The sequence below is a fragment of the Crassostrea angulata genome, chromosome 8 (assembly GCF_025612915.1).
Source record: "Crassostrea angulata isolate pt1a10 chromosome 8, ASM2561291v2, whole genome shotgun sequence".
NCBI classification, from domain to species: Eukaryota; Metazoa; Mollusca; class Bivalvia; order Ostreida; family Ostreidae; genus Magallana; species Magallana angulata.
In genome coordinates this window covers 45,558,882-45,630,970 of record NC_069118.1, presented here as the reverse complement: position 1 = coordinate 45,630,970, position 72,089 = coordinate 45,558,882, and the positions used below count along the sequence as shown (strand labels likewise).

The window sequence follows — 72,089 nt, the reverse complement described above, 5'->3', positions numbered from 1 at the left end:
TAACAAACACTCCATGAGACAATTATACAACAGACACTGCATTAGACAATTGTTCAAACGATTCAGCAAACGTGGCAAAATCATAATACCATCAACAAACTTCCCGTTTTGATTTCGGTCTTACCTCTACAAACTGTACTGGCGTGCTACCAGATCTCGCCGAGTACCATTTCTCGCCAGTGCATTGTGACGTCATTTTATCAACACATAATTTAATTCTGGTTGTAACAAGCTTTCTGATTGGCTAAAAGATTATTTTATATCGTATAAAGAATGTTGCCTACGTCATAGTAAGACTAACGTCTAAAATGTATCAATACGCCTGACGTTACGTTTGAATTTTGTACAATTTTACGTCATTTTAAAGGTAAAATGACCGTTTTTATATACAATGAAGTATAAAAAATTAAATTATAAGCAATGAATTCAAAATTTATTAGTTTTATACGATATAAAATGGTTTGTAACAGTTTACGCTTTTTTATAAACCGCTTCGCGGTTTATAAAGCGTAAACTGCCCCAAACCATTTTATATCGTATAAAACAAATAAATTTTGAATTCATTCCTTAAATAAAAATATAGACGATTAATGATGTCACAACGTACTGGCGAGAAATGGTACTCGGCAAGAACTGGTCGCACGCCAGTATATTGATAAAATATGTAAAAGTGATGGTAATAAGCTCGCCTGTTATTTGTAACTTTTGAACCTACATTACATAACGCCTTTCAAACAAAATATCACAACAAACTGACTCCTAGGTTTTAGTACATTATTTCAATTTCAAATTTCGTGAACTAAATATTTCAATTTTGGCCTTTCTCGATTTTGCGTTTTGATCAGCTGAAGTTTTTACTGTGTATTGAGCTTCATTTTGATTAGTTCTGTATAATGCCTGTAAAAGGAGAAGAAGAAAAAAATAATCGGCTTGGGCAAGTTACAAATCTAAGTACAGTTATGTTAACGTTGCTGTCTGTTTGTAGTTTTTATCATCACGTTTTTATGAAAAAGGAAAACATTTCGTTAGATTAGATGCAATGATGATTTAATAAAACGTTCCATTAATTTTATAAGTTAGCTTTGTTTAGCAAATTTTAACTATAAAAAAATACTAGACCCGTGCTAAATATAATTATTCCGATTCTATAGCTGCCGGTTGAATATCATTGACTTTTATTTAAGTTCAACACGCAAAACATATCGCATTTTGATAACGAATGTCATACAATCATCTATTCTTATAAATACATGTATCTAATGTGGTTATTAGGCAGTTTCAATCTCTCTCTCAATCTCTCTCTCTCGTTCTCTCTCTCTCTCTCTCTCTCTCTCTCTCTCTCTCTCTCTCTCTCTCTCTCTCTCTCTCTCTCTCTCTCTCTGTTTTCAATAGTTTTTCTTTTATAATCATTTATTATCCAGTATGAATACCACATATAACAAAATCTACTGTTATAATTGCATACCTTTAATGGTTGATGCGTTAGTCAAGAGATTTGTAAAGTTAGCTCCCATTTCTTCGAAGACGGCATCGGAAGGCGCAAATAATGTGATGTTTTGCTCTATAAATAAAAAAAATATTAGTATTGGAAAAGTAAAAAAAGGGAACAATTAAAGTCCCAATAAAACGAACTCAAAGTTCTGCTGATCTGTAAAAACAGTAATTATCGAAGGAAATTCCTGCATTTTGTACAGAACATAAAGATTAAGTTGATAGATTCTAGGTTGTCGATCACATTTAGATTTTTTTTAAACGTGCCACCATTAGATGAAGACATTTTTGTATGAATCTTGTGTTCCACATTTTAGGATATGACATATTTCCTTAATGACGTTTTTGAAACTTGCAATATGCGCAAAAAGATGGATATCAATGTAGATTAACAGATGCTAATGAGGAGTAGCATTTACCATTGATTAATAAACTTGCATTGCTCGTCATTATTATCAGATTTTTACTTCCCTGTACTTTATAATCAATCAAGACCAGACGTGTGCAAGTCACGTAATACATACACCAAGAGCAAAGGCGGTAAACATTGCATAGGCTAATAATAATCACTCTTTAGCAAGAGATAAGAAATAACGACTCGATATACCAGTTCCAAGCTACATATAAAAAAGTGATGTCATTGACGCGCCTATATTATGTAATGCATTAACTCAGAAAAAAATAATTGAGGAACCACAATATTTGATAAATGATTTTGATTATTTTTATGAGAAACCACCGATGTTCAAGCTATTGCAATTGTTTAATAACTAGAATTAACAGATAAAGATATGTGTAACCTCGGCAAATATATCATTCTACTATAGTATGAAATTGAGAAACGATATTTGTAATTAACTTAAGATGTTTTTCTTTTGATTCTTCTCCCCTTTACTTATATATGTATATATGTACTAGGGTCTCCTCTGAAATACCCACTTCTGTACTTTATTATATTTGGTTTGTACAATGATATTTGATGAACTGCAAAGTATAAAGAAATTTAGAATGAATGAATGATTATAAGTGAATGCGAAAAGTAAATGAAACTGTTAAAATGCACCGTTACCTAAAGTGACTAATTATACAATTACGCACATTACTTTGTCCATTTTCTCGATGAAAAGATAGTGTTTAAAAATCATTATACAGATGGAATTTATTTTACATGTATCTAAAATCAAGCCAAATAAAAAAAATAAATATCAGCAAGGAGAAACCTTTTAAAATTTGTCGGAGTTGAATGCTAAGTAACAGAAAATAAAATCAAAGCATGGTGAGATGACTCTCATTTTTGGATGCTGAGTGCTTGATTGAACTGACAGACCGATAATGAAATAAAACAAGGTCCTAATTAGCCGCCTTAGATGCCATGCTGATCAAAAAAGTTGAGGAAGCTGAAGTCATTTCACTTAAATATCGGATACAAATGATCAAACTACCTTCCTCGGTTTTATTCCTTATGTTATCAACCCACGGTCTCTCTCTTCAAAATGCCATGCATACAGCGCTATTTAATGTTCAATTCCGGGTTACTATGCGTGCTGGATGCATTTTTATTTAAAAGGTTCATAATTAAGAAAATATAGAAAAAACGGTGTTGTATTGATTGTCCCCTCTGCTTCAATCAGATTGCCCTCCTTCATCCAAGCTGCAGGTTTGTAGCTCACGGTCTGATAAAAACAAATCGGATGACGATCAGATCGTCCAGCTGATTCTTTTTTTTTAGACCGGGACCTAGAGACCAGCAGCTACCTCCTTCCAAAAACTAAAATCAAAGATTAACTTATGACAGAATACTAGTAATTAAAACCAGATCATTCAAATTCCAACATTTTTTTTCATTTGTTAGAATTGATGATTTAAAAGGAAATCATTTCTGCTAATTTTATCGTCAAAGCAACGACAAGTATTTAAATAATAAAGGATATCATATTGTTTTCTTTACTGTCAAGGCTGTCATGGTAGCCTGCTATCTGCATCAACATAGCTAGTTTCCTGAGCCTGCTGTTCTCTTGAATGTAGTTTGAAATTGTGTCATCGGGGATGCTATAGAGGACTCTGTCTATGACCTGAACAACCCCGTTCGTTGCCTGCTGGTCTGCCTTTATAAGAGTGGCTCCAGACACCGACATTATCGAAGGCTTAAAATAAGATCATAAATTCTTATATGTTTTTTATATATTATTTCTATATAAGACACAAATGTGTTCAGAACTTCAGACGCTGTTTTTGTGATTAATGGAATATTCATTCTTTTGTGTTTTCAGACGTTGGCGAGACATTTGCTATTTAGGAGGCAACGATTGTATTGTGGTTATTATTATTAGAAACAAAATTAATTGTTCATTATGTAAAGACTATTAGCACGGCGTCCGTGGTAAAACGATCCGTAAATAATATACATGTGGTACGTCAAAAAAAAAACCAGAACACTGTGCTAGACCGGCCTCAATCACAGTAATAAGAAATGCTTGAAGGTCATTGATATTTTAGGGTTAAATACCCCTCCTTTAGACTAAAAAATGTACTCAAAATAATTGGGTTTTTTTGTTCAAAACTTTGGAAAACAAATTCTAAAAGATATTTACAGAGTATGACCAAAATACATGATATTTTAAGAGTGTAAGGCATATATATGATGTGTAGATTGTTAACTATTTAGCTTCCTGAATGCATGCCATCAATCAGACCAACCTCCCCCGAGTTGTTGTTATAAATGTTCAGTCTTATGGAGGTCCCATCCAGAAGTGTCGGGGTTATCATGTTATTGGACCATTTCAGAAACGATAGGTTTCCCTTTGTTAGGTGGTACGATGTTAAGTCGTGTAGCAGGCGCCAATTATCGTCGTTCTGTAGCTTCTTCATCACCGAAGGCGGCAGATTATTAAAGGCTTCATCGGTCGGAGCGTATACGGTGAAAGGACCTGTTTGGTAGAAAAAAGATGGATTATACGAGTACCTAACATATTTAACTGTGTAAGAATTTCTCACCTACAGTATTGACATTTTTAGAAAATACACGCACATTTACATACTTGTGACAAATTTGAGTTCACTGTTGCATGTTTAGTACATGTATATTCAAAGGGGATTCAATGAGTAACGATTCTCGGGAAATAGCTTACTGTAGCAACATATTTCATCGTTGTGGTACTAAAAATTAGAGTACAAATCTATAATTTTGTTGTCGTTCTTACATTACTGATTTAGATTATCATGTTGTATATTTTATTTGATAAAATGAAATATATAGGAAAGGACAGTATGTATCTGTATTTGAATTCATCACACTTTACGACATCTGCAATATGATGCGACCTATATGTTGTATGAAATCATCGATCGATACATGTTTAGGACACCTTCCATTAGTAGAAATATCAAAATCATAACAAAGTACATATGCATAGAATCACGCACAACCAACGTGGATTTAGTTTTGCTGATCTTGCATTATCAGTAAACTACGATGTATCTCCCAGCGAAAATTTACTGGGAAATTTTAAATTTACTTTACATTATTATGCATATTAGTGAATCATTATTCTGCAAGTAGTTGGGTTTTTTTCTTCAGGCAATGACGTCATAAAATATGAAACCTGTGATACAAATCTACCATCTTAGTATTATAGCATAATAGGACACATAAGCTTTAAAGTTTTTTACCAGAAAAGTAGAACACAGGTTAAATATTCAGGATGCTCTTTGAATATAAAAAAAAATGTATGTTATTTGACAAGATAATTGAGACAAACTTTCTTAACCCCTACCCCCCCCCCCTTCCTCCAATCTCCCAGTTGTTCACTCGATAAAATTCAGTTTTAATTTTTGACATAAATTTTACTACATGTATTGCCCAAATCAAAATCAAAATCTTAAAAAAGATATAAAAAAAAATAATTCAAAATTGGTTATACATGTACTCCACTCATGCCAAATTACGTGTTGTAATATTAATCAGAGATTGATACGCGTATAGTGATTTCACCGAATTTCACTTCTTGTTTTTATGTCTTCTTTTTATTCTTGATTTTTTAAATACTTATCGGTGGTATATGTAGCAATAAAATCATCTTTTTATAAGCATCATTCGGCATAATAATTTGTTTTTAACGTTCATAATTATGTTTTTGGGAGAGGTTAAAATGTTAAAAATTGTTACATATCAAATTTAAATCGTTTGTTCCTAAATTCATTTCCTAATCTCATACCATTTAGAATAAACACATTCAAAATGGCTAAAATTACATTGGATTGTTAATTGATTCAAACATTATTCATCATATAATCCTGTTAATGTTTATGAATTTGTTCAAAAATTCATTTGAATTCTAAGTTACCTGTACAAGATACTACTCCTGTAGTTATGTAATAGGTAATACATGGAATGACATTGGTTTTTAACATAATGTTTCGGTACAGGTAACTAAATGTAGTTTGGATGGGCAACACATTCACCATCAGATTCTGTCTAATATTCTAAAATTTTATTAGTTTAGCTATTAACTATTCGTTAGTTACGAAAATATCCATCTATTTCACCTAATAAATTTGGGTAATTATTATAGTTTTATATGTTTTATATTGAGCTCTTATTTTTAAGGAGATCAATACTGTCAAAAATGGCCACGACTATTGAGCCCACTTAAAACTGGCAAAAACTGTAATAAAACTATAAAAGAGTGGTTAAAGCGGACAAAGTAAATTCTTTTATTTGTAGCATGATATTGAATTAGAATTAAGATTAAGTATAGCATCTGCATTCGAAGTATTGATCAATAAACGGCTAAGACTACACGGTCCACCGTGCTCTAGTTCTTGTACTCAGTGTATACATGTATATCAACTAGCGCTTACAAACCTGAGGCATTCGCAGATAGCGTGTACATAAATCCAGTAGTTTCCAACAACCCGCTGAAAGATTTAAGTCCCAACTCATCCAGAAGGTCATATATACTCCACTTAGGTCCGGATTTTGGAGGAGTAGCAATGCATTGTGAGAAACAATTAGCTAGATTAAGTAATACCACGACCTGCACGGTCTTAAACATTTCGAACAATTTTTGTTACTTGTGTCAAAGGTCATAAAGTAATGGCGGCTCTTTGTGATAACAGATCTACGGTTAAGATATTGATCAACGTTGCTACTTACAGTATGAGAACTGTTTTTATCAAGCATTTACAATCGTATTTAAATGTACATGATTGTACTTATAGTCCAGTCTTGCACTAAAATTATTACCTTCAGTTTGTTATCTCACGCATCTTTATTCGAAATATGAAAAAACTATGCAGTCAAGTATACATGCATTAGAAAAGAAAAAAATCATGCAATTATTTTGCTTATCCTGTTAAAATGAACAACTCTTTGTTTTGTAATCAGATCTCCGGTTGCTATTGCTAACATAAATGTCGTATTGCTATAAAGAAAATGGATGAATAAAGCGTGTAAAATGCCCATATGCGGAATAATTAGATACTGCAAAATTAACATATCATTAAATCTGATATATATATATATATATAGTGTATGTTTGACGTAACATCGGTTTGTAACCCTGAAATATTTTAAATACTTATAATAGATTGATTTCAACTGGCGTATGCGTGTAAAAACCTCCAAATAGTGTCGTTTTTTATAACTTCAATGCCTTTTTTCATAAGGTGGGTCAAAGCTCCATATTTTTGTCATAGTCTAAATACGGTTTACTGGAATTCAAACCGATTTTTATCAACAAAAATGTGGAGAGATGACCAACTATACTTTGAAAATGTCATTTTGTAGCCCAATAATTGAACGTTTTAGAAAAATTATATATGTCCGTAAATTCGTGGCCAATGTCTAATGTTGCATTTAAACAACGCACTTTGTTGTGAATGAAATTGTTCAGTGGTTAGAGCACCAGACAATAGGTAACTTTATAGGTAACGTTATAGAGCTTGGGTTTTTAGGTTGTGGGTTCGATACCACCAAAACTTAAGGAATTATTTTTTTTTTCTTATCGTTTTTTGAAATATTTTAAACTGAATATAGTTAGAAATTACCCTTTTGTAAACTTGTATTATCAGATATGAAATATATTTAATTGAAAAAAAGTTAAATTTGAAATTGTATTTTACGACTAGATTAAATGGGCAGTTGCGCCATCTTATTCCCCCGTCTTTTTTCAATCTAATGTTGCTTTTTGTTATTGATGAAATAGTTCATTCCATCATGTTGTTGAATCATTTAAAATACACAAGCAAACTGTTTTATTCATAAAAATCAAAACCAAACATTTTTTCTGAAATTGTGTCTTAGTCCCTTTAGAAGGAATATAGTTTGTCTAGCTTGCAAGTGTGTCTTTCCCTTGCATATTTGTTGATGAACATTCATTGGGTTATAAACTAATGATTTTTTGCTTATGAATAGTGCTTATCAGAGTTGTCTAACTTTAGTCATATTGTGTAAGTTTATTACTAGGGGTGTCAATTTTACTCGAAGACACAAGTCGATGAATTGGAGCCTTTAGTCCAGCGATAGTCGAGTGTTCGTTAAATTATTTGAAACTGTGTGTATAAAAATGCTAACATCACATATGACGCATCTTTATAACACAAAAATATTTAAAAACGTATACGTACTTAGTTACAAGCAAGTAAGACAAGATAATTCTTTGTTTTAAAACCAAAGACCGAGTCCTGTTATTGTTAACATGTGTTGTGTTGGTGTTCCCTTTCATTTTAATGCTGCTTTTTGCTGTTCATAAAATTATTTATGAACAAACAGAATCAGTTCACCTTGTTTGCACAATTTATTTTGTCAAGGAAATTGTGATCCCTCTACGTTCCATTCTTTGTAACCAAAGTCAACAAATTGATCACGTCTCAAGCTTTGTTTCAATTACATCATCTTTTTCGCTGTATCTTGCTGGTACATGTAACATGACTTCTTACATTCAGACTTTTGTGAATCAATCAAAACACAAGTACACTATTGTATTCTTAAAATTTAAAAATCTGAAATCGTGTTTATGTCCCTCTAAACAGCTTTGTAATATTGTCTGGGGTTTAGTTTTCGTAGATTTCGTGTGCATATCCCCCCACCCCCTCTAACATTTACTTAGTTTAAAAACAAAAATTAAACTTGAAATATTACAATTCAAATAGGACACAATCACCTTAGGTATATTTTATTATATGCAAATTTCGCCGAGAACTTATCCATAAATTTTGTTGCTTATGAAGAAATCGTTGTTCTGAAACTTAAATAGCAATAGGTTGTTGACATGATCGCACTCGTTCAATGATAAGGCTATATTCATGTATTATAGCAATACACACTGTAAACTTGATCATATAAACCTGCTTGATCGGATTATACACCAATAGGAAATTCATAAACTCTTAATCTTATTTCTGGTGTCATATTTCATATTAATAATCTATTGGATGATTGCAAACACAAAATAGTTGTTACGTAGAGTCACATTGTTTTTTTTTTAGGTCTTTCTACTTTTCAAGTGAAAGGTGTATTGTACATGTCTTCCTTTTGTTTTGTTTTTTTATTCTTTTTCTCTCCCCCCCCCCCCCCCCTCCATTTTTCTCGGGACACCTTTTTGCATTATTAGATATATTCAAACAATTTTAGATCTTTACATCACAGTTTAAATTCCGTCCTATTGATACTGTTCTGTTGATTATTATTTTTCTTCCGTAAGTGAAACTTTTGTTTCGCAACTTCTTCAAAATCCTTCATGTACGTCGTCCATCCTGCTCAGGAAAATTATAAAGGCATTTGATCCTGCCTTTTAAAAACAGCAGTGATGCTTGAACGCTTAAACTAGAACGGGTGATTTCATTGTAACAAGTAGGTGCAGATCTCTAAAAGACGAACAGGTACGCAATAGGCGGTAAGTATTATTCTCCTTCGCATGTTTTTAATTACGCAAAAAATCAAAAATATCATAAGGACTTAACGTAAAGAAACGAAACAACTCGCAATGATTTTTCTATGATCAAAACATCCGGAAGGTCAAAGGTGAAGAACATTCAAAAATATGTATTTTTATGAGTTTTCATCTCTTTTTTTCTTTTGGGTGGTATAGAAAAAAAACTTGTTCATGAACGTAGAAGGACTTCCTAAGACATTTCAAAATATAAAGCCCCCACCTTGAAATAGTTAAAGAGTTATTGCCTCTATCACAGGAAATTTTTGTTATCGCTACTTATTTAAATCCATTTGAGATCGATGCTTGGAACTTTACCAACATCTTTAGTTCACTTAGCGGCACCTTTTAATGTCTCAGCGCCGCCAATATATATCCAAACACTTCAGCGAGTTGTTACTGGTGTGGTAAGTCAACGCAATATGACGTCTCCAGCCCCTCAATCATCAGCAACCACCTCATCTGTAGCTGTAAAGGAAGTTTCTGAGAGTACTCTCACGAAAAGGTTTCGTGCTTGGGATGTGGTTGTTGGTTTGGTGTTCTGTAATTAATAATTGAGTCGATATAAGGTAATGATGTTTATTCCTCGAAGATCCAGCATAAAGTCATCATTTATAAACAAATGATAAAAACAATGAAAAATAAAACAGAGTAATAAACACTAAGTCTGTACAAAACATGCAAAGACTGATGCATCATAAAAAGGACCACATTAAAATGAGTCTTTGCATACTCCAACACAATTGTAACATATACACATGCTAAGTGAATATAGACAATGAATCTTTACAAAATATGTATGGAGATGCAACGCAAAAAGTACCACAATAAAATGAGTCTTTGCATACTCCAACACAATTGTAACATATACACATGCTAAGTGAACATTGACACATTAATGCTTTGTTTTATAAGTACGTAACTATCATATGATTATAAATAAAAATATCGAATAAATGGGGGAAAATTAACTAAAATGGAGAGATCGCTTAGCTACGATGAGGACTGCAATTACTGAAGAGTCAACTATATTTCGTAGCAAGCTGTACACCTATTCTTAGCGTGAGTACACATGTACTCGGTTATGTTAATGAACCGAATAAAAATGTAAAGTGAATTAAAGTAAAATATAGATCTTAAATACAAATAAAAGAAACCGTTTTGATGAACCGAATAAAAATGTAAAGTGAATTTAAGTCAAATATAGATCTTAAATGCAAATAAAGAAACTGTAGGTAAAACGTAACATGTTAAACACTTACATCAATATTTAAGAACGATCGATTGAACTTACTGAAACACGCATACTCGAAATAGATTTGTAAAACCAGAATTTCCTCTTGAGCGGAAGTGTAAACAATGATTGAATTTAGAACCAATCACGTGGTGATTCCGGATTCCGCTTTAACACTGATTGAAATGAAAAGCGGGGAACAGTAATAATAGACTAGTAAGAAAATCAAGAATAAATCAAATAACAAAGTATTAGGAACAGAAGGAAAAAGATTATGAACATAAAATGATTAAGAAAAAAAAACATATAAGTTATTATTTCCGACTAACAATAATTTCATATCATAACATGTAATATACATGTATATAAATGTAATTTAAAGACATTATAAAATTCTATGACAAGAAAAATTGAATGTTTACCCTTTAAAAGGATAAGTAATCGTAATAAAAATGTATATAAAAATATATATAATAATGTCCTACCTGTAATTAATAATTGAGTCGATATAAGGTAAAGATGTTTATTCCTCGAAGATCCAGAATAAAGTGACGTGCTCGGATCTTGGGACAAAAATCGACTTTGTCCAGGTGAGGTACATAAAAGGTTAATTACTTATCATATCAATAAAAATAAGGAAGGATTCCTTTTCGAGATCCTCTTGACAAAAAGATAGGTATAGCGTGGGTACAGACAAAGGGGCTTAATCCGATGACCTGACACTAATTGAGTAGATCAAACATCAAAAGAAATTTCTAACTGAAAAGTGATTTGTTATGTAAAATTTGTTTGACCTTAACAAGATAGATATTGCGCTCATCGCCGTGATACGTGTGAATATTTACGAAGCAGATTATCAAGTGATAAAAAATATTTCCTTGTGACGAAATGGGTTTTATAGTGACCAAAAGATATTAGTTACTTTTTGAGCATTTTGTTACAGAAATAGTTTGAAACACAATTACAATATAAAGATACAATATGTAGAAAATAGGGAAAATTTCTACATTATAATATTTCTGATTATGGGTCAAATGTACCTTATGATAGTACTGTTCTTGGTTGTGGTTCTCTCGGTGGGTGGAGGAGGGGGGAAATGAATAGAACCTGTTAACATTGATATAATCCTTTCTGAATTTAAATTGATATTTGTTAATATTTGTGCTGTTTTTTAAACAGGAGACCATCTTGTTAGTTAAAGATACTGAAATAAATTCTAACAAGTAACTTAAGATAATTTTTCCTGTGATATAATGTAAAACTAGCGCTTGTGAATACTCTTTCCAGACGAATCTTTGCAACACTTAACGGTATCTAAAAAGAAAATGTATTATTCAAATTTGAATAAAATTTTAACACTATGATTGCCATGACCCTGTATTTAAAATATATCAAGAAAGAAAATTTTACCATTGGTTTTAAATTAACTAAGGTTTAAGTATGTTTGACAAAGGGATTAATTGATAAAAATCCTAGATGACGTCATCATAGTTGACCTTTGACCTGTTGATATGACCTTGAAATTTGTTTGACATAAAGCCTGAACATTGGTGGTGGTTGTGTCCAAATTTCAGGTCTTAACTATGAACAGATCACAAGTTACGCATTTTTCATGCCTGGTGATAAGGAGTGCGAGTTCTTTTCTCAAGATGAAACTAATGTCATTGCATTTGATGGTCAGGACAACTGTTTGTCCAACTTTTATCCATGCAACATCAACGTCTTCGGCGTCAGCCATAGGTCTGCGGAACACGCCTTCCAATACGTTAAGGCTATGCGCAGTGGGGATATCCCGAGGGCAACGGCGATACAATCAGCTAAATCAGCCCTTGATGCCCAAAAAATTGGGAAATTTATCACTTCTTCCACCAGCTTTACAGACAATCAGGTGGCCCTAATGACTGAAATCATCGAGGCAAAAGCCGACCAAGTTCCAGCTTTCGCTGATGCCCTAAAAAAGTACAAAAAATCTGACGTTTTTGTCGAAACTACAATATTAATTTGATGATTTTTGGGCTTCCGGCCTAGACAGAATGGCTACCATTCACACACATTCTAGTGCATGGCCTGGATCAAACAAACTTGGTCATATCATTTCCGAAATTGGTTCGCGTATGCGCCGCGCCACAGGTCGCTCTCACTCCGCTCCGAGAACTGCGCCAAAAGAAAAAACTAAATCCCAGTCAAATATCTCGCAAATGCTTAAAGAGCTGAAGAACCCAAGGAAACGCAGTTGTTCCGGTAGCAGAAAATCCTCTCCTAAAAGCCAAGTGCGCGATTCCAAGAAACGCGATGGTGATGGATAACTTCATTCCTTATAAACAGGACCATTACTTTAGAGACGGACAGTGATATGAGCTTCAATTTCCTCTTGAATGTGAGAATTACGGTATTTTTTTGTAGTATATCTGTATTAGCATATCTATTTTCATAATTTTTATGAGAAACCATGGATCAGTTTAATTTTGTCTCTGCTAACGTTAGAGGTCTAAATACAAAAGAAAAACGACTTAAATTTTATAATTGGCTTAGCGACTCAAAAGTTGATATGTTTCTTTATACAAGAAACGCACTATGTCGAACGTAATGAATTTCTTTATAATTCTATATGGCCTGGGAAATCTATACACTGTTACTCAGATTCCCCCCTTAGCAGAGGAGTATCCATTTTAATTCGGAAAGGTTTAGAAATAGAAATTCTAGCCATACATAGATCTAATGATGGACGTAAATTACTAATCAATGTTAAAATTGGTGATATAGATTTAACTTTAGTTAACATATATGCACCTAATAATGAAACATACAGAGTACAGTTTTTTAAAAGAATGAGATCTTTTATTGATAATTATTCAAATAATGCAACAAATATTGCAGTATGCGGTGATTTAAATTGTAAATTAAATAACTCTACAGATAGGAGTTCCAAGTTACTTAAAGAAATTTTAGCTCAATTACATGTTGTTGATATATGGAAGGATAAGCTGAATGATACAGACGGTTTTACATGGTGCGATGCTACTGACTCACCAAAAAGTAGAAGTGATTTCATTTTTCTAAGCAAATATTTATATTTAAAAGCTAAAAATATCTCAGTTCGTAAAATCCCCGGTACACATTCTAACGGAACGAGAATGTCAGATCATAAGGCTATACGATTTAACGTTAAATTACACGAAAATGAAAGAGGAACGGGTTATTGGAAACTTAATACATCTCTACTTGAAAAATCTGATTATAAGGAAAAAATATATGACATTATTCAAAATATTAGTAAATTAAGCGTTACTTGTATGCAAAAATGGGAACAGCTGAAACAGGAGGTTAAACGATTTTCTATTCATTATTCAATAAAAAGTCAAAAGAGTTACAAAGATCAGATTAAAAACATAGAAAAGGAAATAATCGAGATAGAATCGTTACCTTATTTAGAAATTAATATGAATAAAAAGCGAACTCTTGAAAGACAACTAAGCGATCTATACGATAGAAGAGCAAAAGGCGCTCAAATTAGGTCTCGCGCAAAATGGATAAATGAAGGGGAGAAAAACACGAAATTCTTTTTAGACTTGGAAAAAAAGCACCAAACACAGAATACTATTTATGAACTAAAAAATAAAAATAATGAATCTCTTTCTACTGATGATGACATATTAGGTGAAATGTGTAGCTTTTATGAAGAACTCTATCGCAGTAAAAATATAAGTAGTTCTGATATTGAAAACTACTTACAAAATAGTAATATCATGTGTTTATCTGAAAATGTAAAAAATACATGTGATCAATTTCCAAACTTAGAAGAGTGTAGAGATTCTGTAATGAACATGAAACATAATAAATCACCAGGGTTAGACGGATTACCAGTTGAATTCTATCAATGTTTCTGGGATAAAATATCAATACTCTTTCATAATATGCTTAAAGAAATATTCAGTTTAGACGAAATGACATTTTCACAACGACTTGCTGTATTATCTTTAATTCACAAAAAAGGAGAACGATCACAGCTTACAAACTATAGACCAATTAGTCTCACTAATACTGGTTACAAAATAATTGACTTTATATTTGCTCGCCGTCTGCAAAAGGTTATTGATAACTATATAGGAAATGAACAAACAGCATATATAAAAGGAAGATATATTGGAAGCAACGCAAGGCTTATACTTGATATTTTCGAATATTGTGAAAATAATAATCAAAACGGTATATTACTATTCCTAGACTTTGAAAAAGCTTTCGACTCAGTTGAATGGAATTTTCTTTTTAAAACTTTGAAAAAATTTAATTTTGGACCAGATTTTATAAAATGGATAAAAATTCTTTTTTCCGTTTAAAAAATAATGGATGGATTTCAAAAACGTGCGCAATGAATAGAGGTATAAGACAAGGGTGTCCGATTTCTGCTATATTATATTTATTTGTTGCGGAAATTTTATCAAGTAAAATTAAAGAAAATAATTTAATACATGGATTTACCTCGAAAAATTTACAAGATGAAATAAAAAATGTACAGCACGCGGACGATATGACGGTTACTTTAGGAGATATAGAATCCATGAAACATGCTATTGGCACCATAGATAAATTTTGCAAATTAGCTGGATCAAAGATAAACCTATCAAAAACTGAATGCATATTGTTAGGAAATTTAAAAGACCAGTTCGAAAATCTAGAAGGTATTAAAGTAGCTAAACAAGCTGTAAAATGCTTAGGTATTTTTGTAGGACACGACAAAATCGAGTGTTATAATAAAAACTGGATGAAGATTTACCACGATATTGAAATTTTGTTTGAATCATGGAAAAAGAGAAAATTAACATTATTCGGTAAAGTTACTGTAGTTAATTCTCTTGCCTTACCTAAACTTATATATGTTTCTAGTATTTTAGAACTTCCCGAAAGAAATTATGTGAATGATATAAATAGAGTAATATACAATTTCATATGGAATAAAACAGACAGAATCAAACGAAATACGATGATAGGTGATATTATGGATGGCGGTATAGGCATTACCGATATAGACTCTAAATTAAAGGCTATAAAGGCAACGTGGATTGCCCGCCTAATTAAAACTAATCATGTTGTAAAAAAATATATAGATAGTCTCTGTAAAGCGCTGAATATCAATATAAACTATTTAATGAGCACAACAGAAATATCGACTGAAAATTATGGTATACTAAAAAACTTTCCAGAATTTTATAAGCAAGTTTTTACCTGTTTTAATCTATGTAAAGATCATAAGCAAAATAATGACAGATCAATAAATACCGAATCGTTTTTATTACAACCAATTTGGTCGAATACTTCATTTACTTTTAAAGGTAAAACGATATGTTTTGATGAATGGATTAAAAGCGGAATACTGTATGTTAAAGACATCTTTAAAGAAAATGGTAAATTAAAAAGTACAAGAGATATAGTTGATAGGTTAAACAAAAAAGCAATTGGATCTGCGAGTATAAAATAATACAAAAAGTGTTTAAGAAATTTGAATTCATGTATAATTTTTCTAAAATCCCCTATATCAAAATGCAACAGAATGACAAAGAATACAAAACTAAATGTTTTTATTCGAAGCTTGTAAAGCTCAAATTTCAAAGTCCAATTTCACAAGGAAAGCTTGGTAGGGATTTCCAAATCCAAGATAAGGAAATTTGGAAATCAATATATTTCAACAAAATTAAAAATGTCAAAGATAAAAGTATTGCGGAATTTAATTATAAACTTGTTAATCTGTTAATTAGTAAGTGGAATAAAGGGGTAAATAACAAATGCAAAATATGTAGAACCGAGATAGAAAATGCACAGCATTTAATTTTTGATTGTGTAAATGTAAAACATGTTTGGCATATGGCAAGCCAATGCTTAAATTTTAATATTGTTTGGAAAAATGTCATTGTTGGCTTTTTTGTTGATGATAACGAAACAACAAAGCTTTATAATATCTTCCTCTCATTTATTGCATTCAGAATTTACAAATATAAAATGTTCTGTAGAGTCGAAAACTTAGAAGAAACAAGCCAATTGTTAAGAATGTATATTAAAGAGAATACTTTATCATATTGTTCTGTTCTATCTTTTTTACATCAAATGAAAGAAAAGAAACTTTTTCAAAATTTTGCATTTTTACTATGAATATTCATTCATGCTATGAATATGTATTTATGCTTATATCTATTATGTATGTATATATATATTTATAAACGCCCACCCTCCGAGGGAGACAGTCCCTCTGTTGTATACAAGGGTTTCTAACATGGACACAGACTTTGACTGATGGTAGGGAAACCCTTTGTTATGTGTGGGCCAAAATATAAAAAAAATCACATGTAAATTATCAATGCAAGGATTTATTTTCTCTCATTTTTTTTTTTTTGATTAACACATAGGCCTACATGTTTAAATGTACGTACGGTGTACATGTAACATTTTTCCCCCATAAAAACTAGATATATATCGTATACGTTTTTTCAACATATATTGATTTTTTTTTTCCTTTTTCTGATTATCTCATATACATATACAGTGTACATTTTTAGTTTATAAAAACCTGATATATATTGTAACTCTGTTTTCACCATATGCTATTTTCTGATATGTTATTATGTACTTGTTTACAAGGAATCAATAAATGGTATTAAAAAAAAAATAAAAAAAAAAAAAAATACGCATTTTTAAATGATATAAGGCTAAATTGCACAAAAAACATATGAACACCATCCAAATGTATGTTTCAAAATATTTGAAATACGTTGTATCCTAAATTTATTTGGCCTTCAGTAATTGATGGGTATGATTTTTATTTTTTTTTCTTAAGATAATGGACTAAAATTAGTTTTTACATAACATTAAGTCATTATTTTGTGTATTTGAGAAAATATTTCAAATAATTAATTTCAGGGGTGTTTCGTACAATAGTCTACCTTAATTACCTTTTTCACTATGTGCTCTCCAAATAACACGGGAGTCCGACACGTTTCACTAGCATGCGTGTAAAGTGTAATATTTGTTACATAGTAGTCATGAAGTGACCGGGTACGGGATTATACCTGGCCATGGTTACACGTGGTAAATTTCATATATACATGTACCTGGCGAGGCGAAGCCGAGCCTTGTATGAAGTTTACTAACCAGGTATCATTAAAGTGATTGCGTGAAACCTGGTTTTTTTTCCGTTATGGCGGTATGTTTATTATTATTTTATGTTTCGCTGCATGGATTATTATGAAATTTTAAAAATACAAATTAAATAAGACAATACAACAAAAATACAACAATACGTCTTAGTATAATATTCTAATTCGGCAGTTACACAACATTACAGAAAAAATTGATATAAATCCTTAACATTTTTAAACGCATTTTTAAAAACAAATAAACGCATGGTATATTTTTGAAAATGCAGTTTGTCAAAGACCAAGTTAACGCATTTTTTTTCCACAGCGCGTTGTTATTGTTGATATTTACGCCATTTAAAATAAATGGCAGGGTTATTGTACTTTTTTAAACTTTCAATTATAAGGGGAAAAACTAAACTCAGATAAGCGTAATTAGATATTAAACATAAAACCAGTTGAGGTTTTTGCTAAATAATCTGATCTAATCTTTTCTCTGTACCCTTTTGAACGTTATACAAGTGAAATCTAGAAATATCAATAACTTCGCTAAATTAATTTGTTGGTGTTTTTTGTATTTTATACGATTCAACATTTGACAATTGTGTTAAACTGTCTTGGTTTGTGTGTATGTACTAAACAAACGCAATTAAAAAAAAAACAAAATTCTATCAAAGATTTTTAATGTATTAGAATAACCATTGACAGGTGTCATTCATTTTCCTATTATGCGAAGCAAAACTGATTTTCAACGGCGACATATTGAAGCCAGATTTATTTCTGACACATTAACACAAATTTACGATGAATTTATTGACAAAAACTTAAAAAAAAATGACTGCAAAACAGCTTATACAACAAAGAAAGGTCTTGTATAAAAAAATTATAGAACATAAAATGTTATTGACAAAAACATATAAACTGACAGCTGTTGAAAGTCAGCTTGCTGATCATGACTGAAAAATGCTTTTTAGTTTTGATGTCTATTTTTTGTTTTTGTTTTTGTTTTGTTTTGTTTTTTGTTTCTTGTTTTTTGTCTTTGTTTGTTTTTTTCTATTTTTATTTTTTCTTGTCAATGTACGGAAGTGTATTGTTGTCAGTTAAAATTATATATACCTGAGTCCTAGTACGAGGTACTTAGTCGTAAGTACGAGATAATATGCTAATTCAATGAGATAATATGCTTTTTGAACGAGATAATTTGTCGTAGAAATGAGATAACAAGTCGCACTTACGGGATAATCAGACATACAAACGACAAAAACGAAAAAAAAAAGTTAGTTTTTAAGTTTTTGTTTTCTTTACAAGTAGGCGAATAAAAATGGAACCCTCGGTCGCAGTGGCAAGTGGAAAACAGGACTTCGTTTTACAATTAATTCTCAGCTATGTTAAGGGCGTCCATACAAAAATAGCGATATTTATCACATAAAATGTTAGCCTTTGAACAATCTTGATATTCTACTCCAAACATTTGTTAAACAAAGTGATATTTTATCGATTATACAAATTAAATAATTTGTTATCGGATGAGCAATTTTTGAGTCTCTTGGGAATACCCTGTCACGTGATATTGCTAAAAATAGATGAACCAGGAATAATACGAAAAAATGCAAAGTGCACGGGCATAACATCAACAAATATAGTTATTTCTGTTTCTAACTTGTAAAATGAACCTTCAAAATTTCGAAAAGTGTTGGGAGCTTAAAATATTCAATGTAAACAGTGTATGAACAGCAATTTACTGGGATTTCCCGCAATTAACGCTTATTTATATGAAATGCGTAGCGACTTCATACAGCTCCCAGCACTTTTTGATATAATAGGGATACAATGGTAAGACATGGAAATTTTCAATATATTTGATCAAGTGTATGCCCTTGCACTACTGCATTTTATCTGACCCACTTTACTTTCAGCGTCATTTGCGTGAAATTCAAACGCAACACTGATTAAGATCATGATTTAAATTTTCATTCTTAAAATAATTTAACGCTGTGAATTTCACTAAAATAATGTTAAAATGTTGTTTCTGTTCACACCAATCATCATTATAAAATTGTTGAAATTGGAAAAAAAATAATTTCATCAGTTGCCTTTATTGGGGGGGGGGGGGGGGGGTGCAAGTGTTGAGTTTGTAATTTACACATTTATGTTTCATAATAATTTATGTTACTATGCTGGTGAATAAATTCTTTTAATGTATAATCAGGTTTACTTTTAATCATAATTGATATTTTGGTACTAATTAAAGAAAGCAAGAAGAAACAATATATCAATATTATCAAGAATTTATTTTGATAATCAACTTTACAAATACTATAGAGATTGCTTTTCTGTGACAAACTGTTCAACAAGACTAGTGTTTTCTGATTTTTTGTATTTTTCAGTCATAATGTGTAATTTATCGAAATTGACAATTCTTCTTGCACACTACATGTTCTTCTCTTCTGTCTTTTTTATATTAGGAGGTAGTCCAGTTGATAAGAAAACCAATACCTGAAATGATGAATATATATCAATTTCAAATTTCATTTCAATAGATATCAATGCAAATTATTATAATAGGTTACATTAGTATCATTATCAATATGATATTAAAAAACAACAAACTATGCATGAAGTTGAAGTTAGTGAGTAAAAGAAATATTTATATACATTTGTAGTACCTACTTTTTAGCAACATCCCAAGAAGTGTTTTCAGTGGACCATCTACTGCCTAAGGAACCCTGAAAATGAATAATGTGTCATAATCAGCAAGCTATTGTGTTAAAGATAACATGAACATGAAACATTACTCTATTGGGCATATTAATGGCGGTTTCAATTTCAGTGATATTACAACAGGCATAATCAAATGTTTATTTTTTAAAATGTGTGGAAATTCAGTTTGAACACTTTAATTTTGTCTTAAATGAAATTAATTAGATCTTCATAAAAGAAGGCTGAATAAAATAATACATTTCGATTTACTCAAACAACATTACAATCTTGTCTATAATCATTCCAGATCCTCACAGTAATCTTTGTAGTGCTAGCACATACAGTGTTTGGCCATGGCCTTTTTATTGTGTACTTTGAACATGGAGGAAATGCGATCTAATATTATCGCGATATGAGACCAGTAAAAAGCTACAATGAGCCTCAACGTTCTTTATGATAAAAACTAGCGAAACGCAGAACAATTACTTTGCCTGACTGAGTCACCAAACTGATGTTTGAACACAATTTTACATGAAATACAAATGTAAACAAGTAAACAAAATCGAAGCCGAGGAATTTCACTTCGTTTCCGTTCCATCCAACAATATTAAATAATATAAAACAATATCTAGGGGAAGTACCGATAAATCCTACCTTGTTCAGCTGAATCCTATGCCGATTTCTGTCCACGCTGGTTGTAAACGAGTTAAATTCCGAGATATATAACTGAAGTCCACATGTTTATTCTGAACACAGCTGCAAGCGCCGATGTGACGTAGTCAGCCTCGACACGTCATCAGACGACTTAGGAATTTCATGATTTCGCGAGATATAAAGATTAGTTTATGATTTTATTTCAGTACACTTTTCTTGAACCATTCAAACCCAATAATTAATCATATTCATTTTTGTATATGTTTGTTAATTACCGAAATACCATATATCTCGTAAAATCTCATGAATAAGGGGCGGGGCTTATGCAAATTTTTCTAAATCACACGTGGTAGAATTCTTAGACCTTCTTTAACATAGCTGAGAAAAGAACTCACGGATTCTCATTTTAATGGAATGATTCAAACCCTTTTCTATTTAATATTTCTATAATTACACCCCATTTTCATCACGTCGTGGGTGTCATTGTATCATTATTTTTATCATTTCTGCTATAAAACTATAAAAAATTCCCATCTACCGTCTTTAAAAATACTTCATTTATTGACTTATAAAGTATTATGGAAACCACTCACAAATATTTAATAAGTGAATATATAGTAACTGTAAATATTAATATGAGACACCTTAACAAATGGATATTTGAATGTTTCCCAAGTGAAATAGTAGGTATCTCCTAAACGCATATCATATTGTTTTTGGGGGAGGGGGTGTCCGAGCTGGGATGAGATCTTAAAAAAAAACCTCGTACGTTTTATACAAATACGTGTATACTCAGATACACTACAGTACATTACAAGTGTTTCTTCTAAATTTATTTTTCTAACAGGGACATGAACTGAATCTAACATGACAACTGATGAGCCTCCCGCCCGCGAGTAAAGCAAGCATAAACCCCAACCCCATCTCTCCTTCAATAGTTACAATACGGACTCGTTATTTTCAGGTCTTATAATAGTATTGTACATGTGTAATACAGGTCAATAAGTTATTAAGTTCAAAACAAAATCTAGTATTTCAGAATTTATTTCACTTCCATTGACAGATAGTAAAGAACAGCCATAAATAAGTTAAAATACTTTGCGGAGTTACTGTTTTCCAAACGCGGCCGCAAACGCTCCTCCATCTTTAAGAGCAGCCGCAAATGCAGATCCACCAATTAGTTGAAAATTTGACCCAAATGGTTTTTCTTTAGTCTTAGTTTCTTCTGTCGTTACGTTTTTAGTTGTTGTGTTTTTAGTCGTAATGTTTTCAGTTGTTGTAGGTGAAGATTGCGTTGTTAAAGCTGGCAGACCTGTTGAACTATAACCTTCTGCATTTGAATTGTGCACGTTTTTAGTCTCTGACGATACAGTTTCTAATAACGTGTTCCCTAAAATTCAGAAGTTGTTAATATTTAATGAAAATATGCACACAATATATTGTACACATGTGTATATTAAATACAAAGCTATACACATTTATTCTAATTTCAAAAAAGGATAATGACTTTAACAGTTTGTCATATTTCTAAAATGAAGTCAAAAATATGGAAAATAGCACATATTCTCATAGTTTTTTGAAGAGGATAATGTGTCCCCAGCCGTCGCCCAGAACGAAATTAATATATTTTATGTGATAACACATAATAAAGTTATAATGTGAGTTCCATCGTGGGCTACGGCTGTAGACATAGTTTTCTATTAAAATAACCATTTTAAAATTGATGTCGTCTGCTAGTTTTATCATAAAAAAACGGGAAAATGCACTTTTCATGACGTCACATTTACCATTGCGAAAGTCTTATCAAGTAACTATTTATAGATTCCTAATATATGGGTATTCATGTGTAAATAAATGTTACATTTAAATTTTTCGTGATATTTTTAAAGATTACCTAAAATCAGTGCAAACTATCAGTGATACTGTACCTTGTTCTTTAAAAATCAAATGAGATTTGAACTTAATTGTGCGTATAAAAATATTTTCCGAATGAATAGAAAATGTGACAATTGAAACTTATTAAAACATATACATGTGAAGAAAAAACCTTAATTATGTGATAATAAACATCCACAAATGAAATCACAATTCGATAATATTGACCAAGACCGCTATTGTTATTCCTGACTCTGCAGACCAAGTACAACATATTGTACATAATTGCTCGAAAAGTATGGAAAGGCAAAAAAAAGTTGCAGTAAATATGATCGAATTGTGATTTCAGTTTGCACGTTTATTACTGTTTTTATATGTTACCTACTATAACAAAATGTTTCTTTATCGAAGATGTTAAAGCCCTCTTTGAATCCATCTTTACATCTGCACTCATTCCCCACACACTCAGCATAGACCGGACAGGCAGTGACGTCACCAGGTGAACAGGTTCCGAAGCCTTGGACCGCAACTGAGTAAAGCAAAACGCAAAGTAATATACTTTTAAATCGAAGTCCTCGCATTGTCGCAGCCAGACAGATATTTTTAAGAAAATCCAACGTTGTTGTGGTTAACAGATATCCTCTATACGAATATATATACAAATATTATAAAACCATGCGCAGGGCATTGATTGGATGAAATTTATTATCTTTCTACCTATTGGGATACATGTAAATCTGTCTATTATTATATATCCACATAAGCCTTTCTTTTAACACATCAATGCTTTGACGACGTCATACGATATAAAAAAAAAATCAGAAAAAAGATGTGCGTAAATTTAACCATGTTATGATGTTCAGTTTATTCGATAACATATATATCGTGTGAAATATGCGTATGGATTTCATACCATTAATATGTCATATATTATTTATTTAATCGGACAAGAATTGGGAATATGTGTTATTTCGAATTCACTGTAAGTTAAATCACGTTCAGCTAAAATATTTTGAATGTACAATACAATTTCATTTGTAACACTTAGAAAGTTCGATGATCTTTCCGTTTGTGATTTGTCTGAGAAAAGGAGTAATATTATGTAAAGTATATAACCAGAACAATGAAAAAAAATTATGAATCTCGTTTATCAGACAGATCATATAGATGTAAATTGTCTTAACAACCCTAATTTTAATCGCTGTTCCTTACTTTAAAAAAATCCAAACTGTTTTGTTCTATAAGTTTTTAAACAACAGCTAATCCTTATTAATAAACAGCTGCTGTACAATGTCTGATGTACATGTCATGTAAATAAAACGCATAAATACACGTACATTTAAATCTGTTTAACATTTTTGTTGAATTCTAGTTTTGGCTTCTTTCGTTACATAAAATCTAACGTTTACATGAGCTTGTTTCATTACCAATTTAAAGAAGCATGATGACGACTATTAAGGAATTCTACTTTTAGAATCTTAATAATAACAATGCTTAACTCGCGTATTTCCATTTGTCAGCCAAAATATTTATGATATACATGTAGTTGTCAAGTTATAAGCGAGATACAGGGCTTAAAATTCTTTGATATGTAAACAAGGCTTGTGTCGTGTTTTTGTTTACACCTGTGTTGCTGAATAGAAAAACATTAAATTCTCTTAAAACAAAATAAGAATCACAACATAAGATACTGTTAAATCATGGTCATAATAAACAACTTTCAGAGAAAAAAGTCTATGAAATAAAAAAGCTTTTACTATTATATGCCACCTATCAAGCAAAAAAAAAAAAAAAAAATTAGAAAAATAGCATGAGCTTTGTTAACATGACAAAGAAATATGAGCCATGCATATCTCGTTTATAACTTGACAACTGATGTAAAAAAAAGTGTGGGCCATTAAAAACAAACTAGCTAAGTATTAATGATGATGTTTACTCAGAATGAAAAGAAAATCCACTAATCATAATGAAAAACCACCCTTTGTATGTTATAGACCTTTGATTGTAATGTTATTTTCCGTTTTCAAAAAAGTAGGCTAATGACCTGCTTTTTGAGTTAATGGCCACTAAATATTTTTTGAAAAATCAAGAAAAATCCCATCAATTTTTTCACTATGATTGTTTATTTTAATTGTAAAAAATATTACAAATAATTAAACACTTTAAAAAATGAAGTAGAGGCTATGAATGGTAGTGGCACTAAATAGGTACAAAGCATCAATATTTCAGCAACAATTTTTAAAAATATTCAGTCCGAATTTCCTCTATGAGTTTTCAAATTCCTACCCATTTTTTATGCAATTTAACAAAAAATTGAATGATGATTATAAAAAAACATTTATAGTATTAAACTACTTATATTTACGTTATTCTGTTTGCATAATATTTATATGCCGTCAATGATCAAAATAGATATATTGTGTCTTTTATGGTTTTTAAGCGTTTTTCAATATTTTTACAATTCGTGGCATTCGGTCGATTTAATGATTTAATAAGGTAAACCTTACAGAAAATATGCAAAATTATGTAGACTAAAATATTAAATCTTAACTTTTGATATAAGAGTACTGCCAAAAATGTTTAAGCGGAAAAAAAAAATCTGCAAAATTTAGTCTGTTTGGCTAAAAGTATATTTTTGTCTGAGCCGAATTCCATAATAAAGTAAAAATATCGAAATTTATGCGAATGATAATCTATTTTATAAATACTTTTTGTGTTTTAGACAAATTTTACTCACGACATTGAACTTTATAACAATCCAAATTTGTGAACTCAAACCCTGAGTAAACAACACCCTTAATGAAAAAAAAAGATCCAAAATGGAAAAGTAAAATTTGGAAAAACAATCGTGTCCATATTCTCATAACTTTTGACAAGCAAGTCACTTATTCATTGCAACCAATGAATTGTATTCGTATTTTTCTATTTCAGAATCATGACAATTAATTAAAATGAAAAAATTAAACCACAAGTGCGACCGGTGATCAGAGATTGCTTACTGGCAACCATCTGATGTTCTAAATATCCGCGTTTGCTTTGTTATGGACTTATATACCTGGTATTTTGTGAGATACTTTTAGCATGATAAGTGTACATTTCTACCATTTTTCATACATGTTTGTCTCACATATAACATGGTTATACATGTATAGGTACAATGTACATGTGTGTACAAAGTTAAAATTCACGTGTGCTGGTTTAGACAGAACACCCTGAAAGTTGGTAAACTATATCAAATTAAATATGGGTAATATTAGATTCTGAAAAAAATCCATTTCTTTAGTTAGTAAATAAAGTGAACATATAAGATAAGGGAAGCCTACTTCATAGTCCAACGGCTGTGTTTTTGCATATATACACATGTATTTTATTGATTTGATTTGTTGGTCGTGTTTGTTTTTGTTTGTATCGTTTTGCTTTATTCTTGGGGGTTTTTTGGGATGCCGTTTTCGACAACACCTATTGAAGACAAAATTCCACATTAATCTTAAACATGTTGTTTACGACAACATTAGAAGAACAAAAAATACCTCATGTTTTACAGGAATTTAATTTCTTCCCTTTAGAAAGTTTTAAAACATTTAAAAATGATTCCTCAGTTAAACAAGAAATATTAAACCGAGTGAAGGTTATTTTTACAGATTTTGATCATAAACAGATGATGAGCTCTATGAATTTTGAAAATTATGAGACAAATGAGATTGGCTGCGCTTTTGTTGAGTGACCACGGCCTGCTAAAAGGTTTTAACTCGCGTTCACTGCATTTTCAATGCGCTTACTACGTTCTCAAAGACAAAGCATGTATTACACAAACTTAGACATAGAGTTTAAATATTGTCGACATACTGGTATCTGTGATAACCTGATTGCATGTTTTCATATAAAATGTTTCAAACTCCATTAATATATAAAGATAACAAAACAATAAGTTCTAAAGAAAATTTCATGACCAAGGCATGGTTTTTAAACCGGGGGGGGGGGGATTCACATCGTCGTATACTTGAGCAAAGTAAGAGCTTATTGTCGTAAAATTGTGAGCTATATTATATTTAATACATAATGTGGAGAGAGAGAAAAAGAGAGAGCGATAGAGAGAAGGAAGGGAGGGAGGGAGGGGGAGAAGGAAGGAGAGAGAGGGGGAGAGTACAAGTAAAATTTCTAATTTTTTTCTAATTTATCGGTTACAATGTGACTGTAATCTTGTGTGTGAATTATTTCTGTTATAAAAGGGGATGGTAAAAACGTATTTACTTACGTTATCTACTTTGGAATTGTCTGGTAAAAAATAAACAATATATTAAGCCAGTTCCGTTAGGAAATGCATTTTATACAGTTAAATGTAATAAAAGTTGCTTGACAACCCTTGTACATTGTTTTATGTATTCGATAAAAAAAAGACTTATGTCTTATAGCATATTGATGAATTGATACAGATGGTGATTAATGTTCCAAACAAAAGATTTTTCACTGGAAAAAGATGTATAAAAATATCTGCATGAGTAATTGTACTTTTTATCCATATGGTTCTTCATGGAAAGCTATAATATAATGTTTGGAACATTAGTCACCATCTGTTGTCTCTCCTTAATGTCACTCTGCCTATTTATGCCGTTTAAATTATTTCCCATAATCATAAAAGCACTTTCACGTATACCTCCACGTGTGGGAAGGGGGTGGGGGGGGGGGGGTAAACTCCAACATATGCTTTCTATGGAGTAATGTGTACATCATATCTAAAAAAAAAAAAACTAATGTATAAATCAAATAAATGTAATTAAATTGTTATGTGTAAAACTTATTCTGATATATGAACATTGGTGTCTGTTTTTGTTTGTTTTGTTTTTTGTTTTTTTTTTGTCTTTCTTTGTTTGTTGCGGTTTTTGTTTGTTTTGTTTTTGTTAGTTTGTTTTGTTTTGTTTGGTTTTTGTTTATTGTCAATGTGCGAAAGTATATTGCAGCCAGTTTTATGATTTCATAAGAGCCACACAACTTGAAATGAGCGGTTAAATTACAAAAAGTATGTCTATGTTTATAAGGTCTTCCGTTCCAACGGGAGACCTTTCTATTATTTGTTTGTTTGTTGTGGTTTTTGTTTGTTTTGTTTTTGTTGGTTTGTTTTGTTTTGTTTGGTTTTTGTTTATTGTCAATGTGCGAAAGTGTATTGCAGCCAGTTATATGATTTCATAAGAACCACACAGCTTGAAATGAGCGGTTTAATCACAAAAAGTATATCTATGTTTATAAGGTCTTCCGTTCCAACGGGAGACCTTTCTATTATTGTGCTGGTTAAGATTATTTAGGTCTTCTGTTCCAACGGAAGACCTTTTAATCATTGCATGTGCTGGTTAAAATTATTCTTCTTTTTCTTTTTTGTCTTCCTAGACGCGAACTTGAGACTTCATATCGTGCTCATTTCTGAACGGTTTTTGCTAACATTTCAGGGCTAATGGACTTTACAAAATACTATCTTAAGCAATTAATATCAAATACAATTTGAAAAAAAACACCCCGTTACCTTGATATCTATATATCAAACACTTGAATAAAGTGGATGAAATTTAATTAATTTTAAATCTTGAAATATGGGCTTCAACAAGATCAGAAGTTGGGGGGGGGGGCTGGAATTTTAGCTATATTCTGTGGTAGTGTTTTCTTTTTTGTCTGATGCATTGTTGTTAAGTTTGATTTTAATTCTTTTTTGCTCCAGAACCATATCCATCAAGTCTTATCTAAATCCATAATCTTTTTCTTCATAGAGTCTCTTGGCAGTCCATCTTCCAGTAACTTTTGAGAAAGCTCTGTAAAATTTTGGTTGACCCTCATCATCAATTTTTTGATTTCTCCAAATATTGAAGTGATGGTCAATAGCTGACAATTGTGTACGGGCTACCATTTGCTCATACTTGAATTCTTGACGCTTTGGAACGTACTTCAGCATCATTGAATGATATACATGTACCTCAAGTTCACCAGTATGACAAAACAGATTCAACTGGCGAATATCTTTTAGAAGTCTTTGGTGAAAAATAACAGTCAATGGGGCTTTGTGGGCCTTGCTACCTTTCTGCAGCCATTTTTCTTTCTCATTTCCTCTGTTGAGAGTTGTGGGTGACCACATTTTGTATAATTGTTACCAGGAAATTCGTGCACATTACAAATATGATGTTCTAAAGACCTCCACATTTCAACAAGCAAATCAAGATCACCTCTACATCGACATGCACAATACCAAATATGATTGTTTACAATCCTTATCCAAGGAGCTAAATCTTCACATCCTTTCTTTTTTGATGCTACCAGAAGCTTTTTACATATACTTTTTGCTAAATGCCAAACATCAAACTGATGCTTAATACCAGGGTGTTCTTTTCTAAGAAAACTCCGTATTTGTACATGTCTGTCAGTTGCTAAAGCTTTTTTAGATATATTGGATTGTTTTAATTTTGACAAGCATCTTGTTAATCCTTCTAACTCCATTGTAGAAGATGACCCCGTTTCAGTTACTTGAACAACATTAAAATCTAAAATTGCAGAAGTCGTGGCCTCCATGACTGTTTATGTACAGTATTTAGCATTGAAACCTGGAGAATCACATCTACCATCTCCACAAATTACAAGGGGTTTTCTTTTCATTTTTTTTTAAGAATATCATTTTGTTGTTCTCTGTAGTACATATCTATGACAGGTAACACTAATGACCTGCTGTTATTGATAAAGATGAAGATATCTTGTTGTTCTAGATATTATTTGTAAATTCATGCACTTAGGAAAGTTTGAAATGCCTGAGAAAGTTAATCCACTAAAATATGTGGCTGCTGATAACATAATGTTACCAACGGGTTGTTTCCCTACAACGGTTTGTGATTTCCAAGTAAATTTATGGTTGTTCATGCAATTAAACTCCACAGACATTCCTGTCCCATTGACATAATGGTTTGTAGCATTGGCATCAAACGGTTGTTTGCAAACTTGGCACATTAACATACAGAAAAGAGATTTGATACATGACCAAAAGACAATAAATTTTGAATCCTCAGTAGGATTAACATCTTGCTCTTCATCACTTGATAAATTTGATAACTCATTTGTTGACTCATCTGAGGGAATGAAAGAGAAATCTGGGTCAGCTTTGGTAGTAATTGATTTGACAGGCGAAAATTCATCCGATTCAAATATGTGCGAGAAGCACTGTGCAGATTTCACAGTATGATTTTAAATGTAAAATGCCTTTGCTTTTACTTTACAAAATAGATATATACATTAAACTTTTAAATTTCTTACCTTTGGTTTTTTTGATTTTCCCACAGGAATTGTTTCTCCTTTCCTTTTCTGTCCCGATCTCCCAGTATCATAAGAACAGCCTGGCTCATCTTTATTGTCATCATCTTCAGCATTGACAAGAATATTTTCAAGTAGCTGTGAATTCAAGAATGATACAAATTAAGGCTTTTATTTAATGCACAGATTCATTGTTCATGAATTTGACTGTATCCACGTTAGTTATTGAAATTACCCTGTACTCACTTCCACTTTTTCCTTCTCTTTTATTCTTTTTTCACTTGTTTCCCTTTTCTTTGGAGTTTTGCTGTCAAGGAAAATAGTAGGAACTGCCCCCTTTTTCAGTTTTTTTCTTGGTTTGAAATTCATCAGGCGTGCCTTTATTAAAGAAATATGCTATTTATTGAAGATTGTATATCAAAATATTTATATTTTGTCTATATTTGAAAATCATTCGTATATCAAATGCATATTTAACTTAAATTGAAAACATTAAAGCAAATTCCTACCTCAAGATCATCTTTAAAGCAATCCTCTTCTCAATGATTTTCACATACAATTTTATGATATGCAAACACAAAAGTCTTTATGTTTAATTTTTCATTTCCCAAATTATGAATCCATCTTTTGCACAATTCATAGTCAAGCTTAGGGTCAGGAATAGAAAACGTATTAAATCCTTGTCCCCTTCTGACAGTGCAAAATTTTGCTTGACATTCAGGCATGTTTTCCCGTACTACGATCAGTTTGTAACATTGACCCAGTCAGCAGCAGCAATGTGTCTCATCTACGTCAGAGCACAGATGCATGCTGGGAAATAATTGATTGCCTCCATAAACCTTTCACTGAGAGTGTTTAATTGATAAAATCTCTCAAAATAAATAAATTTAATAGCTACAACTTTCATTATCAAGTTTCAGAGGACTTTTCAAGTTAATTGCAAAAGAGTTAATTTTTTTTTTCATGTTCACTTCCTTTAATAGTATTAAATATCTTTATGTATAGCGAATTTTAATATTGTACCAGTACTGAAACATCGTATACAAATGTAATATATACAATATACAACTCTGAAACTAGTCGTCTTTTAATACACATACCTTTCTTTTGTTTGTTAAAATTAATTCAATTTTGTAAAAAGACAAGTATATCATTTCTTTTAGATTTTTTTATGAAAATATCTACAAAAAAAATTTTGCCAATCACAAACAGTTTTAAGAAATGTCAACAATAAGGGCGCCATTTTGAAACAATTAAATTGTCAGAGAGTTCCGACTGAAACCTAATGACCGTTTCACACGGTTCTCGCACGCTTTGCTCGAAACGATTTACACGTTTTGTCCGAAACTCTGCACGCTTTGCCCGAAACGCTAAACGGTTTACACGAAACGCTTCACGATTCACACGAAAAGGTAAACGGTTTACACGAAACATTTTCGCACACTTTTTTTGGTGTAGTAGTACGTTTCAGGGTCTGTAAATTTTGTCAGCACGCAGCAATTCTAAACTTACACATAGCCTTCAAAAATTAGAAAAAATTAAATAAAGAAGCTATCCTAGAGAAAAGGTTACGTGTTTTGTAGGCGGGTTCGATTTAAAAAAAAACACAATAAATTATTCCTGACATGAATCATGAGTACATAATTTTTTATAACAATGCTTGCTACCCTTTGAAAATTTAACTCACTATTAAACATCCCATTATTAAAAAATTTTTGAAACGATTACATAAACTGTGTTCTACAAATAGTTTTCCTAAAAAATTTCTTTCCTTTCTTTTTCAAAACACAGACTGTCAATCAAAACAAACTTTATAACAAAAGCAGAACTGAAAGTTTAGTCATTATAATCGTTTGACACCATATCACATATATTTTCAACTCGCAGCAACAACGGACGACCTACTCGTGGCTTTGCCACGAGCTCCGCTCTAGTTTTTTTTTTTTTTTTAGCTCATTGTACAATTAAACGTTATATACATTTTACAAGCAATTATCAATAAATTTCAATTTGTCCTTTTAAAAGTAACACAGTATCTCGAGGAGAGCCGGTCAAACGTTTACGTATATTTCTCGTACGACTCGTTATCTCATGAATACGAAATATTTTATTCTAACGACATATTAGCTTGTAATTACGACTTATTATTTCGTTAATCAACTTCAAATCTGAGTAGTACCGTAATGACAATTCATTTCTCTATAACGATTGAGTATCTCATTTTTAAATACGACACAATATGTCGTACGTACGACACAGAATCTCGAACGTACTACTTAGCATCTCGTAAAACGAAAGATTGAGTATCTCATTATTAAAACTGATTATCTCGTTCATACGATACAATATGTCGTACGTACGACACAGAATCTCGTACGTACTACTTCATCTCGTTATATTGGCTTTATATCTCGTAAGTACGACTTAGATTATGTCTTTTGTTCATCTTATTATCTCATACGAACGACAAGTAATACCGTTCGTACGACTTGTTATTTCAATCTAATGACTAAATATCTCGTCTGTGCGACTTAATATCTCATAAATATGACCACCTATCTCGTACGGACTACATGTTAAAATTATTTTAACTGGCAACCATAAATACATCTCTACAGTCAGCGCAACATTTCCCTATCAAACGTACGATTTTTGTTCTTTTTGAAACCCTTTTGAAAATTCAAATATTGGCAGTATATACTTATAATGTAAATTGAAATAGACGCCATTCATTGTGATTCCCAGGAAAAAAGAAAGTTAAAGTTAAAACAGTTGGTATTTTACTTTACCTATTTTTGCATATAGTTGAATATTAAATAATCATCTAAAAAGAAAAAAAAAGAGAAATATCTTAGAATATATGTACATATCTGAAAGGGAGATATGCTTGGGAAATGTGTTGACCACTAGGTAGGCGAATTAAAATGGAACCCGCGGTCGCAGTGGCAAGTGAAAAACAGGAGTTCGTTTTACAGAAGAACTCAAGGAATCACATTTAAATCGAATGGTTCAAACCCTTTTCTATTAATAATTCTATAATTACACCCAATTTTTATCATGTTATGGGTGTCATTGTATCACTATTTTTATCATTTCTGCAATCACTATAGGCGTTTAAAGTATAAAAATTTCCATCTACCGTCTTTAAAAATACTTCATTTATTGACTTTTAAAGTATTATGGAAACCACTCACAAAGATTTCATAAGTGAATGTATAGTCACTATTAATAATAATAGGGGACACCTAAACAAATGGATACTTGAATGTTTCCAAGTTGAAATAATAGTTATCTCCTATGCGCATATCATATTTTTTCCGGGGGGGGGGGTCGAGCTGGGATGAGGTCTTAAAAAAACAAACAAGCATTCTGAGAGTATTGCATAAGCAATACACGTCCCCTACCGGTTTGTAGATATTTGTGAAAACATTGCACTGTTATGCAAAATTTCATTTCTTACCGTCTTCTGTACCCCAAATCAACAGACCAACCCGATAACGAATCCGGTTGCAATTCTTCAAAAAAATCGATTAAATTTACAACACAATGCTTGACACTATTTTACAGAACTTATTTGTTTGTTAGAAACAATAGGAATGGTCAAAGTAATGCACGATATTATTACTGACTACACACTTTCTTCGTTTAATCAATACACACTGGACCCGATCATTAATAAAATGGAATACAAAAAATAATTTTCTCGAAAATATGTCAATCAGACGCTACAAAAGAGTAAACTTGATTTGTAGTTTAAAATTTTGAAGCTGTTCAGCAAATTTCATATTATTCCTCAAACGCATAAAGAAAAAAGTGTGGAAACCTGAAGTGGGACAGACAGACGGACGGACAGACAGACTGACAGACAGATAGACGGACGGACGGATTGACGGACAGACGGACTGACTGACGCAGAAGAAAGCTATAGTCCCCTCCGGTAAAAACCGGTATACTTAAATCCTCGTACGTTTTAATACATGTAAAATATCCTCAGATACCCTACAATAAACAACAAGTATTTCTTTTATAATTTATTTTTCTAACAGGGACAGGACCTGAATCTAACATACAACTGATGACCCTCCCGCCCGCGAGTAGAGCAAGCATAAACCCCAACCCCTTCTCTCCTTCAATAGTTACACTACGGGCCCGTTATTTTCCGGTCTTATAATAGTATTGTACATTTATAATACAGGTCAATAAGTTATTCAGTTAAAAACAAAATCTAGTATTACTTTCAGAATTTATTTCACTTTTATTGATAGACAGTAAACAACAACCACAAAAAAAAGTGAAATTACTTTGCGTTATTGTTATTGTTTTCCAAATGCGGCGGCAAACGCCCCTCCCTCTTTCAGAACAGCTGCAAATGCTACTCCACCAATAAGTGGAAAATTTGATCCATACAGTTTTTCTTTAGTCGTAGTTTCTTCAGTTGCAACGGTAGTGGTTTCAATCGTAGTGGTTTCAATCGTAGTGCTTTCAATCGTACTGCTCTTAATCGTAGTGCTTTCAATCGCAGTACTTTCAATCGTAATTTCTTCAGTCGCAATGTTTTCAGTTGTCGAAGGTGTAGTTTGCGTGGTTGAAGCTGGCAGAACACTGGTTGACCTAGTACTTTTCACACTTGAAGTTGATGACAATATATCAATTATTCTTGTAGTTGGGCTTTGTTCGGGCGTGATTGTTGTTTTCCAGCTACGGGTGCTCCAGTCAGTCGCTGTGAATTAAATTTGAAAATTAAATTAGATTTGAACTACATGTAAAATATTTTCCGAATGAATAGAGATTATGACAATTGAAACATCTCAAAAACTATACATGGGAAAATTCAAAAAAAACTTAATTATGTAATAATAAACATCCCAAAATGAAATCTTAATTCGATAACGCAAACGGTTTCGGTATCCTGACTCTTCAGGCCAAGTTCAACATTTTGTACAATACCCGAATAGTCAGGAAAAGGAAAAAATTAAAAAAATTGAAGAAAAAAAATAAAGCAAAAAAGAAAAGAAAAAAACTAAATATAATCGAATTGGGATTTCAGTTTGGATGTTTATTATTGTTAACATATTACTCATTGTATCATACAATAACAGCCTATTATATTAGTGTCGGTATCCACCCACTCATGCCATCCGTCAGCGCAGTTGCATACATTCTCCACACACCTACAGGCATCGTCGGAGTTAGGTGTACAGGTTCCGAAGACTTGGACCACAACTGAGTAAAGCAAAACGCAAAGAAATATACTTTTACATCGAAGTCCTCGCATTGTCGCGGCCAGACAGATATTTTTAAGAAAATCCAACGTTCTTGTGATTAAGATATATCTTATACACGAATATATTATACAGATATATAAAACCACCTGGAGTCCATTGATTGGATGAAATTTATTCTTTTTCTATCTAATGGGATACATATAAAACTGTCTATTACTTTATATACTCATACAGCCTGTCTTCTAACACATCAACGCTTTGACGACGTCATACAATAAAAAAAATCATTAATATAAGTGCCTAAATAAGAACTAGAGTTATGTTGTTCATTTTTTTCGATAACATTTATATCGAGTGAAATATGCGTATATGATTTCATATCATTAATAGGTCATATGTTATTTATTTAATCGGACAAGAATTGGGAAAATGTGTTATTTCGAATTCACTGTAAGTTAAATCACGTTCAGCTAAAATATTTTGAATGTACAGTACAATTTCATGTGTAACACTTAGAATGTTCGGTGATCTTTCCGTTTGTGATTTGTCTGAGAAAAGGAGTATAATGTAAAATATTTAAAAAAAATAACAATGTTAAAACATGTGAAACTCGTTTATCAAACAGATCATATAGATGTTAATTGTATTCACAACCCTAATTTTAATCGCTGTTCCTTACTTTAAAAAAATCCAAACTGTTTTGTTCTATAAGTTTTTAAACAACAGCTAATCCTTATTAATAAACAGCTGCTGTATATGTCTGATGTACATGTCATGTAAATAAAACGCATAAATACACGTACATTTAAATCTGTTTAACATTTTTGTTGAATTCTAGTTTTGGCTTCTTTCGTTACATAAAATCTAACGTTTACATGAGCTTGTTTCATTACCAATTTAAAGAAGCATGGTGACGACTATTAAGAAATTTACTTTAAGAATCTTAATAGGGGCTGTAAGTCTCGTTTTAAGTAATTTCCGGTGAAGCGCTTCCGGTGATAAACAAATGCAGAAATGGCGATATCGATACAGTACTGGGCTAATTATACTACAGACAAACCGAAGCTTATGCGAAAATCAGAGAATGCTGTATATAGCAATCATGTTTTGAAGTTTCTCTTCGACAACGAGACGAATATAGTTAATGCAGTGGTTCAGGCGTCGATGAAGAACAAGTCATACAAAGTAACAGTAAGTAAGGAAATACATGTCTACCTCTAATTTCGTGATTTTAATGTATGATAATGTGCGTAATTATTAATGTAACGTACGTAGTGTAATTTGTGTATTGCTTCCTAAAACGTTCCAAACTTAAAAGTTCAATTTTATTTCCAATAAATTTTGTCACACTGGAGGATATTCGGGTTTTATGGGGATATTACAATTGCAAATTTTATATTACAACCCGTTTTGGACATATTTGTAGGCAGCTCTAGACGATGGCTATGTCGTATCTTCGACAAATTGTGAGTGTCCTTTAGGGAAGTTTGTCTGTCATCACGTTGCAGCAGCACTGTTGTATGGGTAAGTTCAATCAGTTGTCAATTGAAATGTACTACTGTGACTAGTTCATGCAGGTAAAATATGATGTGAAAATAGGAGGCGATGTAAATATGTTGCTTGACTTAGTAGTACTACATACTGATGTTCATTGAATTTAATGAAATTGTTTAATAACGTGCCTGATTTACTATTAATTGTGAAATATTAATTCGAATACATAATTATACAGGTACAAATGTGTTAGTAAGACTGATGTGAAATGTGGATGGTTAAAGAATCCAAAGACAGCCATTAAAACAGATGTTAAGACAATGGAAGCATTATTTCCACCATCTCAACCTGATTATCAGTAAGTGTGAAATATTGGATTAACAAGTGAAAAAAAATGGATTAATTGTTCATGCTTTAAGAAGTAATTTTCTTGAATTTTAAGTGCTCTGCGCAGGCCATTCGATGATAATGACAGAAGTTTTTTTCAACAAGAGTTAGCAAAACTAGGCAGATTTATTGGTATAATTGGTTGTTGCCAATTTGCAAAAAATGTTTTACTAATCTGTATTCTGATCTATATTTTGTTATATCTTAGTTATGATCATTTCATTTTCTGACAGAGTTGCTTTCATTTGAATATACTTTTTTTAAATTTCAGTATTAAGTTTTTATGTTGTTGGATTGTTATGCATGTAAAATGAGAGAATAATTTGTAATATTTGATAGAATATTACAGAATTAGTGTATGTGATCACTGAAATTTTGAAATATATAAAAAATTCTGTGATGCTTACTACCTGTAGATAGGTGTAGACTTATTGTAGAAACTTCTAAATGTTTTACAATTACAAAACTTTCATAAATGTTTAGATACATATTCATATATGTACTAGAAAAACAATAACATGTTTGTATATATACAGCTATGGAATGGATTCTTCAGCCAGAACCATGTGAGCCAGGCCCCCCTGCTCCCATCATAGAAGATCTCTTGACCAGTGCAGAATTTGTTAATTCTGATATGCCCATGGTATGGTTAAGACGAGCTCTGATTTTGTCTGAAGAAGTCATAACAAATACTGCACTGGCAACCAAGGGTCAAAGAAACAATCCAATGTGGTCAATCATCAGAAAAAACAGGATAACAGCATCCAATTTTGGAGCAGTGCTCAGTACAAAGAGAAGACAGTAAACTATTATTATTATATACTTATCCAGCATGATTCATGAATTTATGCATCATGAATAGCATTTGATAATTCTAAAACTAATTATGTACAGGTTTCAATAATAACTGTGTACTGCTTATAAATGGCTAGTAATGGATGTTTTTAATTGCAGAATTACCATTTCTCTCAAAAAACGTCTCATGTCCTCATACAACTTAGAATCCATCAAAGCAGTTGCTTGGGGAATTACACATGAGGAACATGCACTGAAGAAATATGAACATGAATTTAATGCTTCAGTGCAACAAACTGGTAATTTTTGTTCTTTAATCTTGATCATTTCCGAACAGACGGCATTGTTCTTAAATTGACCATGACTCCATTTTGAAAGGAACTTTTACCCAAATTTCTCATGAGAATTGTCCATTCTCATTTAATTTTCAAGAAATGAATATGTATTTTTTTTGTTTGAGGTAAAAACCTCATTTACTTTATATCGATTTTATAAATATTAAAGGAATATGAAATATAACAACATTTTCTTTAATATACCCGTTTCAATAAAATTGCAAATTTAAAATTTATTTTGATTCAGGGATTTGGCTGCACGAGTCTGGCGTTTTAGGTGCATCTCCAGATGGTTTAGTCCTGCACCCGCCAACATGTGATGTGAATTTCCAGACACCAGAGGCTCGAGATGCTGTTCCTGATATAGTTGAAGTGAAATGTCCTTACTCTGCAGCACATTTAACAATATATGAGGCAGTCTAAAGGATTTTTACCTTGGTAAGTACATGTATATACTGATGTATATCAATCTAAATTCATGAAAGCACTCAAACTATAGAGTTCTGTGTTCTATTACTCTTTCAAAATATTTGTATATGAACCTCTATTAACTACATTTCCCCTGCTGTTCCAGTTATTGATATAAAGTTGTAAACCGTATTTGAATATATGTTTTATGCAAACTCTTTGTTGTATTTAGAATACAGAGAAGGCTTTTTCTACCTCAAGTTCAACCATCCTTACTTTCACCAGATACAAGGCCAGCTCCATTTGTGCAATAAGAACTGCTGTGATTTGATTGTTTGGACTACTAAAGACTGCAAAATTATCCGGATCACCAAGGACTCTAAGTGGACAAAGAACATTGCACAATTAATAGAATTTTATTTTAACACTTTCATTCCAGAACTAATTAAAAATTAACAAGATGTATTGAAATAACACATCTAATAAAACAAAAGAAATCAGTGCAGTCCACTTATTTATCATTTGATTTCATATACAAAACATAGATCAACAGCAATGCTAATAAAGTCTCATAATAGCATAAAAATGTTAACATGCATCCCATTCTACTTTACAAGTGAACAATGTTGCATGAATAATTTGTTTCAGAAAAAATGAAAAATCAGATGGATTCATAATTGTAAATGCTCTATGAAATTTCTTTCAAAAGAGGTGCTTGCAAGTTGACCAAGGAGGAACAAAGTTGAAATATCTTGGTTGATAATGGCCTGTAGGTTGCTGGTATGTGGCGAAGTATTTCAAAGTTCTTTATCCTCTCATTAGCCCGTTCCACGTGAATTCTTGCTCTGGCTATTTTGTAACACAGTTCTGCTTCTTTCTTGGTAAACTGCCCTCTTGAGGATAAAAATGCTGGAATGTTCAAGCACACACCTTGGGGTAATTGATCATGGATTGTGAATCCCTTGTCGGCTAAAATTAGGTCTCCAGGTTTGAATTTCTCAAGAACTTTGCTGTGACGCACAATCGCAACATCTGATGTTGATCCTGGATATAAAGGAGAACAGTAAGTGACGGCAGCATTTGGGGCGACACAAGTCATTGCTTTAACAGTGTGACGGCTCTTATATGAACTGTATGCCATGGCCTGTGTATCCAGGTGTCCAGGAATATCCTGGGTTGTCTCAATGGCATCCATGGAAGCCCTTGCAGAGGAAAACTCTGCAAATGACTTTGGCATAGAGCCTAAATGAAAATGGGGGAAAATCAATTAATTCAACAGTACTTTAAGTAAGATGTAAAGTTGGCTTAATATTTTCTTAATTATAGGGAAATAATTTAAGTCTACAATATAGCAACATTCTATAATTATTACATGTATATTATGTTAAAGCAGTCTGCATGATTAGATAGCAAATCAATGTTTGCAATATAGATAAAGAGTATAATGCATCAATATTTGCTTCATAATAGGATTTTCTATTCATGTGAATGTAAATCATCATACAAACCTTTGCATTTAAGCTGACTGGGGAAACATGTGTCAACAACACCCACATACAACATTTCATGGAGGGCATGAACCAATGTGTTAAAAATGTTGGAAATTGTAGATCTGCTTACACAAAACCTGCGAAATGAGAGATAAAATGTATATTGTTACCAAAATATTACCATCCAAGAAAATAAGTACAAAAGGTCCAAGGGTCACATTGCTCACCTTAGCACTCTGCTTCATAGAGATGATCAGAGGTTTGGGATTAACAATGTGTATATATTGAAGGGTATGGACAAAAGTAAACCTTTGTCATCTTCCAATATCCATGAATGAACATTCATCAATAGGAAAATAAGATTTAGATCTTGATACAAAAAAATATATGGTTTGAGGGCGGGGATCTCAATAGCCAATGACAGACAACAGACAAATTTTGATCAGAAAAGCTCACTTGAGCATTTGGCTCAGGTGAACTAATATATACTGAATATAATTTATTATTTATTTCACATTCAAATATTCATTAAATTAATGTAAGTTATTATACCTGTGAGCCAAGTCTATGTCTCTTAGGTTGAGCTTCAGCTTCATTAAAACAATCAGAAGCTGATTTTCAATATTTAGTGATGGTGACCAACCATTAAAGTAATTTAATTCAAAGCGACCAAGCAGTCCCACAAGCACTTCAAAGACATCATATTGTATTGATGTGTAAAGCAGCATCTGCAAAATAAGTCATAAATTTCACAAGAAAGAACCTTTGATAATTTTTTTTTCTAGTATGTAAATTTCATTTTACCTCATCAACAATAATATATATTAACCTTTTCTTCGCTGTCCCTAATTTCTGCTACAGTCATGGGTTTTCTTTTATTGCTGTTGATCTTTAGAGCAACTAACTCTTCTTCCAACTTTTTAATCTCTGAACAGAGTTGTTGCATTTCTATTGAACAGTTTCTTGAGCAAGATACTGGGTAGCTGTGATCTACATCAACCTTAAGATAAATATATTTTCATTTCACTATATGTATGGATATTGTATCTACTTATTTTTTATATAAAACACCATTTTAAAAAAGATGATTAAAAATATTTGCAAAATGATTGAGGAAGTTACATGTTCTACATCTTCACAATCAACAGCATCTTGTATCTGCTCTTTCTCACAGGATGGACGCTGGGTTTTTGTTTTAGCTTCACAGGACTGGGACTGGCACGTCTTCCTCCTTTTCCTGGAAGCATTTTTAATTAATATATTAATATATAAATATTAATCAATTGTATCTAAATAGCATAAACTCTGTACATAATGTTTATTTTGTAATATCAACCACATCTAGCATTCAATATTTGACAAATTAATTATAGGAAATATTAGAATTAGCCAAATTTAGTAAATACTTCCATGAAAAAATTTCTCTCACCTATCTGATTTTTCTGGATCAGGAAAATCCATGTACTTTTTGTCATTCCATGCAAATTAGACAAGATCTCCTTCCTTTTTCCCCTCTTTGAAATGGCAGGAACAAATCCTGTCATTTTGATTTTCTGGTTGTCGATCAGCTCTTCTAAATAAAGAAAAGTCAGTTGTCTGTATAGTTTCAAAGCAACAGCATATACCGCAACTGTTATCTCTCATTGTATACACGAAATAGAGGTGCAATTCAATATACATGTATTGAATTTGACGGACAAAATTTATATGTACATCAGTATTACTAGTAGACTATGTACATCATGATGTGTATCAGTATATTTCAACAAGTGTTTAATTGATTTTAATCATGATAATAGACTATGGGCTCCGCAATTTACAACATGAATTCTCTTTATAACAGCTGAATAATGACTACTTAGACTGTTACGAGTACATGTATTAACAATTCTACTTGTACTATTGGTACTATATTAGGCATAAAAATATAGCAGTATTATAATTTACTAAATTAATTTTAATTTTTCATCGACAGTATCACTATGCTTATTGAACTTCGCAGGTGATGACACATGCACTTGTAATGGTCCAGTCTGTTTAAAATCAAACCTACTAGCTCCTTTATTTTGATGGTCGTATTGGAAGGTTTGATTTTAATCAGATTGGTACGTAATGGTCCACATAAGATGTACATGTGGTTCGTGAATATATCAACAGACTAACGCAAATCTATAGATTGATGTATAACGCATTAAAAATAAAGTCTCACTATTCGTTCTCAGGTATCGCCTTGCTTATCAATGAAATAAGTTGTATGATTAGATGTCATGTCCTGAAATCCGGTCAAGATCGCTTATATATTTCATTCAAAACATGCTGAATACATTTAGATGCATTAATACTGACCTGCATATCTTTCCCCATAACGTCCTTTTCTTTGTGTCAGTCGGAAAACGATAGAACTTGCAACTATTTGCGCCACTTCTATGATTGCATGCGAACGCAAAGCAGATCACCATGTTTGTTTGTCACCGGAAGTATTTAAATCTCGCGCGCTCTCGTTTGCGAGCTTACAGCCCCTATAATAACAATGTTTAACTCGCGTATTTCCATCTGTCAGCCAAAATATTTATGATATACATGTAGTTGTCAAGTTATAAGCGAGATACAGGGCTTAAAATTCTTTGATATGTAAACAAGGCTTGTGTCGTGTTTTTGTTTACACCTGTGTTGCTGAATAGAAAAACATTAAATTTTCTTAAAACAAAATAAGACTCACAACATAAGATACTGTTAAATCATGGTCATAATAAACAGCTTTCAGAGAAAAAAAGTCTTTGAAATAAAAATGCTTTTAGTATTGCATGCCACCTATCAAGCAAAAAAAAATAAAAATAAAAAAATGGCATAAGCTTTGTTTACATGACACACAAATACGAGCCATGCATATCTCGCTTATAACTTGACAACTGATGTAAACAAATTGTGGGCCATTAAAAACAAACTAGCTGAGTATTAAGGATGACGTTTACTCAGAATGAAAAAGAAAATCCACTGATGATAATGAAAAACCATCTATTGTGTGTTATAGACCTTTGATTGTAGTGTTATTTTTCACTTTCAAAAAGGTTGGCTAACGACCTGCTTTTTGAGTTAATGGCCACTGAATATTTTTTGATAAATCAAGAAAAATCCCATAAAAATTTACAATACGATTGTGTTTTTTAATTGTAAAAAATATTCAAATAAAAAAAAACACTTTAAAAAATGAAATACAGTTTGTGAATGGTTGTGGCACTAAATAGGTACAACAATTTTTAAAAATATTCCAGTCCGAATTTCCTCTATGAGTTTTCAAATTCCTACCCATTTTTTATGCAATTTTACAAAAAATTGAATGATGATAATAAAAAAAAACATTTATAGTACATGTATTAAACTTCTTATATTGACGTTATTCTGTATGCATAAAATTTATACGAGGTCAATGATCAAAATTTTGAGATATGGTGTCTTTTATCGTTTTGAAGCGTTTTTCAATATTTTTACAATTCGTGGCATTCGGTCGATTTAATGATTTAGTGAGATAAAACCAACAGAAAATATGCAAAATTAAAAATTAAAATTTTAAATCTTACCTTTTTATATTAGAGTATTGCCAAACATGTTTAAGCGGAAAACAAAATCTGCAAATTTAGTCTGTTTGGCTAAAAGTCTATTTTTGCCTGAGCCGAATTACAAAATAAAGTAAAAATATCGAATTTTATGTCAATGATATCCATTTTATAAATACTTTTTGTGTTTTAAACAAATTTTACTCACGACATTGAACTTTATAACAATCCAAATTTGTGAACTCAATCTCTGAGTAAACAACATCTTTAATTAAAAAATGATCCAAAATGGAAAAGTAAAATTTGGAAAAACAATCGTGACCATATTCTCATAACTTTTGACAAGCAACTCACTTTTCAATTGCAAACAATGAATTGTATAAGCATTTTTGGGAGTTGATTTTAATCAACACTCCTATGCACTTACTCGGGCAAACCGAAAATGAAACAGTGTTTGAACCTTTGCACAAATCAATACCGCTCACAACACTTAGTTCTTCAAAATAATCGATAAATCTGATGCAATGTATTCTGAAGGATTGTTTTTTCGAGATAACTTTTTTATTAATACCTTGAAAATGTTAAGATTTTAAATGGTTCAAACAATTTAGATATTTTTTGAAGTCGTATGTAATCCTACGCTAGAGTTTAATGAAATCTCGTTCAACCAGCCTGTCTCCGTTAATATCCAACAAAACACAGAGTCTCTCTTGCTTGTCGGAGGTAAACGGAGACAGCCGAGCGTTTGGTGGAAAAATATTGCCTGGGTCCATACAATTTCTCAGAATTATTTCGATTACTGATAATACTTGACATGCAAAATCATATATCGTTGATTTTAAAATAAATGATAATCGATTTAGAACTCCCGTCATTACTTCAGTACTTTGATTCTATTTTAGAACCATGACAAATAATTATAATGAACAAATTAAACACCAAGTGCGACCGGTGATCAGAGATTGCTTACTGGCCACCATCTGATATTTTAAAGGGAGAGTATAGCTGAAAACACATGTGTGAATAACTTGAGATTTATATATTGTATAGTTAGGAAATAAGAAATAACGTTTATTGTAATAGTTGAAATACATGAAAATCCCTTCACATACTTAATTAACGTAATTATCAGCTTCCGGAATTTCAAGGGTCGTACAAACCGGCATAATCTTATATCGTTTATTTGTACCATGTGGACTTTGATTGACACTAATTGACACGTGCTAAAAACTACAAGATCTTCGCTCCACTACGGTCATCATGGAAAAAGAGGTTAAAGCGATTCTCTAAATGAAACACATCCTTACTTACTCGATAATTTATGGTTTACCAATTTAGGTTCATTTTTAAATGAATAGACATAAATATGTCAAATAACCCCACAAGGGGCCTCATTTATAAAAATAAATTTAGGTTGTAGCAACTCCTGTGATAAACACGAAAAATACATGCTTACAAAATAATAATTGTGGTTATTTTAAAAACTTTGAACAGTTATTACCTATGAGAAGTAGAAAAAACATCTTTTTTATCAACAAACCTGTCCAGTAGATTTTTTGCGAGCCCTGCATGTGTTTTGTTTACAGTAAATACGCATGCGTAATAGTAAAGAAGGCTGAGCCCCGAACACTTTGCAATGTATTTATGTGATAGGTTATACGTAATTATTAATTTTAAGGAAATAATTAGATTTATTGCATGGAGAACTTTGTAATTTTCTGAAAGTTTATACATTCATAAGTAGTACAAAATACCGAACCCGATCGATAATTTCTTCAAGTTGGTTTTTTGATAAGACGCGCCATACTTTCTCTTTAAATGTCCGCGTTTGCTTTATTATGGACTTATATACCTGGTATTTTGTAGGATATTTTTAACATTATTGGTGTACATTTTTTCCATTTGTCATACATTTTTGTCTCACAGACAACATGGCTACACATGTATAAGTACGATGTACATGTATATACAAAATTAAAATTCACGTGTGCTGGTTTAGACAGAACACCCTGAAAGTTGATCAACCATATCAAATTAAACATGGGTAATATTCGATTCTGAAAAAAAAATCCATGTCTTTAGTTAGTAAATAAAATTAAAGTGAACATATACGATAAAGGAAGCATACTTCATATTTCAACGGCAGTGTTTTTGCATATATATATATATATATATATATATATATATATATATATATATATATATATATATATATATATATATATATATAATCCAAAATGAGTAAAGTTAATCCACACAAGTATTAAATAATAAAAAATAACAGAAAGCCGATTCAAAACTTTTTTGTTTTGAATCGGCTTTCTGTTATTTTTTATTATATATATATATATATATATATATATATATATATATATATATATATATATATATATATATATATATATATATATATGCATGTATTTTATTGATTTCATTTGTTGGTCGTTTTTGTTTTTGTTTGTATCGTTTTGCTTTTGTCTATCAATTTTGTTGTTGGTGCCGATTTCGACAACACCCATTGGAGACAAAATTCCATATTCATATTAAACATGTTGTTTACGACAACATTAGAAGATCATACAATAACTCATGTTTTACAGGAATTTAATTTCTTCCATATATGTAGAAAGTTTTAAAACAATTAAAAATGATTCCTCAGTTAAACAAGAAATATTAAAACGAGTGAAGGTTATTTTTACAAATTTTGATCATAAATATATGATGAGCTCTATAATTTTTGAATATTAAGAAAAAACTAGATTGACTGTGCTTTTGCTGAAGTACCACGGCCCGCTAAAAGGTTTAAACTCGCGTTCACTGCATTTTCAATGCGCTGACTACGTTCTCAAAGAAAAAGCATGTATTACACAAACTTAGAAACAGAGTTTAAAAAGTGTCGATATACTGGTATCTGTAATTACTTGATTGCATGTTTTCATGTAAAAGGTTTCAAACTCCATTAATATATAAAGATAACAAAACAATAAATTTTAAAGAAAATCCATGACCAAGGCATGTTTTTTTAACCGGTGGGGGGGGGGGGGGGGGGGGGGCAGGGGGTAATTCACATCGTCATATATTTGAGCAAAGTAAGAGCTTGTTGTCGTAAAATTGTGAGCTATATTATTTTTAATACATAATGTGGAGAGAGAGAGAGAGAGAGAGAGAGAGAGAGAGAGAGAGAGAGAGAAAGTGTGTGTTTAACTATTCTAATTTATCTGTTACAATGTGACTTTAATACAGTGTGAATTATTTCTGTTATAAAAGGGTGGATTGTAAATACGTATTTACTTACGATATCTACTTTTGAAAAGTAAACAATATTTTAAATGGATTTTATACAGTTAAATACAAAAAAAAAGTTGCTTGACAACCCATTTACATGGTTTTATATATTTGTTAAAACAGACATATCTTATAGCATATTAATGAAAAAATATACAGTTGATACAGGTGGTGATTAATGTTCCAAACAGTAATAACCAAGAGACTTTTTACTAGAAAAAAAATGTTTAAAAATATCTGCATGAGTAATTCCACTTATTATCCATATGGTTCTTCATGGAAAGCTATATTCTAATGTTTGGAACATTAATCATCATCTGTTGTCTCTTCTTAATATCACTCTCTGCCTTTTTCTGGCATTTAAATTATTTCCCTTAATCATAAAAGCACTTTTACGTATACCTCCCCATGTGTGTATGAGTAATAAATTTTCGTATACGGCGCACTGAGCGAATTGCAGCTTTGAAATACATCTATGATTTCAGAGTCCGGCATTATTAAGTCATGTTATCCATATAAAATCATATTCTCCTTAAAAAATTTGTAACTTGCCTGTCAACATAATTATCATGTATGTAGACATAATTATCTTGCATGTTGTCATAAATTTCTTGCATGTAGGGGGAAGAAATATGCCACAATAGTTGTGGATTTTTACAATTGCGTCACTTTTCAAATGACTTCTTCTGAGCATTTACAGTACCCGTCCTTTAGCCACAAACGTTCATATTCGGGGATTCTGGCTGCTGGCAAAAACTTAAATATCCGCGCACAAAGCAACAATTTATTGAAAATATACCGGGTTACACCTAACAGTCGGAATTGGGTATTTTGCATAAGTGTATGAAGAAAACATGTCTGTGAAAAAACATAATTATATACAAGTTGCTGCTACTTCGGTTAAGACTGTAACCTACAATAACTTCTATGCATACTAAAACTTAAAGCTGATTATTTCAAACTAAATTTAGATCTATCAGAACTCTTCAGTCAGTTTACTACTGATATTGTCGCTTTACTTTCCTCAGACTTTCTCTTTGTAAACAACATAATAATTATAGGCTATCTGGCCTCGAAAAGCGCATCAAGAGTAGTCATTTTATATCTAACCAAAGCACGCCACTGTACATGTAGGGGGCTAAAGATGGCGTTTAAAATATTTCCAGAAGCAAGTGAAGTGATGACGTCTGTAGTGAAATGTATGACAATATTTTGAAATAGATCATTTGTTCAGAATGCGGTAGTTTATCATGGAGATGAGAACAAACTCTTTTCCTAGTTTTAATTTTAAACATAAAGGTAATGATAATCACCAATAACAACATTTAAACTTTGCAAATCGTTTTATTCGGTCGATTACCTGAGATGTTATCTGTGTCAGACTTGCTTTCTTTGCGGGGAATTTTCTTGATCAACACAAACTCCTTGAGGTTCAAAAATATAAGGTTGTATGTACATTACCAACAGAATATCCTCTATGCCCTAATAGCAGTCATCCATTCTTCAGAGTTTATTATTTTTCGTCATAGTTATCTTTAATTTTCAAATTTGGCAAAAGGTAACCACCAAATAGCTTTTGAAAATATTTCGGGAGGTTAAAAATGTAAATTCCCAGTGGGATTCAAACTCGTGAGTCATGATTTACAGTTTTGTAGTAAACCCTCAAACCCTCTGCGCTACGATGTTTGGTGACATTATTGGGAAAATAACTACTTTTATGATTACACTTCATTAGTTGTTTATTTCAATAAACAATACTTCACAACATGGAGGTGTCCCATACAACCTTAAAGAAATGACACTTATGACATCCCATAGTACCACGTGATCCATACCTCATTAGCAGAACGGTGAACTGCTTTTCAATTTACGACCCTTTAACACTCCATTACGGTGTTTGTGATGGGTTTTTTTCTATGCCACGTTAATATTTATATGCAATTAAAAGATATATCTGTTTGATTTTCAAATTATTTGGAAAGGTGAATGAAACCCTTAAAATTGTGAGACTTGTAACAAGCATATCTTTTCAAGTGTGTTTATATGTGGGGGACGTTGAAGCTAAAAATGTCTGACTTCTGAATTATTTTTATAGCAAAATAAATTAATCATCTTTAACTTACTTGCACTTTTCTCGTTTCAGATGGCATTATCTGAATCACAAATACCAGCCGACGCCCAGCATTATTTGGTGTGTGGCACCGAATACTGAGAGAATAATTGTCAGTTTTACTGCAATGACTGTCAACAACCAATATTTTAAAAAATGCAGAGATGAACATCAGAAGATACCAGAAACTAAAAACCACGAAATTGTCCGTTATAAAAATCGCAAACGACCGCTTCCTGTGGAAGATGCAAGATACACCCCACAAGACACATATATCTTCTCTGTGAGGAATGCCAGATTCCTATTTGTTCTAAATGCAGTGGCACAAAGGAACATCGCGGCCATAAAGTAACTGTTCTTGAGATGGTCTTTGCTGAAAAATGTTCGCTTATTCACCTAGAAATTGCCAAAATTCGAAATTATTTTGAACCTACTTCACAAGATTTAAAGAAGGAAACTGCTGACGATGTACCAGAAATAAAGACAATCATAGAAGGTATACGGAAATCTATTAAGACTGAAGGTAAGGCTGTGAAAAGGCTGGTAGACACAGTCACATCTGATAAAATAGAACAAATCGACAAAATGGAACGGTCACTATCAAGAGTACTAAATGGTCAAAACCAAAATTTAGATGATTACTTCAACTATCTCGAAGATTCAATCAAATCATTTTATGGCTACCTATCTCCTTCAAACATAGAACTTTTAACGTTTACTCTTGAATCCCAAAAATATTCATAATTCAGCCAACACTACAGACTTCTGAAACAGTCCCACCCGTATTTACCGCTGGTCAATACAGCAAGGAAGATGTCGTCAAACTACTGGGTAGAATAACTGCTCCTAACATGAAACCAGAAAACAGAAAAATAAAACCCATGGAGACTGTCTTTACACAGTTGAAACCTGCCGGGAAACAAATGAAAAAAGATAGAAAGAAATCTGAGGGGAAACAAACACTGTCTCTGTCTTCCTCTGTCACCAAGGTCAAAGAGCACACAGTACCAGGTGTTAACAATGCATTTCATTTATCACTGGGTAAATCAAGCAGACTTTGGGTTAGTGACTGGGGTGTTCTTGTCCAAACAAATCTACAGGAAAATCAGCTACAGAAGATACAAACCAGTGCTGAAGATGAAGGCTACCACACAGTCACACAGGACGAGGATCTAATTTATACAGACAAACACAACAAAGTCATCATGAGGATAATACCAAATAATACAATTACTGAACTCATTAAAACAGGAGACTGGGAACCACTCAGTATACACTCCTCCTACGTCAACGGGGACATACTGGTGGGGATGATAAATGATGAAGAGGCTAAAGTCACCAGGTTCAACAAAACAGGGAAAGAAATACAGATCATACAGAGAGATAATGGAGGACAGGAACTGTATAGTAATCCACACTACATCACAGAAAACATCAATGGTGATATCTGTGTATCAGACTATGACAACGATGCTGTAGTGGTGGTGGATAAATCAGGACAACACAGGTTCTCTTTTACAGGTCAGGCGTCAGAATTTAAACCATATGGAATATGCACTGATGTACTCGGTCACATCCTGGTGTGTAATAGTATCAGTAATACAGTTCATCTTCTTGTTCAGGACGGTCAGTTCTTGTCTTTACTTCTCACAGAGCGAGAAGGTGTAGAGGATCCACGCAGTGTGTTTGTTGATAATGAGAACAGCCTCTGGGTAGGACAATATAGTAACACAGTGACAGTATACAAGTATCTTCAATGAACATTTTAAACATAAATTAAATAAAATGTTTGTTGTATGACAAAATTAATTAATATAACTATCCCTGTGATAATGTACAATTATAAGTATTTACATATGTATATTGTTCATCTATGTACATATACTTCATACGTGTGCATGTGTGTAAATGTTTATTTAACATATATGTTGTTAATACCTAATGAAAGGGATTTATTATTTTTTTGTTTTGTTACAGGCCTGTCATCGAAGTCTACGCTAGATGCTCTATATGGTAAAGAACTATATATGATAAGAGTTTTTGGCCCCTATACTTCGCCATTTTTTAATTGTTTCGGGTACAATGAAATGTCAACTTATTGTTTAGAAAAGTTGATATCACATATATTTTGAATCTATTTATTTGATTTATTTGCACTCACTGACAGTATGTGACGTCATTTCTATAATTCAATCAAAATCAGCCCAAAATTGACATTTTCTTATTTCTTTAAGAATGGTAAATATAGAGCGCATGCTTGAACAAGGAAAACAATTTTGTCACTTTTGTCTTGGCTAGATACATCTCTGATTAAAATATTTTGTTTGTTCAAGCATGCGCTCTATGTTTTCGGAAGGAATAAACTGCTTGAAAACAAGCAGTTTTATGTAACAAATGCAAAAATGGCGGGAGAAGGTTTTCTTTACAATGTCATATTTCGAAATTGTGGGCACTTGAATTAAAATGAATATTATGTCAACATATCACATACATATCTGTACTTAGAAAACAAAGAATTATAGTAAAATAATATTGTTCATTTTAGGGGGCCATTGTAGGCCCACATCATATACATGTATTGTCATTTATTTTATCATAACGTTATAACGTCACAAAGTTCCAAGTAATTTAAAATGTAATTATTCACCTGTAGAGTTATAATGCAAATTTATATATTGTTAAATTTCATGTAAAATATGCTGTATTTTATGTTACATACTCAAATGTAATACATTATTAGCATACTGCATTTATTTTCAGTTCCTGACATTGGTTGTCTCTCCTGAGAAAAGAAATGCATTAATTTCAATTCAAACAGTTTGAGTTCTATTTTATTTTTAGATATTTGTACATGTAGTTACATCGCACAACAATACACTTTTGCATTGATGTATTTGGTGGTATATTTAAACATTGAATGCTTATTTTTGAATGTCATTAGTCCTAAAACACAACAAGGCTGTGCAGTCAAATCATCATACTTCTCGTTCTAACTTACATTTTCTTTGAATGATTTGTAGATGTCTTGGACAGCGCCTCCCTATGTTTAAAGTACTGGGGCCCTTTTCTCAAAAAGGCGTAAATTTGGGCCTAAGTTAGTCCGACTAACAAAGTTACGCCAATATTAAGTCGGGTCTAAGTTGCGTTTCTGAAAGAGGCGTAAATTAAGGTTTGAATGTTAAAGAACTAAGACATATCCGCTGAGTACTAAGCATGCGTGCATCGTTATTTTGTTTTGCTTTAAAGCCATTATTATATGTGGTGGATTAATTTTCCGATTCATAGTACATTTACTCGAAAGTACACAAGTTATTCTATACCACAGACTGTTCAAGTTAAAATTGTTCATAACAGTTTATGTGAATAAAAAATAAATGCTTCTTGACATAATGAGTTTTTAGAGAAAATACAGGTGATATGAATGGGGCAGACAATAAGAGGCTACAGAAATTAAATATATGACAATTGAATTCATCGCAGACGATATTGTAGCACAATTGTGCTAAATTGAATATGTACGAAACAATGCATAGAAATTAAATGCAGGGGCAGAGTACAGTAAAAATACCTGCATACCTCTGCAGAATGATAAGTCATGATTCATATAGATATTTAGACAATTTCAGCTGCAGGGTAAGGCCTTATACTTTTTTTTAAATCAAATAACTTAATTATTTATACCCAGTTATATGGCTATGATTTAAACAGCAACCTACTGAAATCGAAAATATCAACTGCATGTACATGTATAAATAGCATGTACATGAACCTATTTAACATGATTCAAACGGGGGTTTCTCGACATTCTTGTCGAAAAAGTCCAAAAATTCAAATTATAAAAATGTGCGTTATTCAAATTAGAAACTACATGACTGTACTTGTCATGCAAAATAACATATCATTGATTTTAAAATAAAAAAAACATCGACAAAATCAACTCCCGTCAGTTCTTCAGTACTTTGATTCTATTTGTATCAATACGATTTCACTTAGGATAATATTATTTTCATAACTTATGACTTGTATAAACGTATTTCAATTCTATCCAACAAAGACGCATTTATAACTCTTATCCAGGCGAGCTTTACTGCATCGGAAGTCGTATATGCTCGTACAAATGATTGAGCATTTTGATATTAATTAAAATATGTCGATAATTAAGTAAAATATATTTTTTGTTCGAGTACTCTCAGTACTTTGATGAATTTCCTTATTGGCTGCTAGCTTCTACGGTCTATGTGGCTGCTGAAGCTAACAGCCACTAGCATGTCTGATAGCTTCAGCCTGGTGCCTTTAATTTCTATTATTTCTATGTAGTCTATAGGTGAGGTCAAAATTCTATGAGGGTCAATTTTCAACGTGGGAGGGGGGTCGTAGATCTACAGGTCTGGAATGGTTTTCTACTGTAGAAAAAGGACCCTATTTGTCATAGAATACTGACTCTGGGTCAGTTTTCTCCTTAGAAATTTAACCCCCAGGTCAATATTCTACGGGGGTTAATTTTCGTCGTTACACCGGCAGCAACTCGAAAATTTGCTATTAATTTCCGGTAAACATCGTGAAATTGGCGGATGCTCGTATCGCTTAGCAACGCTTTGCACGAATATTTTTACGGATTTATCGCTTACACTTAATTTAATCATTATCGTAATTAAGCATTTATTGCTTTTCAAAAACAACTTGAAAAATGTGGAATTTTAGGCCTTTATATAATTATAATCGTACATAATTCTTTAATTTTACTGGTATGCGTTTTATATGGTTCCAATTTATTGTACATTATCATATTTACATTTTCATATGAGTTCTTTTAGTTTAAGTTAAATATGTACATATACAGTGTACGTGTACATGTATATAGCATAAATTTTCATATTAACGATATACTATGAAACCTTTACATGTATTATGGTTACTGACAGTCAGTGGATTTAGTCACAGGTGCTTGTGGACTGGACCGTGCACTTCCCCCCCCCCTTTTTTTTTTATATTTTTTTCAATTATTTTTTTATTTCTTTTATTAATTATCATTAACAACCCCTTATATATGTCTCCAGCCGAAAAATAAAAGAAATATCACGACTTGGTAGCATTTCATAATCACGCTCGTTTCCCCTATATATATATAAAGAGAGAAGGTAAGCAACTCCCGTTTGTTTACATTGAGGTACCACCTGGGAAATTCAAACGATTACTACATCAAAAATCGCTATACCTTTGGTGTCATCTATTATTCTCACTTCCACACATATCCTTTTATCTGAAAACTTATATACATTAGCACGCTGAACCGTAATCTATCCAATTAATAAACATTTGTCACTCGCGACCACGATATTTTAAAACGTTCCAAGTAGAAGCTACGGAAGTTAGCTGCACAGCGACATCTATGCTAAGAACGATAACTCTTCCCGTGTTCCGAATGTTATTGACTTAACGGTAACGCACGAAATAAAAAGATAAGAATCGAAAGTTTACCAATAATCTGCAATGTGAACATTCATTCTCCAAATAAAAGCATGTTTAACTGAGTTTAAACCATGTTGTATGCTATGCTATGCTTTGCTATGCTATGCTATGCTATGCTATGATATGACAAATGAGATTGTGTGCTATGGTATGAAATTCCACTGCTATCCTATGAAATTTCAATGTTATGATATGCTATGGTGTATGTTTGTAAAAGATATATGCTTGAACTTACTGTATATGATTGATTAATTCCTAGCTGTCTGATTGGCTCATATCCAACTATCTAGACAGAACAGAACGTTACATGTACATGTATATTCACCTGTATGTCATATGGGAGTTCATTATAACATTTGTTTTCCTCTACATTGGACTAAAAATTATAGATCGTCTAATGAAAAATCGCATTTTGTCAGGTTGTTTGGCTATAGCTTCAAACAGAAATCTTCGCTTGATAACACTCAATTTGATATGTCTGTATCAATTCATCGATGCATCATATCATAAAACAATTAGTTCTGTCTTTTTTTTTTAATAAATACGATAATTAAACTACCATCGAAGTACAATATTGTCCTTCTCGGGTAACTAAATTATCGTATTGACCCTAAAAACAGCAATAATTTTATATTATCATATGATTAATTCCTATACTCTGTCCCGAGTTTTTGCTTCCACCGCTTTTCGCTTGATATTTCGATGAAAATAATAAATACCTTTGTGCTCAAAATATGTTCACTCACTAATATGAAAAATGTCCAGATTATCTGTTTTGAATCCTGTCGCTTCGCTCGTTTCGCTTGCGAAGCTCACTGGTAGCTCATTTATTTACAATAAATTGATAAACTTGCCGACTCCTATGATAAAATAAACTATTTTTAAATAATAATATTCAAGGGAGAGGACAAGGAGGTTTAAATCTAATTATAGCTCTACAACCAGGAAGTAAATTACATGTCAAGTCTCGTATTCTCTCATTCTGATCTCAGGGTTGTCATTCACGCATAATGGCCACATGAAATAACTTAAATGTCACATTGATACACACGGTAAGTTATAAGAATCTTTTTCTCATACGGCAAAGAAGTTGAATTATTTCTAAGGTATTTAAATAATGAACTTAGTCAAGCATATTAGATCGATCAACGATAGACAATTTTTTATGATTTTTTTTTTAAATTACTGAACCGAAAGTAGTGGCCATTTTTTAACATAGGAATACACATTCATACATTTATACAATATTTTAATTACTATTATTACAAATCCTTTCTCGTGTGGCTTTTCCGATCGCACCGGCTGCCATAAATCTTTTTGGTTTGCTGGATTCTGGCTGCTGGCAAAGACTAAATGAATATGCACGGACAGATGATTTATCGGATAATGAAAAAATACCGGGTAAATCATGACTGCCGGGTTTTTCTTTTCGTAAGTGTATGAAAAATACATGTGACAAAACATACATACTACATGTAACTATAGCTGCATATCTGTAGCTCTACGAAGACAATTCGGGTTTATATTAGACTGTAAGCTACAGTAAGTACAATACATAATTACAAAAAAAGTAATTTTTAGCTGAACTGATTAACCTCGTTTCATACCAAATCCTATGCAAATTATCATATCAAAAATTCTTCAGTTAGTTTACTACCAATGTTGGCGTTTTATTTGCCACAGACTTTCTCTTAATAAATATGTTACATGTATCCGGTGTTGTATAGCAGTTTTTCCCCCATAGTAGCTTTCCCCCTGGAAAACCTACTATATAGTAGCTTTTCGCCCATAGTAGGGTTTCTCCCTCACGTTTTTGGTTCAGATTTTATAAAAAAATATTTATGGAAATTCAGTAAGGATTAAAATCAATGTTTCTACACTCCCAGGTTGCATACATGTATATCTGCATTCATCTGTACAGGTTAAGTTTCGTTTTGCCTATTTATTATTTTTATAGACAATGCTGAAAGTTGAACATGTGTGTAACGGAATTACACATAGAACTTAATTTAGGTAATTTATTGAAAAAAGTTTTACAAGTTATACACTTAATTGCATAATTCTGTATTTCTGAAATTGAATTAAACGAGAATGTTTTAAGAATTTCTTGATAAATTTATCAGACTGTTTGTCTGTTTGTGAAAATTTCATCCAGGCTAAACCTCTGTTTTAGAGAAATTTTGTTTACGATGTTTCAGAGCCCGATTTTTAAAATCCTATTATAATAATTATAGTGCATATTCTTTAGGGTCCAATGTCTCATAAACTAGAAATGACCATATCACCATATTATTATAGTGGCAGTGGTTTACCACTTGAAGATGACTCAGCCCTCAGGGTAGGGGCCCTTGATTTTTCAGGGCCCGATGTTTAAAACCCCATTATAATGATTTAATAGTGTTCTATAAGTGTGGACCCGAATCTCAAATTCTAGAGATGACCAATTAACCATATTTTCACAGTGATAGTAGTATACCACTAATAGATGACACCAAAAATTTAAGCCTCCATGCAGATTAGGAGCCTTTGTTGTTTTCGAGCCCGGTGTTTGAAATCCAATTATAAAGAATATGTATTTTTGGGGCCCCATATCTCAAAAACTATAGATGACCACATGAACATATGTTTACGGTCATTTAAAAGTAAAAACACCATTTAAAAATACACAATTACTCATATATTTCTTTATCAAAATGATTGAAAATTACGTTTAATTCTGCTGCTTTTTTTTAGATTTACAAACAATTTTTTTAAAAGGTACGCGGGTAAAATTCATTATTCTTCAAAACATTTAATCAATTCATAAGATGACTAATGATATAATAAATAATTAGATAAATAAATCAATGAACTTTTATTCACAAAAGGAGAAAGCAAAAATCAAAAATAAATAAACAACCTATGCGCATATACGACTTTTTTACTTGTTAGTTGATTAGAAGAACAAGCTTAGATTTAAAAAAAGTCTTCTCATCACAATATATGAATTGGTTGTTTTTAGTTGTTTTTTGTTGGGTTTTTTTCATTACAATTGTTTAATTGTTCGAGGAAATAATATGGTACACAAGTAAATCTTTATTGCAAAAATATGAAACAAATAGTATAATTTTTCTTAGGTAATTGAATCGTATATCTTGATTTATATAACATCGTTTTCAAAATTGTATATCTATAAATCACGTTGCAAACTTAAAAGTGGAAAAATTAGCAAATAGTGAGTGACAATATAAACATAAAGTTAGTTCAGGCTCCATTTCACATTTTTCAAAGTAACCAGCAAAGATACCGACATTGTTCTGGTTGTGAAGACATTTTATTGTTTTTTAAAATGTTTACATCATAATATCTCGCGTTTCGTAGAAATGTGCTTAAAATATGAATATGTGTAACTTTACACATGCTTTTAATACAAAATTAAAATACCCCTTAACCATGATTTAGAACCCCATCAATCCAAGTAAAACTAAAACATTTCAGTTTCCCATTATATCATTGCATCCTGTCTCCCGTTTGATATTTAGATGAAGAAATATATAATTGTTTTTAAGATCGTCAATTGTAACGGTATTAATTTAAAATTGATAGCCTTTTGGACGAAGGGAGTAATACATTTCCACTTTTTATTCCCTTTCTCTACAAAATTAAGTCAAGATTGGTCAGTTAGTTCCCTGGAAGAAGCTTATACATTGATGGTAATACATTGGAAAATTAAATTTCCAAACCGGCGTATTTTCACTCAAATGTGTTCTCACGTGTTCATAATGTCGAAGTCAAAACTGTAGATAAGCATCGTTTAGATGAAAAAGATTCGAGGTATTCCGAAATCCGTGTAAAAGGTGTTCCAAAAAGGGGTGAGAACAGGTGAAATAAACGATGATGACACATGCATGTTATGAAGGCGCATGCCTTAGTTCATATTTGGGGTTGAAAAACGATGTATTTTATTATATGTATTAATAAATGCCATAATTATCCTTTTTTGTGGAAATTAATATCATATCAGTTATTGCAAATTATTGTCACGAATGGTCCGCAATAAACATGGCCGGAAAGTAAAAATGGGGGAAAATCCACTATATAGTAGGTTTTCCGTGGGGGTAATCTGGCTATAAAAAGGGGGAAAGCCCACTATATAGTCAGCTTTCCGTGGGGGAAAAACTGCTATATAGCCATTTTTTCGGGGGAAGAACTGCTATATAGCCATTTTTCCGGGGGGAAAGATGGCTAGGGGGAAAAGGCACTATATAACACCGGTCTCGAAAAACGGATAAAGAGTCGACACTTTTATATTTAAACAATCCACGCCACTTTATGGGGCTGATGATGTTTAAAAGGTTTCGGAGGCAAGTAAAGTGATAACATTTGTAGTAAAATGAATGAGGATATTATGATATATATTATATTTGTTCAGAATGCGGTAGGGTTAGAATTTTTCAGAGTGATGAGAATAAAGGAATCTTACACTTGGCTAGAAACAATGGCAAAGTAGATACATGTACATATATTTTGGCCCTGCACTTTTTACTTCAGTCTCTAAGTTCTCTGGTTCTATTCATCATCATTCATGCGCGAATCTAGAGAGGATTAGGGACCAACTCCCCACCCCCCCCCCCCTCGAAAATTTAAATTTCTTAAATTTTCAAAGTTAATTTAGTATTCAAATATGTCCTCGACCGCCATCCCTCTCCCCTGTCAAACTACATGTAAGATATCCCTTGGACGACCCCCCCCCCCCCCCCGGGTTCCCGCATATTGTTAATTGGTTATAAGCGGTTAAATTGGTGATTGATATGTGTAGAAATCGAGAATTCTTTAATGTTCATTATTAGTAACTGTACCTTGTACATTAAAATAATGTCCCAGTTCGTCCATCCAAATTTTTTGAGACCAGGAGCTACAGACCTGCAGCGAGCGAGAGAGAGAGAGAGAGAGAGAGAGAGAGAGAGAGAGAGAGAGAGAGAGAGAGAGAGAGAGAGTTCTTAATTACATGTGTATATTTCTAAAAAGTTTAAAAAGTAACAGCTTCCTTTTATTTACTTTTTACAATTAGGATGGCATTATCCGAATCACAAATACCACCCGACGCCCAGCATTATTTGGTGTGTGGCACTAAAGACTGTGAGAAAAACTGCCAGTTTTACTGCAATGACTGTCACCAACCAATGTGTCAACAATGCAGAGATAAGCATAAGAAAAACGCAGAAACCAAGAACCACGAAATTGTTCCTTATAAAAAACGCAATCGACCGCTTCCTGTAGAGAAATGCAAGATCCACCCTACAAAACACATAGATCTTCTTTGTGAGGAATGCCAGATTCCCATTTGTTCTAAATGCACAGGCACAAAAAAACATCGCGGTCATAAAGTTATTGATCTTGAGATGGTCTTTGCTGAAAAATGTTTTCTTTTTTACGAAAACATTGCCAAAATTCGTGGTTATTTTGAGCCTACTTCTGAAAATTTAAAAAAGGAAATTACTGGAAATGTCACTGAAATACAGAAAATCTTAGATGGTATACGAACATCCATAAGCACTGATCTGAGGCTGTGAAAAAGCTGGTAGACACAGTCACATCAGATAAAATAGAACAAGTCGGCAAAATACAACAGTCATTATTAGAAACGTTAAGTGGTCAAAACCGAGAAATAGATGATTATATCAACTATCTCAATGAGTTAGTCAGAATATTCCATGGCTACATATCTCCTTCAAACATAGAGCAGTTAACATTTTCTCTTCAATCAAAAAACTTAATCATTACATCCATACCAGAGACATTCAAACCAGTCCCGCCCATTTTTACTGCTGGTCAATACAGCAAACAAGATGTCGCCAAACTACTGGGTAAAATAACTGTTCCTAAAACTAAATCGGAGAACAGAAAAATAAAACCCATGCAAATTGCCTCTACACAGTTGAAACCTGCAAGTAAACAAAGAAAACAAGACAGAGAGAAATCTGACGTGAAACAAACACTGTCTCTGTCTTCCTCTGTCACCAAGGTCAGGGAGTACACAGTACCAGGTGTTGCTTATGTATTTCATATATCACTGGGTAAAACAGGCAGACTCTGGGTCAGTGATTGGGTTGGTAACCTTGCCCAAACAGATCTACAGGGGACTCAGCTACAGAAAATACAAACCAGTGGTGGATCTACAGGTTGCCACACAGTCACACAGGACGGGGATCTGATCTATACAGACAAAGACAACAAAGTCATCAATAGGATAACATCGGATAATACGATCACTGAATTCATTAAAACAGGAGACTGGATACCACTCAGTATACACTCCTCCCACATCAACGGGGACATACTGGTGGGGATGGGGAAGAATATAGAGGTTAAAGTCACCAGGTACAACAAGAATGGGACAGAAATACAGTACATACAGAGAGACAACAAAGGACAGGGACTGTATAGATTGCCACTCTACATCAATGAAAACATCAATGGTGATGTCTGTGTATCAGATGGGGACAAACATGCTGTGGTGGTGGTGGATAAATCAGGAGAAGAAAGGTTCTTCTACACAGGTCAGCGGTTAGATTTTTATCCCCTTGGAATATGTACTGATGTTCTCGGTCACATCCTGGTGTGTGATGGTGACAGTAACACAGTTCATCTCCTGGATCAGGACGGTCAGTTCTTATCTCAACTACTCACAGAACAACAAGAGATAAAGCGTCCCCTTAGTGTGTGTGTTGATGATGAGAACAATCTTTGGGTGGGACAACTCATCAAAAAAGTGAAAGTGTACAAGTATCTACAGTGATCATTATATATCCAGTCATCATTTATGTACTGTATGTATTTTGTGAGACAATGTAACAACAACACAATGATAGTGTACAATTACTGGTATCTACTGCGTACGTAGAAATACATATACATCAATCATGTAACTCTGTGTATCTTTATTTGTAATATTATGAGTAGATTGCTTTCATTAATGAAGGGTTGACTATTAATAAATGTATAATAATTATGTATTAACAACATTTGTTGTATTGCTATTAGGAACTGCTAGCATAAATATTGTTAATAGCTATCCAAAAGACTTATATTTATAAACGATGCAATGAAGCAAGTATTGTTCAAGTGAATCATTGAGTTCAATATTTATCAAAAGGGTTATTAAAAAAAACAACAGATACATGTTTTAACCCTTTGTCCTTAATTAAGGAATAAGGAATCATTCATTGAGCATTATATATGATTTGGCCATTACGGTTAGAGCGTGATGGAATTCAATATTGACTGAAGAGCTTTGATATATTTGAATACTCCCCGAACGTAATCATCACCCCATAATACCTAGTATATATAAAGAACGATTCTCTTGTATAATTATACAAGCCCCGCTTGCACCCCAACGAAAGTCATTTATCACACTTATCATAAGTTCGTTGTACATTACCCAAAAGATCACGTGTTCGAAGCAATGTTAAGGCGTCCCGAAGCTAAAATACGGCTGGAAAACGATAGTATTTAAATCATCGCAAAAATACTTTGACCGGGAGTTTTTCTTAAAATCTATGTTACATTTATTGACACCGATGTTAAACATTATATTTGATGCATTTTTGTGACGTCATATGTACTTTGTAATCACGTGACGAACAAATCCTAATATTGCAAATTATCTATTTATTTCGCATCAGCGCAGGTAATTAATGACATTAAATCATACATATTTTAAAGAAAAATCCTTAGTTTAGTCATATACTTTGAAGTTCTTGCTTGGGAAAGAAATAGATGTTTCGTTTATGGTAGATATTGTTGAAACATTCCACAAAATCATCAAAATAATGCACATTTTTACTAATCAAAAGCGATTTACAAAAAAATGGGGTAAATCCCTAGGTTTCCCAAGCACGATTCACATTGCGTTGATCTTTCACCTGCGCGAAGCTGGTTTTACATGCATTAATATTTCTTCATTCAGTTGTTTACACGTAGCAGGGAAAGTCTCCAAACCACTAGTTTATGAATAGTCTTTTACTTAAAACGAAGCTTTAAAACTGCCGATTTTTCGATACTGATTTTTAATATGAATGAATTCTGTACGTCTAGCATTAACGGCAGCATCTACGTAAAGGAAACATGCGGAATTATACTGGTTTGATATAATTCATTTTTAACGTTGAAATACATTCCCTGATGACTACTATTGACAGGAATACAGATCGTGACATCAAAGTCAATTATGGATCATCTCGTATGAAGTACAGACAAATGACTTTCTACATATCGCTGTAAAATCCATCGGGAAGCCTTAACATGCTTGCGTTATCGATGGAATGCATGAATTTTTAAATGAACTGAATTATAAAAAAGAGATTCATAGAGTTTTCACAGAACAAACTTCAAAGACACTTTGCATTTATCATTGATAAACCAATTCTCTCTTTCTCCTACACTCATTACATGTAAGAAAAACAGCAGGCATGTTTAAGATATTCTAAAACAAATTTTTAAAAAATGGTCTTTAGACGTAAAAATTAAAGCTGTCTAAAGAATATCCTAAACTAAGATCTCTCAAATCATTATTTCAAAGGAAAATGCACCGGTTGGAAGCCATCAAAGATGATTCAAGTGGTTGTGATATGTGGAAAACGAAAAGGCATGTTCAATTCAAAATAATAATTCATTCCACAGGGATACTCGCAAAATACATGCATATTGCGAGTGTTTTGAAAATTAATTGATTTATTAGGCTTTTGAAGCGAGCTGGTAGCTTTTTATCTGGGTCAGAGTTCGACCCCTTTCTTTATTTATGGTTACATTGAAATTAATGTTAAAACGGGCTTGGACCCTGTGATTCATTCGTGGAAGAAAGAGCGAAATGAAATACTTCTTGTTTTACTTGATGCAATACCAACAAAAAAACTGAACTTTATTTATTTAACAACGATTGATGAACAAGTTCTACAACTTATATTAATATTTCTCGTTGGCAAGGATGTTAGCAAGAATGGGTCATTGATGTGGAGGAAGTTCAGAGAAAACCCAATTTGTCCAATTAAGGGGGCAACCACCATATCTTATCACATACAGCCACTGTCAATCACGGGGATCGGGTCGCAGCGGTGATAAGCGAGTGCATTTTCCACTGTACTACCTGCACTCTTAAAATCAACTAGACAACCACATTAACGTCAGAGCTACCTACATATACATGCATTATGCATGCACGGATCCAGATATATTTTGGAGAGGGAGGGTGGTTTCCACTATATAAAAGCATGCTTGTTAATTATTTTCACAAAAATCCCATCAAAAAGTGAAACTTGGGAAAAGCAAATTATCTCTGGGACCCCTCCTGCATGTAAAAAATGTCTGGATTAGTGCATGTCATGGCACATATATATAAAATTACAACCACTTTGTATGATTCCAGTTCTTACAGAAATAGAATGTAATTATACGATCTACACTTGTCCGAGATATCTGACGTTTTCCTGCCTTCATTATTAGGGAAAGATGTCTCATACTTTGGCGGAGTAGGCTTGACAATAAAAGTCCTCTTGGGTTTGATCATCTTCTTACCCGTGGTAGCCTGTCTTCCGATCATGCCACCCGTTCTCGGTCGGTATCAAGCACTCATTTTCTCCCCCACGCCTTTCCACGGAATATCGTCATGCCCGGAGTTGGACACCTGACCCACGGTAACCATGCAGTTGAAGCTAGGCGCGATCTCGTGCTTTGACGGCAGACGAAGAATCACTTTTTCTCGCATTATCACCGGTGTGAGATCGGTTTGTCCGGTGTGATACAGCAGTGTGAGATTTTTTTGTCTTACACTGTGTATTACTACGCCGTTTTAAAACGTAAACAAATGTTGTCTGACGGTAGGGAAATGCACAATTGTGCATTGAGATTATCCATTAAGTAATTGTGTTGCATAATTAATTACAATTTTTCATATTTTAATTGAAAAAAACTGTCGTATGCTTTCATTCAACTTGCACTATTTGAAGCATGCGGAGGGATAAACCGAAAGTAATCTTTTGAACGTCATAACAGAAAGTTGTCAAACATCATTTTTTAAGCTAATATAATGCGAGAAAAATAATCATTCATTATAAACTCGTGTGGGATAGTGAAATTCCACCTCGGGGCCAAGATTCACGGTCTAGGACTCGGCAAAGCCTCGTCCTAGACAGTGAATCTTGTCCCCTTGGTGGAATTTCACTATCCCACACTCGTAATAATGAATGATTCTATTAATCCCCGACCTTTCTTAGGACTTGCGCACTGGCTCAACAAGCCTGACATACGCGCCTTCCCTCCCCGGGGATCTTTTTTATGATGTGAACAATGGTCCCCATGGGCAAGGCGCCTAAAGGATGCGAAAAACATAAAAGTTTATAAAAGATAAAGGTTTCATTAGCACAAAGCACAAGATAGGTGGTGATTCCTTTTAAAGCTGAAACTAAGAAAACCAAGAAAATTATAGGATATATTAACGGTACAAGACAAATGTGAATTTCCTTACATAGATAGAACTAGGAAACGCAAAAAAAAAACACAACAATCAGCTGTTATGCGGCACTAGGTCCATTCCAGGCACGTAGCATCAGGGGGGGCCAGGGGGGGGGGGGGGCCTGGCCCCCCCACTTTTTCTCTCAGCAACAAATTTTTTAAAATTTACATATAAAAAATTGAATTACCATGGAGTTGGCCCCCCCACTTTTATGGGAGTATGTAAAAAATTGATATGAAAATAAGGAAATGAGGATTGAAATTGAAGTTATATACTACGCCAGCCCCCCCCCCCCCCCCCCCCCCGATTAGGATTTAGAAGATTTTGGAAAGTTAAAAAATTTCCTTTTTTTTTTTTTTTTTTTGCTTGTCAAGATTTTTTGGATGAGTCTGGCCCCCCCCCACTTTCAAAAACGATGCTACGTGCCTGCATTCACATTTCCTATGGTGGCAGGGGATAGTTTCGAAGGAAAGACCCGGTCAAAATTTTGAAATAAAGGGAGAACCTGGGGTTTGGCTGGTTATTTGAGGGGTATAAATTGCTAGAATATTTATTGCATTCATTTTGTGGATAGAGCACAGGTGCTTGTGGACTGGACCGTGCAATCTCGTGCGTTACCGTTAAGTCAATGACATTCGGAACACGGGAAGAGTTATCGTTCTTAGCATAGATGTCGCTGTGCAGCTAACTTCCGTAGCTTCTACTTGGAACGTTTCAAAATATCATGGTCGCGAGTGACAAATGTTTATTAATTGGATAGATTACGGTTCAGCGTGCTAATTTTTATAAGTTTTCAGATAGAAGGATATGTGTGGAAGTGAGAAAAATAGATGACACCAAAGGTATAGCGATTTTTGATATAGTAATCGTTTGAATTTCCCAGGTGGTACCTCAATGTAAACAAACGGGAGTTGCTTACCTTCTCTCTTTATATATATAGGGGAAACGAGTGTGATTATAAAATGCTACCAAGTCGTGATATTTCTTTTATTTTTCGGATGGAGACATATATAAGGGGTTGTTAATGATAATTAATAAAAGAAATAAAAAAAAAATTGAAAAAAAATATAGAAAAAAAGGGGGGGGGGGGTAGTGCACGGTCCAGTCCACAAGCACCTGTGGGATAGAGGAGCTCATGTCAATTTCATTGATATATGACACTTTAATACTGGTAGCACTTTTCATCAGATATGGAATAAAAATGCGAAACTGAGGCCAAAATTTTCACTTTCGGTTTTGTGCTTGAAAAGTAGGGTGGGTTCAGAACACGAAATGTCACTCGAAAAGAAGGTGATTGACCCCCCATCAATTGGTGATTATTTGCATGGGTATACATTAAGGTACAAATCCTATGGTAGTTTATGGCAGTTGCTCGGGACTGGAGCGTGGTTCTGGACCCGTGAAAATGTGAAAAAGGGCAATTTTTCTGAAAATTTTGAGACCGTCCCTGGCTATAAAGAACGCTTTATAGTGCTATATGTAAGTTGTACTTGTTTTATTCTAAAATGTTTAAAAATTCTCAAGAGTCGGGACCATGTGTCCCCTGCATGCAACCAATTTTAGCAAATTTAAAAATCCACTGAAAAATTAAATCTCATATATGAGCACTATCTGCCTCACATTTCCTCGACCAAAAAAACTATCCCCTGCCACCTATGGGGGAAAACTACTATATAGTAGAATTCTCCTGGGGGGTGATACTACTATATAGCAGGTTTTTCGGGAAAAAACTGCTAAACAACAAAGTCACAATGGCTTTCTTGCACATTGATCTGTCAGAATTTTTCGGCGTCAGTAAATTTCGACCCACTATGCAATTCTAAGCATTGCAAAAGGCGTTCTCACGTTCTCCAGACAATCAAAGTAAAGCCTTTGAGAACCAGATTAAATGTGTAGTTGCAAGAACGGCATGCTTTTTATGTAAAATAAACAGAATACTATGCGTAGTTTTAATGATCAGGGAAAATTTAGAGAGCCAGACGATACAAAACCGACGTGACCTCTGACGTCTGACAATTACGTTTAAATAAGGGGAAATAACTCTAACTCTTACTAAATTACCGAAATCTGAAATCCTCTCAAAATCATGAAAAGCTAACGGATGAGAACGTTTCTTCAGAGACATGAAACAATTGTAACTTGCACTCATTTGAATGTTTACATTTAATACATTTTTTATAAAAGAGGATTCCGGTGATTTCCGCAAATATCGGGTATTCCTAACCCTTGATTTTCGGTGAGCGGGAGAGTTTTTACAAGTCAAGCCTTCCAGACAACACTATAAAACCTAATGCGCTAAGGTGGACAGACGTTACGATCACTTTTTAATATGAACAACAAAAACTTTGAATTGAACGTAATGTTAATATTTCTTAGTATTATTCAAAGATATTTTATCCAAGATTAAACTAGTTTTACAGTGCTCATAGAATAATAAATCAATAAAACTTGAGAATGTCTTATAAAATGTAGCGCAAAAATAATTGATTATAAATAAAAAGAAAAGTATTGAATTCAATTTGTATTTGAATTCATTTACTTTTTTGCGTCCATTTGTAAAATCATATTATTTCATAATAAATTTATAATAATGATACGCATATACACATTTGATCATTGGCCCCAACGGTCGCACCAAAAGGCATATTATATTTTCTTGTTGAGGGGTTTAATTTTTATTACTGAAAAAACTTTAGGTGATGTCTATGTATGTAGTTTTAATTAAATGCAGTTGAACGCCAGCTATATAACAGTAGTTATAAATGCAAATGCACAGTTGTCTTGTCCCGTATATTTAGCATTTGTAATAATATTGGTTTTCTTACAAGTCTTTTGCCAGTTTGCATAAAAGCACCTTTAACCCGTCATATACTGCATACTAAAACAACGTATTTAATTCATGCATGGTTTTGTTCTAGTTCGAGCTATGGATGCAATCTTCACCCTCTAGGCGCATTGCCCATGGGAACTATTGTTCACAACATAGAAAAGATCCACGGGAGGGAAGGCGCGTGTATCGGGCCGGAAGAGTCAGTGTGTAAGTCCTCAGAAAAGTCTGGGATAAAGTGATTATTCTTATGCAATCAAAGCACGAGATAACCCTCAGCTATAAAAAATGTTTAAGGACGGGGACAAAGAGGTTTTATCTATTTATAGCTCTACAACCAGGAAGTAAAGTACACTTCAAGTCTCGTATTCACTCATTGTCATTCACGCAATTATGGCCACATGAAATAACTAAAAGGTCACATTGATACACACGGTAAGTTATGATAATTGTATCTATGTCTCATAACGGTAAAGAAGTTGAATTATTTCTAAGGTATTCAAATAATGAATTTAGTCAAGAATATTAAGTTGATCAACAATAGCCAATTTTATATGTAATTTCTAATTACTGAACCGAAACTAGTGGCCATTTTTTATTTAGGAACATGCACTCTTTACCATCGGGTCATACAATCACGCATTTTTTTAATTACTGTATCTCAAGTCCTTTGTTGCGTGGCTTTTCCTGTCGCACCGACTGTGTGAATTCTTATGTGAACATTTTGGTGAATTCTGGCAGTTCGCAAAGACTTAATTCATATGCACGGACAAAGCAAAAATTGATCGGAGAATGAAAAAATATCGGGTAAATCATGACTTTGGGATTTTTCTTTTAGTAAGTGTATGAAAAATACATGTTAAAAAATGTACATACACATAGCTGCATATCTACGATGAAAATTTGGATTAGAGTATCAGCCTGTAAGCAACAGTGAGTACGATACATACGAAAAACCTGCAATCTGATTAACCTTATTTCATATCAAATTCTGTCCAAATAACCCTGTCGAAAATCCTTCGCGATCGGTAAGTTTACTACTAATATTATCGTTTTACTTGCCTCAAACTATTTCTTATTAGGTTAGTTACTGACTCACTACGAAAATATATTGGGTTGATCAATCTCATATTTCCGTTGTGAGTCAGTAACTAACCTTATAAGTGTTTTATTTTCCCGAGGACTATCAAGCGACATATTCATTCACAAATAGCGGTGATCCGGGCTACACAAAGCCAAGTACATGCCTTACATCTCGTCCAATTAAACTCATTTAAACTCTTCAAAATTATCAATACCACCTTTCAAATAACGCTTTAAAAATTTTTGCTTCACCCATATTACTTACAATGTTTTGTTGCTATTCAATTTTAAACCTCTGCAAAGATTTGAGCAAATTTCGACGCTGCCATTTTGTTCTGCTTAAGACACAACAATGTGACGTCAATATTCAAAGGGGCAACAGCTCTAATTTAAAAATAATTCCAATGGACAACTACTCTAAATATTCTAAGGACTTACTGAACACAATTTCTGTGTTAAATAATATGATATATCGAGATGAGTAGGTGAGGCGGCGGCCAATGACGGCCATATTGCCTAATATTAATCCTCAAAGAACCTACAAAGATATATATGAGGCAATCACGTGCCATGTTTAATCCAATGAAAGTGTGACATTTCAGTCCGAGGGAAAACAATTTCTCCTAATAATCCAGCAATAGGCTATCCGATCTAGAAACAAGAGGCCCATGGGCCACATCGCTCACCTGAGCAACCACAGGCATGATAAAATCAGCTTCATGGAGTCATTATACAAAATATCTGGACAATGTGGTATAAAACATGTAGATCCTGCACACACAAAAAAAAGAATATGTTTTCCTCTGGATATTCTTTTATTGATAATCAAGTCCCTTTTCTAACAGGATGATTTTATAGTCATATCACATTCAGCATTGCAGTTCTCAAAAAGACCATTAACAATTGTTTATATACAGGATATAAACCGACATCAAACTCTGAACCCTTTGTGAGGCCCAATAATCGTCCATGGGCCAAAGTTTAAACAATTTTAAAGATTCAGCAATAAATAAAAATGCTTGGATATAAGTAAAAGCATATATGATAACATTTCAGATTTTGTAAATAATCAAAATGTTTTCCTTTGTACAACTGAATCCCCAATGTGGCCCCACACTACTCCTAAAGATTGTGATTTGAACACATTTAAAGCTACACTATCTGAAGTTGCTTTCACTAAAGTTTCATAAATACATCCCTATATCAAAAATTAACCCCCTTTGTGACCCCACCCTACCCCCTGGATCCATTATTTGAATATTCTTGAAATCTCACTACGCGACGATGCTTCCAAGCAAATTTCAGCTTTCCTGCCCAAATGGTTCTTGAAAAGAATATTTTTAAAGATTTACTCTATATATTCCTATGTAAAAAGTCGACCGCCCATGTGGCCTACCATAGCCCCGAGGAAATGATTTTCACAACTTTGAATCTACACTACCTGAGGATGCGTCCACAAAAGTTTCAGCTTTCCAGGCCTAATGATTCGTGAGAAGAAGATTTTTCAAAATTTCTTGAAAAGTTTCAATAAATCCTAATTATTTCCATTGCAAAAAGGCGTGATCCGTAATTTTCACAAATTTGAATCCCCTTAGCCTAAGGATGCTGTGTGCCAAGTTTGGTTGAAATTGGCCCTGTGGTTCTTGAGAAGATGTTAAAAATGTGAAAAGTTTACAGACAGACGGACAGATAGACGGACGACAGACAAAATGCAACCAGAATAGCTCACTTGAGCTTTCAGCTCAGATAAGCTAAAACGGCTCAGTACATACGTATACACTTTCCACTTCAGTCTCGAAGTTTATATCATCGTTCATGCGCGGATCCATAGAGGGGGTCGGGGATCGAATAAATAGGCCTTGGATCTTGGACTTTCATCCCCACACACCCCTGCAAAAACATTATTATTATGTATCTTGCTAAATGTAATCTGTTTAGTACTAGATATACCAAGCTTAAATGAAACGGTTTGTGATAATCAGGAATGGAGAAATCAAATGCTTCTACCTCAAATTGTGACACCTGCATCTAGCATATTTTTTTCTTTGTGTAAATGGGGGATGGGGTAGCTAAAATTCATTGACTTCTTAAGTACTTTTGATTGCAAAATAAATGCGACAGCTTCCTTTAATTTACAGGTGTTTTTGTCGCATTTCAGATGGCATTATCTGAATCCCAAATACCACCCAATGCCCAGCATTATTTGGTGTGTGGCATTGAAGACTGTGAAAAGAACTGCACGTTTTACTGCAATGACTGTCACCAACCAATGTGTGAACAATGCAGAGATGAGCATCAGAAGAATAAGAAAAGCAGGAGCCATGAAGTGGTTCCTTATAAACAACGTAAACGACCGCTTCCTGTGGAGAAATGCAAGATCCACCCTACAAAACACATAGATCTTCTTTGTGAGGAATGCCAGATTCCCATTTGTTCTAAATGCACGGGCACAACAGAACATCGCGGCCATAAAGTCACTGATCTTGAGATGGTCTATGATGAAACATGTTTACTTTTTCACGACGAAATTGCCAAAATTCGAAGCTATTTTGAACCTACTTCTGAAGATTTGAAAAAGGAAATTGCTGGAGATGTCACAGACATGAAGAAGATCATGGAAAGAATAAGAACATCTATTAAAACTGAAGCAGATGCTGTGAAAAAGCTGGTAGACACAGTCACATCAGATAAAATAGAACAAGTCGACAAAATACAACAGTCATTATTAGAAACGTTAAGTGGTCAAAACCAAGGAATAGATGATTATATAAACTATCTCAATGATTTGATCACAACGCTTTATGGTTACCTTTCTCCTTTAAACATGCAACAACTAACAGTTGCTCTC

General features: G+C 32.8%; 4 protein-coding genes and 3 pseudogenes across 5 annotated transcripts in view; 3 read left to right on the top strand and 4 right to left on the bottom strand.

Moving 5' to 3' along the window:
* LOC128160028 (transforming growth factor-beta-induced protein ig-h3-like) overlaps positions 1-6,581 on the bottom strand; it is an 11,513-nt gene extending 4,932 nt beyond the window's left edge. Inside the window, exons 1-4 of the mRNA XM_052823277.1 lie at positions 6,356-6,581; positions 4,189-4,418; positions 3,440-3,635; positions 1,466-1,561 (exon numbers count right to left, since the gene is read on the bottom strand). Of these exons, the coding sequence (XP_052679237.1) occupies positions 1,466-1,561; positions 3,440-3,635; positions 4,189-4,418; positions 6,356-6,545 (712 nt within the window). The 5' untranslated portion in view covers positions 6,546-6,581. The remainder of the gene's footprint in view (positions 1-1,465; positions 1,562-3,439; positions 3,636-4,188; positions 4,419-6,355) is intronic.
* A 15,609-nt stretch (positions 6,582-22,190) lies between these two features.
* LOC128157996 (uncharacterized) lies at positions 22,191-23,617 on the bottom strand. The gene is made up of 2 exons (XM_052820663.1): positions 23,395-23,617; positions 22,191-22,524 (listed from the first exon to the last, which is right to left on the bottom strand). The coding sequence occupies exons 1-2, from the start codon at positions 23,588-23,590 to the stop codon at positions 22,241-22,243; spliced, it is 480 nt and encodes a 159-aa protein (XP_052676623.1). The 5' UTR covers positions 23,591-23,617; the 3' UTR covers positions 22,191-22,240.
* Positions 23,618-30,269: 6,652 nt separating this feature from the next.
* LOC128161014 (uncharacterized) lies at positions 30,270-31,012 on the bottom strand (annotated as a pseudogene).
* Positions 31,013-36,965: 5,953 nt separating this feature from the next.
* LOC128160100 (uncharacterized) lies at positions 36,966-40,000 on the top strand (annotated as a pseudogene).
* LOC128161013 (uncharacterized) lies at positions 39,620-42,936 on the bottom strand. Its single transcript, XM_052824282.1, has 6 exons — positions 41,851-42,936; positions 41,544-41,658; positions 41,251-41,348; positions 40,974-41,149; positions 40,440-40,558; positions 39,620-40,173 (listed from the first exon to the last, which is right to left on the bottom strand). The coding sequence occupies exons 3-6, from the start codon at positions 41,284-41,286 to the stop codon at positions 39,620-39,622; spliced, it is 885 nt and encodes a 294-aa protein (XP_052680242.1). The 5' UTR covers positions 41,287-41,348; positions 41,544-41,658; positions 41,851-42,936.
* Positions 42,937-49,848: 6,912 nt separating this feature from the next.
* Positions 49,849-61,594, top strand: LOC128160087 (uncharacterized; annotated as a pseudogene).
* Positions 61,595-68,497: 6,903 nt separating this feature from the next.
* The window catches only part of LOC128161524 (uncharacterized), a 5,790-nt gene continuing 2,198 nt past the window's right edge, over positions 68,498-72,089 (top strand). Inside the window, exons 1-2 of one of the 2 annotated variants that reach the window (XM_052824820.1) lie at positions 68,498-68,593; positions 71,400-72,089. The exon at positions 71,400-72,089 is cut by the window's right edge and continues 2,198 nt beyond it. In XM_052824820.1, the coding sequence (XP_052680780.1) occupies positions 71,400-72,089 (690 nt within the window). In that variant the 5' untranslated portion in view covers positions 68,498-68,593. Of the gene's footprint in view, positions 68,594-71,379 lie in introns of both variants that reach the window. The other variant, XM_052824821.1, reaches the window with a different exon arrangement.

Bases quoted from the DNA above. Each gene is read 5' to 3' on its own strand.
- LOC128157996 (XM_052820663.1), bottom strand. From the start codon at position 23,590: ATGCGAGGACTTCGATTTAAAAGTATATTACTTTGCGTTTTGCTTTAC. The intron at 22,525-23,394 runs GTAGGTAACATA...TCTGAATTTTAG, and splicing joins TAAAGAAACATTTTGTTATA to GGAACACGTTATTAGAAACT.
- LOC128161013 (XM_052824282.1), bottom strand. From the start codon at position 41,286: ATGACTGTAGCAGAAATTAGGGACAGCGAAGAAAAG. The intron at 40,559-40,973 runs GTATAATAACTT...CTCATTTCGCAG, and splicing joins GACATAGACTTGGCTCACAG to GTTTTGTGTAAGCAGATCTA. The intron at 40,174-40,439 runs GTTTGTATGATG...ATTTTCATTTAG, and splicing joins CAGTCAGCTTAAATGCAAAG to GCTCTATGCCAAAGTCATTT.